This window comes from Dromaius novaehollandiae, chromosome 6, assembly GCF_036370855.1.
Source record: "Dromaius novaehollandiae isolate bDroNov1 chromosome 6, bDroNov1.hap1, whole genome shotgun sequence".
Lineage (NCBI taxonomy): Eukaryota > Metazoa > Chordata > Aves > Casuariiformes > Dromaiidae > Dromaius > Dromaius novaehollandiae.
This window is the reverse complement of record NC_088103.1, coordinates 33,607,315-33,668,364: the sequence shown is the minus strand read 5'-3', so window position 1 is coordinate 33,668,364 and position 61,050 is coordinate 33,607,315. Positions and strand designations below refer to the sequence as shown.

The following is a 61,050-nucleotide window of genomic DNA, read 5'->3' as shown; positions in this document are numbered from 1 at the left end:
ATACACCTGGCAGTGGGTAGGGAATTTCGCAGTGGCATATTTTCCTTTCCTCTGGAGCGTCTGATCCCAGAGGCAGAGCAACAGGCACCGTGTGCCTTTGGCGCAGCTGCGTTTTTCTTGTAAAGATGCTCAAAGAAGGAACAAAATAAAACCACGGGCTTTTCGTCTTCCGTTTCAGTTGTGTCAAAAGGAAGCTTCAAGGGTTTGGATGGTTCTTTTTTACTTTTTTTTTGTCCTCCTGTTGGGCGGGTTTGTCATCTTCAAAGCAAATGAATGCGCAGGGGCGCCCGCGGGCGTGGCCTGCGCCGTACTGCATCTCCCAGCAGCCCTCTCTCCTGACGGGACTTCCCGTGAGCCTTCGGGGCTCCGCGCAGCACGGAGACTACAGCTCCCAGCACGTACCGCTCATTCAGGAATACATCTCCCAGGCGGCTGCGCGCCGCCCTTCTGCGCATGCGCCGCCGCAGCCCGGGCTGTTGCTCGCTGGCTGGTGGCTGCGGCGCGTCCTCGCCATGGAGTCCTACGATGTGATAGCGAACCAGCCCGTCGTGATAGACAACGTGAGTGTGGGGCCCTGCGCGCCCCAGGGGCAGGGCGGGCGGCCGGGAAGCACCGGCGGGCGGCAATCCCTTTGTCACCGGGGCCCCGCCCTGCCGGCCCCGCTCCCCCACGGCACCCCCCCGGCGCGGCCTCCGCCTCGGGCCCTCGCCCGGCGCCGGGCCCAGCGGGTGCGCTGCGCCGGTGGGTGGGGCCGCCGGCCTTCCCCGCCTTGTGATTGGCTGAGGGGCCTGCCCGTCACCCGCCAGAGGGCCGCTCACCCTCGCCGGCAGGGAGCGGTCGCTGCCACCGCCGCCGTGGCGCCCGCTGCCCGGGATGGTGGGGCGGCCCGATTGGCTGGCGCGGCTGTCAGTCAGGGCGGGCAGCCCGCTGGTACCCACTTCAGCAGGGCGCGTCCCGCCCCGCCCTTGGAAAGAGCACCTGTGCCCATTGGCTGGCTGGGCTGTCCATCAGGAATGGCTGGGTATTCCCCCCCCCCCCCCGCTCTGTGGCCCCGCCCTGCCCCTCTTTGTGCCTGGGGGACAATGGGGCCCGGAGCCGGGGGGTCGCTCCAGGGGGCTGCCGGCACCCGGCGTGCGCAGCCCTGCGGGAGAGGAGGCGGAGCCCCTGGGCGGGCTGCTCCCGGCCCGGGTTGCATCAGCTGTAGTGTGACAGCGGGGCGTGGTGCCGTGGGTGACCGATCCTGGCAGATGCTGCTGCTCATCAACACGCAGAAGAGCTGCCACCTGGCCGCGTCGCAGCTCGCATGGGGTGGATGAGGGTGGCTGCATACACTGACGAGATATCTCTGGGTCCGGTTCTGATTAGTCCCTGTCCAGGCTGGCCTCCCGAAAGAGAAGGGACTGTGGAGGAAGGGGTGGGAGGAGGGAAGGCATGGAGTAGTAGAGAGGGAGCCTCATTCCGTAGAGTGAGTCACATTCACACTCCTCCCTTCTGACCTCTGCTGCCAGCAGCTCGGATTTTGCTGTTTCAGAGGGTCAGTGCTTGTGCTCCCTTCTTTCTCCATCGTCTTATTTACTGCTGAATCCTTTTGCCACGTGACATGTGGACTTGCTAGCCTAGCACTTCTCAAGCTATTCCTTTTCTTCATGAGCTGATTGAATGTAGGTCTTCTAGGATCAAGCCAATTATTCTTTTGACCTTTCCTTATTGTTGATCCCAATTTCCTCTCTACAACGAGCTCTCTAATACAGTTTGCTTTTTGTGTCTTCCTCTGGAATCGCAGCAGGGAGATTTAGGTTAGACATCAAAGAAAACTGTCTAATGGAGAAGATTAAGCAGTGGAATAGGCTGTGATGAGAAAAACATGGCATCTTCTTTATTGGAGACTAAAGAATAAGTTAGGTTGATGATCTTGGAAATAGCTGGACTAATATCGACCCTGCTGTGGTGCTGAGTGACTCGCTAACTGTTTTAAGTTCTCTGCAGGCATAATGGTATTGTGAGGATGAGCTTGTTGCGAGAAGTCATATGATAACAGCCCATGTCTGATTTCAGTCTGTCCTTGCATTACCTAGTGCCGCGATTGCTGCCCCTGCTTCAGCCCTGAGGAAGGCTTGTGTGCCTGAAATCTAGACTGTTTCTTTTCTTGTTTTATCAGCTGGTCTTATAAAAGCTAATAATTCTTCTTGCCTCTCTGATAAATGAATTGCCCCCCTTCCCTTCCCTGTACAAGAGGTATAATGAAGCAGTTGTTGTGAGGTCTGCCTTTAAGGCTGTCAGGCTCTCAGCTGCGGAGCTTCGTGGTGACGTTGCATTTTTGGTGCTCTCATGAGTTAAGGCAAGACGGGAAGTGGAAGCTGCACAGAGAAGGTACTGCTGTTCCTGCTGCCTCATGAGCGCTTTTCCTCCGAGAGCTGTAGCCAGCTTTTCAAGGCTGAATGTCATCCTGTCTTGTATCTGTATGGGAGGGTGGGAAGGGGAAGATGAGGACTGAACTTGTAAACAAGCCAAACCCTCCTGGTCCCAGCACTGCTCTAGTATCTCAGTGCGTTTCAAAGGGACATTCAGGAATGCAGCTAAAAAACTGAATCAGATTTTCTCATACCAAACGGCATGCTTGGCTTCATATTTCTAACAGGAAGAGTTTTGAAATGTACAGTAAGAACTTGGAGCTTCCCTGCAATGCAACCTTAATGTTCCTTCCTTTTCAGTAAGTCATTTTTTTTAAAGACTTGTTCCAATCTTGCACTCCAAGAAGCTCTCACTGAAACAAATGGCCTGAGAGCCATGATGAATGTAAAGCACATGTTAAGGGACAGCGTGGTTCAGCTGTGGCCTAAGCAAGTGCAAATTCCTTGAACTCCATGGAATTGTCTCCATTTACATGAAAGTGGATAGAATTTGGCTTTGTCATCTGAGTGGTGTCGTTTTAAACAGCTGGCTGTTGTGTCTTTCATTTGTTCTTGCTCTTATGAAGTGAGCATCTAGTAAGATAGTGCTGTAAGAATATGAAATGTACTTGCCCCATGAGAAGTGCTACACAGCAGATTGACACTCTTGGTGATTTCCATTTAAATGTGTCCTAAACACATCAAGATGAGTGAATCAATAACTGAGTCAGCTACAGAGCTAGTGGAAGGGGCATATTCAGGTACTTTAAGATGCTCCTGAGAATTTTCCATGAGATTATCTTCCTTCACCTTAAAGTTTGATATGTAATTTCTTTCTTCTTCTTTTATTCTTTTGTTCAGATACAAAAACAACAACAAAGAATCCCACAGGATGAAAGCCCAACCAGGATGTGTTCTGGTAGAAGGATGTTAATTTTGGAATTCTTTTAAGTTTTAATAAATCAGAACTTCCAGCAGAAGGGAGGATTCATGGTATTTGGTTACTTGAAACAAAGGAAAAAAAAAAAAAGGATCTTTATTTTAAACTTTTTCAATCAGCCAGGGTCATTTCAACACTTAAGCCTTTTTCTCTCATTTTATAGGAATCTCAAACTGGGCAATAATAAATAGCCTTACTCAGTACACATACATCTTCAAAGAAGTAAAACGTTTTCAAGGAAAATGGAATAGGTCAGAAAGCACTGTCAGATCTTTGTAGTGCGGAGATAGCAAACAGCTGTGCTTGGGTTATTCCCAGATACTTGGAAGTGCAACTGTGTTTGAGTTCTGTCCTACTGGCATATTCAAAAAAGTCATTCCTCTTTAACTCCAGCTAAGAGTTCTGAACTACTGACACATTTGCTTAACTTTGAACTTCTATATGTAAATCTAAGGATGCATAACTTGCTGGGAATCTCACCAGGACACTGTGGGTAACTTTTGGCCTGACATAAGGAAGTTTCGGTTGCCCTGTTAAAATAGGAGCATCATTGTTCCCCTGAAACCACTTCCCAGCAGCAGACTGCTGGCAGCAAGATCAGTCATTATCTGGAATGAGATATTCAATAAGCACAATATTCTGATGTGGTTGTGTTGCTGCGTTTGATTCAACTTTTTGCTATGAGGCTTAACAAAGGATGATTTCCACCCCCCCCACCCCCCCCCAGTGCTATGAGGCTTAACAAAGGATGATTTCCACCACCCCCACCCCCCAGGTATAAGGATTGTTTACAGACTATAGTAAGGAAAGTCAGAGTAGTATTTTTGTATTCTGGAGTCGTTACTTTGCTTTGAAGTGAATAGCCAGAAGACAGTTCGTCTAAAAGGATGTCTTTTAACACTTCACAGACCGCTTTGTCACATCTGTGCCTGTTAGCGTAGACCTTGGGAGAGGAAGTCAGAGCTGAGTCCTTCTTGCCCAGAGGAAGTAGTCCTGCCCCGATGCCAGCGTGGCTGCACCCTTGGAGCCAGCGTGGCTGCAGGCAGTTATCAGGGAACAAGGATTCAACCTGTTTACTTTCGATACCTTTTATATCTAGCTGTGTGTGGCTTCCAGGGTGTTCCTAATACTCGTGTCTCACAGATGAGACCTGGCAAATCTCACCGGGAGTTTTAAGGCAGGACTGCCCCAGCCGTGGTGGCCGAGCGTGCCTCGTCCATGTGAAGGCCAGCACCTCAGCTGAAGCTGCTGATGGAAATGACTGGGAAATAAGGCGCAGGAATGTGACCTGGAGAGGCTGGGGCTGGCCGTGCTCCTTTCTGCTGAACCTGCTCTGGCTGGTAACCTCTGGCACTGGAGCGGGGCAGGCAACTGGGATGGCACCATCAGAAACCGTTGCAGCAAGAGTTGCCAGAGCTTGTCTGGCAGGGCCCTGAGCAGGTCGTTTGACCTGTGAGTGAAAGCAGTGATGCTGACCCCCGCGGAGGTGGTGAGAAGGGGAGAGCAGTGGAGGAGCTGCGTCGCTAGTCCTTTTAAAATTCTGTGGGGCAGCCAAAATGTGTTTCTGGTTTTGTAAACAGAGCAGTCCTCCTGCTGAATCCTGGAGAGTGAACAGGCACTTCATTAGTCACTGGCTTCAATGTAAACTCATGTGCTTCACTCCCAGTACAGGATAAAAAGGAACTGCTCCCCTTTTTGCAGACGGGCTCGCTCCCCTGGTAGTTTGGGATTAGCAATGAAATGACTTATCTGAGGAGATCCCATGAAGGTCCACTCCTCAGTGGAACTTGGGTGTCCCTACGCACTGCTCGTTGTTTCAAGATGTCCTTTCTCTGTACAAGGAGAGGAAGCAGAGGAGGCGAAGGAATCTGCACAGGTACATGTCAATTGTTGGGTTCCTTGGATGCCTCTGGATGATACCGACAGCCACAGAAGCTGTGGGGCCAGATGCTCGGCACTTACGCCCTGCCAGGGCCTCTCTACGACTCGTCTTACTCTCTCTATGTTTGGTGCTTGTGCTGCTTTGAAAGCTGCAGAAGGCTTCTGGGAGTCGCTCCTGTTTGACTGCCGTACCACACAATTTGCCTCCTAATCTCTTCTTCCTTGTCCCTTTCAAGCAAACAAGCCATATCCTGTCAGCTGCTTTTCCTGCCTCCAGCCTTTCCTCTTGCAGTCTGAGTGGGACCTTTGTTGCTTCCAGGCCCCATTCAGGTCTAGTTTCTAGTGTCTTTTTTTGATCAGGTTTCCATGACCTGCATCCTTAGCTTTATCTAGCTTGTCTGCCACCTGAACTTCTTTTCCTTAGTCTCAACTCCAACCCGTTTCACATGGTCCTTTCCCACTCCCTTCTCTGACTGTATCCACCCTCCTTCCATCCTCTCCAAAGCCACTTCTGAGAAGCCTACAACCTTCATCCTCCCCTTCTTAGAAGTAGCCCCTGGAGCCATCCAGATGGGTGAGGTTTGGCTGCTGTTGCTAGACTTTATGAAACAATCTCCTCTACGCAGAGAGCGTTTAAGATAAATCAGAAAACTGCAGAGCTGGTGGGCCTCCTGGATCCCTAGGACTCCATATAAGCAACAGCATTGGGTACCAGAATGTTTGTTGTCCGTTGGGGGCAGCACTGGTGTGCACACAGAGCAGTACTGGGCACCCTGGGGTCATCATGCTGGTGGTGATGCCCTGCTGCCAGGGAAGGTGCTGGTTACTACCCTCTAGTGGCCAAGCTGGCAAACTGGCACCTTCCCATCCCCAGCCCTGCTTGGAGATCCACAGAAAGCTGTATTCCTGGTAAAAAGGAGAGGATCTGACAATTGTGATGTACTTTGCTACTCTTTTGAAACTTGTAAAGATGACTGAATGGGTGATAAGCTCAAACATTATCTGTTCTTCCCACAGGGCTCGGGTGTGATTAAAGCTGGTTTTGCAGGTGATCAAATACCAAAATACTGCTTTCCAAACTAGTAAGTATTCCACTGGTCTTGGTGAGTTCTTAGTAATACTGTGTACCAATTCTTTGACTTAGTTGGAAAGAATGGTCCCATGGCTGTAACTGGAGAAATGAGTTGAATTAGTTCTTCCTGCTCCACAGAGGTGTCGAGGAGAAGAGATTGCTGTTGTTAAGCACATTGAGGTTTTCTGAAAAAGAAATTATGAAAGATTATGTATCCCTTTGTCAGGCTCAGTACCCGACCAGAGCTTTAGGATCCTTTAGCCTTGAGACATTAGATGGTCAAGGAAAAAAGAGCAAAACAAAGTTGGGATCGGAGGTTTTGGGATGGGAGGTGTGAAGCCCTTTATAGTTCTTCGGTTTGTGGTCTGGTGTCTCGATCCCTGCCAAGCTCTCTTGAAAGTTTTCTGGGAGTTTTACTGGAAGAAGGATTGCTGGATCAGGAACTCTGAGTAGTCGCTGGCTTTTATTTCAGTATGGTGGGGTTTTTTGAGTGTATTTGTGTTCCAAGCAATGCAGACTCATCTGCATGGTGAGGTGGAGTAAGGGGCTATGAATGGCTAGTCTGAGAAGCCTGTCTGAGGTCAAACAACACCATGTGGATCCCCCAGCTCAGGCCCTTGCTCAGTTTAGCCATGTTCACCCCAGGCACTGCTGGGACAAATAAACCCTGAATCATCAGGGCAAGTGTGGCTGGACTGAGCAGGCTTATGTCCTGCTGACTCGGGGATTAATTCAGACAGAGCAAACCTGGATCTGTCTGCATCTAGTAGTGACCCCAGAGCCTCCCGTCACTGCTGAAAGTACTGGTCAATGCACAGAGGAGCAGCAGATAACTAATCCTTGAATACATCTGGCCTCTCACTCAAGAAGCATTAATACTCTTGCCTCTGTTCTAGTGTGGGCAGACCAAAGCATGTTCGTGTTATGGCTGGTGCTTTAGAAGGGGACATTTTCATTGGTCCAAAAGCAGAGGTAAGAAAACCTGATTATTGCACTTATCCATATTATCTCACTATGCTGCTCTAAGTAAGGAGTTGTAGCAGTTACGCTTAAAAGGGATGTGGTTCTTTGGCATCATTGTAGATATGAAGAGCAGAACAGATCTCACTTTTAAGTGTGTTCAAGCTGAAGCAGGAAGCGTCATGAAATTCCTGTCCCAAGTATTGATCAGAGACCTTTACGCTCAGTCTCATTTTGTTTTCTCAAGTCCATATATATCTCTCCTTTTTCTAGGCTACTTTATAGTCTGTGTGGTTACATCCCCATCTTCCTGACGGGGGACTTCAGAATTGGATCTTAATTGCCTTTTATCTCCCCAGTCTGGGCAAGAAGCTTGCTTTCCGCAGTCCTGTTCTTCTCAGCACACGGTCATATAGTCTCTCATTTCCCGTGAGCCCTCTGAACTACATTCCCCCACACCACCCTGTTACAACTGAGCTGGTAGAACAAAGATGCCATTTGATGAGTGTCTGTGTAATGACTTGAAAACTGTTGGGATGGAATGTGCTCTGCAAACACCAGACCTTGCTACTCAGTATAAAAAGGCCTTGTTTAACCTCTCTGAATACTTCTCTGAGAAAGGTGTTTGTGATTAAAGTTCAGTCTTTGCCCTGTACACTACAGACATGTTGTCTTTTAGTGGAATTGAAAATAAGTGAGTCTGTCAGACAGATTAAGTCATATTTGTAACACTCAGAAATGATATTGTTTGAGTGTCTCTGACGAGTATACTGTGTTGTTATTTCTGTTTCCTCAGGAGCACAGAGGTCTCCTCTCAATCCGATACCCGATGGAACATGGCATAGTGAAGGACTGGAACGACATGGAGCGCATTTGGCAGTATGTCTATTCAAAAGACCAGCTTCAGACGTTCTCAGAGGAGGTGAGATATCTCATTAGGTAATGGCCACAGGCTTCATTCGTCTGTGCGTATAACACCAGGAGCCATTGAACTCCAGGAAGACTTGTGACTTTTCCTGTGCTCTTCTGCAGAATCTCTAAATGTATCTATTGTTAAACTAGGCTTTTTCGCTTTCTAGAAGATACTGTACAAGAGGTGTCCAAGCAGAATTCGTCTCCACGTCTAATGTTCTAGTCTAATTAAAAATCTAACTTTCAAGACTTATTATTCACATTCTTTTTAATGATTCTGCTCTAAGCCAGGCACTCCAGACTTTTCCTGTTCTGCCTGTGTATCAGGTGTATCTGCTCAACAGATTTGAAGTGAGGAAGGAGAAAACCACAGTCATGTGGTCTGGAGAGAAGTAACCAAAAATAAAATAATTAAGAGATTATTTAATACATGAGAATGATGGGTCCTATAGTGGAATAGCAGTATTTCTGCCTGCTCTTGCTAAGAGCATATCTGTCACCTGTTCTTAGAGTCTTTGTTTTTTGTGCAGTCTGGCTGGACTCTTGGTATTGAGAGTCATCTTGTCCATCCTTTCTGGAACAGGATTGCTCACAGACTAGGTTTTGTAGGATTTCTTCATAACTGGACCAGAGCCCTGCTGGTCCTCCAACTTACTAGAAATTATTCACAGTCTAATGCAGCTCACCAGCTGAAATTACTCCCTTCTATCTGTCATCTTGCACCAGTGGTTCCTGAAGTGAATGAATAGCAGAAATCTTTTGGGAACACACACTTAGGTGCCTCCTGGTTGTTTTACAGCATGGCTCCTTTATTTATTTATTTAATTTATTTATTTATTTTTTAACCAGCATCCTGTGCTTCTGACAGAAGCACCCCTAAACCCACGCAAGAACAGAGAACGCGCTGCTGAGGTGTTTTTCGAGACGTTCAATGTGCCAGCACTCTTCATCTCCATGCAAGCTGTGCTCAGTCTGTAAGTGCCTTTTCTCTTTGATTGGCCCTTGTGAAATGTTGCTTCGAAATCCATTTTCTCATGAACCAAAGATCCCGGGGAAGTCTACACTGATGTTTAACTCATCCCCTTTTCAAGCAAGACCTGAACTTCAATTTTAATTTTTGTAATAAAGAGTTGACAGGAATTTGCTGAATTATGAGAAGTAGGGTTTTTTTAGCCCCTTTTTGCATGAATTCTCTGCTTCCTGAGCTGTGCCTGGGTGTGCCGCATGCTTGGGGCTCATTTTGAATTGCTTGTTCTGACTTGGTCGTTTTCTTCTCTGCTAGCTATGCTACTGGGAGGACTACAGGAGTGGTGCTGGACTCCGGGGATGGCGTTACCCATGCAGTCCCTATCTATGAAGGCTTTGCCATGCCTCACTCCATCATGCGGATTGACATTGCTGGCCGTGATGTCTCCCGCTTCCTGCGCCTCTATCTCCGGAAAGAAGGCTATGACTTCCACACATCCTCAGAGTTTGAGATTGTCAAAACCATCAAGGAGGTGACATACCTGCCTGTTTCTGTACTTTACTGAGAAGGGGTTTCTGCCCAGGGAAGCCATTACTCTGAGACACAGTGGGAAGTGCCAGCCTACCTAGCTCTACAGCTTACCCCTCTGTCTTCCCTGACTTGAGGGAGACTTACACTCGAGGTCACATCTAATCCATGTTGAAGGGCTGTTTGCACTGGGGTGAAGACAGGCTGGTGGTTCAATGTCTGTTGTTTTGCGTTTATCCGTGCTGCAGTTTCTCTGGGTCTCATGATACCTTTCACTAGTACCTGGTTACTCTTCAAGGCAAGGCCTTGGAAAATCCATGGCAGGTAGGGATCATAAGTGAGATATTGCAAGTTGCTATCATCTTTATTTTCCCCCACGGAAAACTGACAAACAGCCACCCCCAGCCCACCATGAAAAACTTACAACTTTTGCTTTACAAAAAGCTTCCTTTCTTAACAGACTCTGCAGTGTTCAGTAACTGCAGAGCTATGCAGCAATCTGGAAAGACATGATTAAGATACCTAGGAAAGCTGTTACCTTGGCTTCTGTTATGTGCCATGAGAGGAGGACACAGGTGGGGCAGCGAATGGTAGCCCTGAAATGGTGACTGCTCACAGTGGCTTTGCTGCATCGCAGTCCTTGGACAGGCAGGTTGCTGCCTGGTTTTGGCAAGGCCTCATGTGACCAGGTGCTGCTTATGCATCTGTGCCTCCAGTACGTGGGATCAGTCCTCAGATCAGTCCCGGCTGTGACTGCTGTGTGCTGATGCCTGGCAGTTGCTGCCATGCTGTCGGCCCCACCACATGCTGTAATTGCTGCAGATACCTCTGGGCTGAGTCAGCAGCCTGTGCCAGGCTTGGGAGCTTTAGCAGGCTATCCTTCAGCCTGTGACCCGCCAGCAAAAGACCATGATGGAAATACTTGGCTTGTTCTGCAAGGTTCAGTGTGGCTGTGCTGAGTGGGCAGTGCCTGTGCTTCACATTGTGGTACAGCTGAGTGGCTTCTGCCTGGTGCCTGGAGCAGGAGAGTTCGTAGGGTTGTAGTGTTGACCTGGCCGTTGCTGTCTGTTCAACAAGTGCTGATTGCTGAATGAGAGAAAAAGCTGATGTGTGCAGATATTGCAACATCTGTGGACCAGAAGATCCAGTGCTTAGAGGCTTGCTAGAGAGCTGTCTGCTTCAGAAGAAGCCTGTTTTGTACAAAGCAGCAATTGCAATGTAAAAGGCCTCACAGGACAGAGCAAGAGGCTTGTACTCTTTGATAATATGCTTACAAATGGCCAGGACTCCCCTTACATCTTGGGGGATGAAGCTGTTAAAAGAGCTTGTGCTGACGGTTGAGCACAACATCCTGCACAAGTGTGATCTTTTCTGTGAGCTTTACACTTAGGGAAGCAAAGAGCAGGGGAAAGGGAGCCAGGTCCTGCTTTGCATACTGCCTGTGCCCACCAGTGAGAGTGCTGAAAAAGAGAGCAAACAACTTGATGTTCCCTCTCCAACCTGTACCTTTTGCTTTGCTTCAGTGTTAATTTTAGCTGGGGAAAGTGTTGTAGATGTCTAGGATATCAGAACCTGGAGCTTGCAGGGAGATTTCTGTTGATGCTGGTGCCTGCTTGTGACTTTATTGCAAATCTGAGGGGATGAACATCACTTTTTGCATTGGCAGTTTTCCTGCTTCTGGAAAGCTTGTAAACGTGGTCTGAATGCACTCTAGCAAGCACAAATCCGAGACCCTGGACACTGGGATTTCTGAGTTCTGATGTCTTACTCTAGATTTTTTTAAAAAGGGGAAAAAAGTCAGGAAAGAAATCAGGTGATGTTGAAAAGTCTAAAGCAGAAATTACTGTACAAAGGGGAACACTTAATACATACGTCAGTGCAAGCTTTTTTTTTTTTTTTTTTTTTTTTTTTTTTTTTTTTTAAACCCACAAATGTTAGCAACCTGGAATAGCAAAACTTACTGTTGAAGAAACAATACTGGGTACTGAAGGAATTTGAAAAGTTAAAACATTTTGTTTCTTGTTAACTTAGAATATAGCTGGACAATGGGAAGTGATCAGCTTAGATCACATTAAGAGATTTTTGCTGTTGGCTATTAATTATCATTCCTCTGTTGAAATGTAACAATATATTTTGTTCATGCTGTTAATCCATTGCAAAGTTACCTAAACCCATGTCTATACGTGATTAAAGTGATTGTTCTGCTCTGTGCTAGAGCAGATTAGAAGTGTTCACAGGATAGTTAACTGTCTAGAGGGAGGTAGCTTCTTAACTAGTAAAATAAAGCTGGAGACGAGGGGAGCAGCTGTGAGAGGAGGTCTGTAGTGTCTGTAGTCCTCACATGGAGCTGTAGTGTGACAGACAGATAAAGGTGTTTTTCCTGATGTGAACACAAAATAAGAGTTTTTTTTCCCCAGCACAAAAGGCTGTTGAAATTAGTCTCCCAGAAGGACACTTGGATTTGGCTTTTAAAGAACTTACTTTTTGTAACAGTAAAAGTATTTTTTCAGAAGCATTTGGGTTTGTCTTTCTCATTTCCCTTTCCCCAACTCTTTCTTCTCTAGCGTGCCTGTTACCTGTCAATAAACCCCCAGAAGGATGAGACTCTGGAGACCGAGAAGGCTCAGTACTACCTGCCAGATGGCAGCACCATTGAGGTTTGTGAAGACATGTGTCAGAAGTTTGCTAATGTGAAGCATAGGTTTTCCAGAATAGCCCTCTGCCTAGTGGTGGGAAACTTAATGCAGTACTAGGTGGAAATGATTATCTTAAAAGACCAGAACTCATCCCAAACTGCTGACTGAGGCACTAGAATGTTTAGGGGAGTGTAAATATTATTAGAAACATCACCGCTTCTACTGGGTCCTGGGTGTAAAGATAGAGAAGACCGTGGGGACTCTGAGCTGTTTGAGTGCAGGCTCTGATCTAGCAAATCTTCATGCAGATCAGGTACGGAGTGTGAGTAGGTATCAGCTCGCTGCAAATCCAGTGGCAGTTTTGTATGTGGCTTTTATCTTGCCTAGAGGTCCAGAAAGAGTTGCTTTGAAGAGTGACATAGAAATACTCCTTCTATAGAAGGATCGAAGGAGAAAATATACAGGTCTTACCTCCAGCACCAAGTGTGGATCTGCTCCCTCCTTTGCCATTGACCTGCTATATGGAGCTGAGCGAGTTTCTTCCTCTCTTTCAACTGCAAAATGGAAACAGTGCCTTAGTTATTTAACTGGTGGTCACTTGGGAGCTAATGGTGTAGTACAAATGTCTGAGGAACTTCGTTACTTTGAAGTTTCACCTAAGAAAGAAAGGCCCAAACTTGAGGCTATAGACAGTGAACTGAACCATGCTTCTCCCTCTTTCCCACTGTGGTGATTTGTCTTCTTGCAGATTGGCCCTGCCCGTTTCCGAGCCCCGGAGCTCCTGTTCCGGCCAGACCTGATAGGGGAGGAATGTGAAGGACTCCATGAGGTGCTGGTTTTTGCCATTCAGAAATCGGATATGGACCTGAGGCGAACGCTGTTCTCCAACATCGTGCTGTCTGGAGGCTCTACACTTTTCAAAGGTTCCTGCCTCTCCTCTTTCAGTAGGGTGTGACATGTCATGCTGCTTTTTCATGCAAAACTGGGAAGATGTCCTGGATCACCCAACTTGTTCTGTGTGGTGAGGGCTGTGGGGACTCTTCTCTCAGGGGTGTCACTGTGAGCAGCAGAAGACTTTGCTTTTCACTCCCTAATTTTCTTATTCCTAGTCATACTCTTTTGGGCATCTAAGACACTTCTGCCCTTGTACATCACTCCTTGGGCTTGGGGGGGCTTTTATCTTTTCCCTCCTATCACTCTGCCCATGCCAGGGCTGAATAGGCATGTTCATTTCTGCTAGTCCTGTTCAGCGCTAGTTACCTAAAAGCCTTTTTGCAGCTCCTGAGGTTCCATTACATCTGTAGTGCCTGAGAGAGCCCAGCAGTCCTGCTGCTGTGTCAGCTATACATGTGCAGAAAGCCAGCTTCCCACCTGCCCCCCTCATGATGGGAGAGCTGAAGAGTGTGAGGAAAGAGGGCGAATTCTTAGGGTCAGAGTTCTCCATGCTAAGAGATCAGACTGCAAATGTCTAATTGCCACCAGCAGTGGGGATCCCAAGCTTTTGTAGAGCACAGCAATAGGGATGTCTTCCCCTGCTGTGCTTCCCAGAGTACCCCTTAGTGGTTGCTTCCTTGCATTGTTTAAGAGGAAGAGATTGAGTGATGACAATCATGGACAAGCCCAGCTTGCTATCAGGTTCTGCAAGGGCTCTAACAGCCAGGTATACGTGTCCCTAGCTGGCCCCCTCTGGCTTAAGGATATCCTCTGCCAGAACTTGTCAGCCTTTTATCCATAGGTGGATATCTCCAGATAGGTACTGGTCTCCCCACTCAATCTGTAGGCTGGTATGTGGGAGGAATGTGGAGGGAAGGAAGAGCAAACTGGCATACCTGTGATCCTACCTAAAAATTGTGTTTGCTCATCTCAAAATGCTGCTAAGAGATAGTCTGTTGTGCTAGTGTTTAGAGGACTGAGTGGGACAAAATCATGTCATCCCTCTTGTGTCTCTGGCTGTGTTTTGTGTCTCCCCAGACTGGGCTGTGTGTGAGACCTGGAGAGGGATAGTTGAATAGGACTGCATGGGATGTTGTCACATTGTTGGTAGATGTGACTTGGGACTTTGCTGAGGGGCTCAGACTGTATGTTTCCTGTCTTATTTAGGTTTTGGTGACAGGCTCTTGAGCGAAGTGAAGAAACTAGCCCCCAAGGACGTCAAAATAAGGGTAGGAGCAATCTCTTGGTTGTTTGTCGCAGATAATGCATGTAGTTTTGTGGCCCTGGCCCTCCTGAAAGAACCATGCTGAGAGCACGGCTGCCCTGTGCTTCAAACCAGTCGTGGCTTTCCTGGGACAGCCCAATGGTATCTGCTCTCGTGGTCATGCTGTCAGAGGAGCCAGGATCCTGGTCCACAGAGGCTGTTCTGGGGGTGACCTGCTGGGTATCTGGTGGAACAGCTCACACCCGTTTTGTCAGCTGTCAGCCAGTGGGGCGGCATCCCAGGAGGAGCCATCTAGATCTTGGGAAAGTACTAACTGAACCTTTCCTTCCCCCAGATATCAGCTCCTCAGGAGAGATTATATTCCACATGGATCGGGTACGTACCACACAGTGACGTGTCTTGCTGTGGGATGACAGCCGGGGAGTTGCAGCCTGTTGGCTCACGCAGTGTTGTCCCTTCTGGTGCTGTGTGTCAGGAGAGTTCATCAATCAGCCGGGTGCAGCAATGCTCAGTCTGGCCTGGTTAATGAGCCTGTCTCTAGCTACGCCATGAATCCCTTCACTTTTTGCCTCCTTAAGGCTCCTGCTGGACCTGTTACTTTTCCTTGTTGTATTGCTAATCTTGATATCCAGCCTGAGGTAGAATAAGATCACAGGTGGTAAATTTGTTAGGGCAGAGGCTCTAGGCATGTTTCCCCTTGTGTATGCATCTTTGCTGCTGATGGGGAGAACTAAGCTCAGTTCCAGAACGCCAGGAGTTGTCCAGAGAGCATTTCTGCTGTAGGGAACCAGGGGCCTAGACACCTCACTGAAGCCTGGAAGTATTACGCTTTAGAAACAACTCGTTGCTGCAGAGATGTAGTGGGAGCAGGCCCAACATTTTCCTTTAACCTCTAACATATTGCCTCTCTTTTCCCAGTGGCTCCATCCTGGCCTCACTGGACACCTTTAAGAAAATGTGGGTTTCGAAAAAGGAATATGAAGAAGACGGAGCTCGTGCCATCCACCGAAAAACCTTCTAGCCCTGGGACCCGTCCTCAGTCTCCTCCGGAGACTCACTTCAGTTCTAAACTCGCTTTTCTGAGTCCGAGTGTCTGAGAGCTGCCTGTGTGTGTGTGTGCGCGCGCGCCAGCATGCCCCAATGTCACTGAGCAAAGACAACAAGCAGCAGGAGGGTTATATTAGTACTACTAACTTTTTTTTATTTTATTTTTGTTGTTTTTTTAATGGAAAGGAGAAAATACCAGTCTGAATTTCTCTAAGAATGGCCCATTCCTTTTTCATTTCACTCCCTGAATTTCTGTGTTATGATCGTATTTGTCACTGTTTAAAAAAAAAAAAAAAAAAAAGGAAGAAAAAACCAACAAAAGGGAACACCTTAGAAACTGCCTAGCAAGCAAGAAGGGAGCCAACCACTGCAAACTGCTCACATAGGCTTTAGTTGCCTGAATCCAGTGGGTACATTGTCTGGAAATATGTTGCTGAGGCCCTGTAGCTACTTACTTCTTCATCAGTGTCTTCACCATCATTGGATTTTTTTAAGTTGTTTTTAATATATTTTTTTATTAAGAGAAAGCACATTCTGAGCAGTTAAGCCCCTTCGCCCACTGTTTTTGGTGTGTAAGTATGAGTGTGTGCACGTGTGTGCGTAACTTCTTAGCCTGATGTGTGGGTCTGGACCACGGCTGGAGAAGTTGGTGATAGGAGTTAGTTTGTATTGCATGGAGTAGAACAAAGCAATCTCTCATCAGCTGTCATTGTACTAGACGGTTATTTTCTTGTACCTTGTTTTAAATAACTTTTCTCTTCTGGAAGCAAGTGCCCCAGAGTGGGGACAAAGGCACTTGTGTGCTTCCCCTCAATCTGCCAAGGTTTACAGCACTGAGTTCTAATGTTCTTTCTCTGTCAGAGCTGAGGCTGTGTTTCCCTCCTTCCTGCCATGTCAGGGCAAAAGGACCATCTGTTTTCAGCTAGGCATGACTCTTGTATTTTATCCATTCTGGGGTGAAATAATAATTGGAAAGGTGCATTGTAATGTTAGAGTTGTTTTATTTATTTAAATGTCTGGGGATATATCAAAATACTGACCAGAGCACCTGGGAACCATGCTTTGGGTCTTCTCTGCACACCTGCTACCAAGCTGTCCATTGTTTGATGCTAACACTAATATTTATAGCACACATGCTTAGCATAATAACCAGTCAGCCCTGCAACACTTCTTGGTAACTGTTCTTTAGGGAGTCTCGCTGTTCTCTATGAATGCATTAAATGAGAGGACAATAAATTGTATTAGTACGTTGGTGTTACCAGCAGCTTTGTGAGCAGCAAGCAGTTGTGGTGGCTGTATTCTGCTGTACTGTTGTGCTGCTCATGCCTTTCCACTCACCTGTTAGCTGCTTCTCTTCTACTGCTGCTACAGAGATTGTAAGGCCTACAGACGTGCTTGTGTTGGAGTGTGTCACTGTTTTCGTTCTGTTTTTCTTATTTTTTTGCATTACTTGGTGCTCTTTTTTTTTCAGCATTTTTTTTTATGACTGCTGCTGAAAACCAAGTATCCTACCTTTTAGCCCCTTGGCTATTAGACATCGAGGCAGCAGCACATGGGGTCAGTCTAGTAAGTTTTATACCTATGTACAGCCAAATTGGTGTAACAGGAACTCCAACTGAGGAGAGTTATTTAAGCAGGAGAGGGGGACACAGAGCATATTCCACTCTTGTGAACATTGTAACCAGAGGGGCACAGGTGTGTTTGTGATTTGGAGCTGTTTAAGGTTTTGTTTTGGTTTTTGGGGTTTTTTTTTTTCCACCCACCTGCTTTTAGTTTAAATCCTTCATGGATGTTCTGAGACTCCCCCTCCAGAGTTAGAATATGTTAGTGGTTTTCAGTCTTCAATATAAAAGCCATCTGCCTCCATCAAAGACACGAATGCAGACCTTGCGTTTATTATTAAAAAGTGGGTGTGGGAGGAGGGAGAGAATATTAAAGTCTGCACTTGTGGAAAACAGAGCCTGACAGTAAAATGAAGTATGCAGTGATCTTACACATGTGACATGCCTATGGTATAGCCCCAATCAGTATGTTTAGGAGGGTTTGTAAACCTCTGTACTTCACTAGTATGCTGTTGCAACACTTACTGCCTGTATTAGTGTGTCCCTGTTAACATCTGGGTGGTGTCATGCCTGCACCTGGAAAAAGCTGCAAGATGTCCTGAAAGGCTCTGGGGTGTGTTGATGCTGAGTGGGGGCTGCCCCAGGCCCGCAACCGGTGTGGAGTGTGTCTGATCACTGCAGCTGCACTAGAAGTGCAAGGGGGAGATTTGTACTAGCACCTCCCCACTGGGGAAGTGTTTCTGCAGGAGCAGGTTGCAGGAAGGAGCTGCCCTCAGCTCGCCCAAGCCCTCCCTAGCCTGCCCTCGCAGCAGGGTATTTCCAGGGGCGCTTAGGCTGTTCAGCCAGATTTCAGGGCGGCTGTTCCTCATCAGTATTCCCCCTGTCTGATTGCGAGACTTGGGCACATCTGAAGGCAGCTGCAGCAGGAGTGTTGTGTGCCAGTCCGTGCAGCTGGCACACAACTGTGACAGTGGCTCAGGAGAGTGCAGATCTAGTGTCTGTGAGTGCAGATCTAGTGTCTATGAAGCAGTCCTGCACAGGAGACGTAGCTGTCTGTTCAGAGGGCTCACCTGCATGTAGAGTTGTTCAGTGATGGCCCTGTGTGGAGGTGCTCACTATACAGTGGAAGTGAACAAATGAGTGCATCTTGGAGGTAGAAAAGAGAGGCAATGAGTCAACCCCCGGTCAGTGCTGAAAGGTGACTTACTTCAGAGTAGTTGTTTTAAATGCATGCTGTTTTTCATCCCGCTAACCTTTGCATGCCGCTGTAGACCAGCTTTTAGCTTTCATCTCCAACAGAAGAACAGTCGTGTTGCCATGGAGAAGTTAGTGCTGCTGATGGTTACCAGCACATGAGCTTGCAGAGTCTCTTTTTTCCTAGCTCAGACAGGCCTCAGCTGTTCAAAGCCCACACAGACGCAGTGGCTTCTCTTCCAAAGTTAATCCTACATGTTGAAAAAGGAGGAGGCTGAGAGCTGCGGAGAGCTGCTCAGGCCACTGGTGCAGCCAGTCTTCCTCAGTGGGGCAGCTCCACAGTCATGCTGGGATGTCTTGCTGGGGGACAGGAGATGCTTCCCCTTGGAGCCACACATGAACTTGTCCAACTCCAAAGACTGCTGTTTGTGCTTCCTAAGGGAGTTCTCTGGCCATGTCTTGCTTCACAGGCAGGCAGTATCTGCTGAAGCAAGGGGAAGGTGGTGGGGTCGTGTATCAAGTGTCCTTGCCAGCTGTAGAGCTGTGTTTCTGCTAGACAGAGAGGCCAGGTAGCTCCTAGCTGGCAGAACAGGAAGAGTGCACTAAAAAGGCAGGACACCTGCATTGGTTGTGATGGTTGTCTGTCTCCCTGTGCAGAGCATAAACTGACTTAAAGGTAAACATGGAGATTTCATATTATCTGCCTGGATTCACAGCTTCGTAAATCCATTGCCTGTTAAGCATTCTCTAGCTGTAGCCCAGATATTCTTCTGAGGCAGAACATACATAAATGAATTCTTCCTCTATTTGACCATGAATGTTAATAGTCAATCTCCCTTGTGAGTGTGGTTAGCTGATGCAGCTGTTCATGCAGCATCTGCCTAAGTTGGTCTTGCCATCCCAGCAAGGCAGAGCATTGGAAACCAGCCCTATCTGATTGTACACTTTGTTTCCGATCTGCTTTGTAAGCCACCATGATTCTCTAAATGACTCTGCTGTCTTCCAGAGTCCCAAGGAGAGGGTGGGGGGCAGAAACCCCCAACCCAGCAGAAAGCTCTAGCTACCAGTCTTTGGTCTAGTGTAGTGGTTCTGGGTGTAGTTCTAGGCTGCAGTACCTGGTGTCAGCAGTGGACTAGAGTTGCTTGGTGGAAGTTCTTCCTTGTTCCCCTCTTTTCTGTTCATTTCCATGTCACATTGGGGTTGCTCTCAAGAGCCGAGATGGGGTAAGAGCTGCAGGGCTGCAGCAGCTTTGGCAAATGGGCTTCTCCTCTGGCTTGCAGGGAGCATTGCAGATGCGCTTGTGGCAGAGCAGCCTGGGATCACCCCTTTAGTGCCATATTGGTGGTGTGTGCTCGCTTGGGCTGACAGATGCAGCGATGGGAAGCTTTACCTGATACCGTTAGTGCGCTGCGTCAGTTGGCGTGAATGTAGGTAAGCAGTGTGCTGTGTGGGAAACGTGCTCTCAGGGCTCGCTGCTGGCCTTGGAGAGGCTCCAGGTAGGCAGGTTTGGTGGTTTGCTCCCAGATGAGGCTAGGTTGCTTGTTCACCTACTCCCATCAGGTCAGATTGTGTTTTTAAGCAAGAACCCATCACGTAAAGAAGAGCTGTCAATGCTCAGCCTTGTTCTGTTGGAAAAAATTAAGTTGCGTTCTTGCTGGTTCGTTGCAACATGCAAAGGGGAGGAAGCAAACCCGCCTCTGTTCACTTACCGCATGCCCCAGGCAGCACAGGCAGTGCCAGTGATCTTTGTCCCTTTCCCCAGCCCCTCCATTGTCCTTGCAGAAGCAGCAGTGCTCCATTTTGTAAACTACTGCGACAGGACAGAAAGGTGCTGTCTCCAATCTTGCATTCGTTTGATCTGCCTGACTGTACCCTCGCGCGCTGTCCAAACCATGTTGCCTGGTGGTGCCCAGCATACTTAAATAAAGTTCATATACAAACTTAAGTGTCCTGGCCTGATCGCCTCCTGCCTTTGCACTGTGAAGGAGAGGGTGTGTTCTTGTCTTGCCTATGCAGGATTGTTGCTGGCTGGTCTGTGCTGGGAGATGGAGCATCTTTGGCCTGAGATTGCTCTCCTGGTCTGGCTGTTGAGTGGGGGTAGGAAGTTCCTGGGATGTAGCTGTGGTCTCTGCTGCTGGTGCCTAAAGCTGCTCTCCTCTTTAGCAATGCTCTGAAGGTGCCAACATATTCAGACCCCCCAGCAGAGGTGGGTGTGTGCTGCTGGGCCTGGTTGAGTGGGTCTCCTCCCTGCTTTTGTGGAGAGGTGGGGAGGCAGTGCAGCCAGATGTGATGGGGCTGGGGTGCAAGAGCTCTCCTCCCCCTGGCTCCTCTGGGATCTCTACATTTCCCTGCAGTCTCTGAGGGGCTCCATTGTGTTGGGCTGCCTGGTCCTACAAAATGTGGAGTGTTATGTTACCCCAAGGCCTCTATTTCTTGCTGTGCACAGGTTGAGGGCAGTCAAGGGATGGAGAAGCTGTAAGGGCGAGTGAGCATGGTTGGTACAGGCAGTGAGGGCAGCCCTGCAGCCACTGTTGGGGGAAGAGTTGGTGGTGAGCTTGGCTCCCAGGAGCAGGAGGGGAAGAGGAAGGTGGTTCAGTGTGAGGCAGGCCTGTTCAGGTGCAGTCCAGGAGAGAGCTGAGTGTGTATGTGAGCAAGTCAGCCAGTCTTTCTGTGCTGGGTACCTCAGCTGCCCCTGACCACCACCAGCCAAAGCTGGTGTGAGCAGCAGCCAGGCTGGATGCAACTGCAGCTCTGTGGGGCAGAGCACTGCAGCCGGGGCCTGACAAGGGTTGGGAGATGAGCAGGGCAGCAATGCTGCAGCAGCGGGGCCCAACCCCCAGGGGCCAAGAACACAGCTTCAACGAAACAGGATGAAGGTATTCCTCCCCCCCCCCCCCCCAATCCCCCCCAACCGATTCTGACTCCTTAAGCAGGGTCCTCCCAGGCACATTCAGGCCTCTGACCACCTTAGCTGCAGCCCATTCAGCAGGATGAGACCAAAGAGCACCGTGGCCAACACAGCCTGCAACTGCCCCCAGCCTTCATGCCACCTCCTGCACAAGTTGGTGAAGGGAGGGGACAGCCTAGTGCCTGGGGCCTTGCAAAGTGATTTACTTCCATCCGGAAGGGAGGTGACCTGCCATCCTGCTGTTGCTCTCTGTCCCTTGCAGAAACTGGCCCAAACCCCAGCCCACAGTTTTGCTGGAAAGGGAAGGTCCTATCCATCATCCTTGGAGCAGTCCAATTTTCTCCAGTACAACCTTGGTCATGTGCCTGCTGCACACCACAAACCCAGCCAGGTTAGAGCCACCTGTTCTGCTAGAAAGTCACTGAGCAGGCACATGTAGGACCCAGCCCAGGTTCACTTACCTTGCAGTTGCTCCAGTTTGTCTCAAACCCTTATCTAGTGGAAAAGTTATAGTAAGACTGTTGCATCTGTGGCCACCCAATGCTACCATGAGACTTTTTACAAGTCTTCACTAATGGACAGCACATTTCTGGGACTCTTACCACTGGGCAAGTGGGTCAAACAACAACCCAAAATAACTGTCACAGCTTTGCCTGATCCCAGCCCCATCTCCCTTCCCCTCACTAAGGTAAGGTGTAAGCAGGAGCATTGGAGGCAGAATGCAAGGGGTGGAGAGGGTGTGAGAACTGAGCTTCCCCAGGAATCACCAGCAATCAGTCTTGGTAGGGCTGCATGAAGGTGCACCAGAAGCAGGGATGAGAAGCACATCCAAGACGAACACGGCCCAGGGTTACAGAAGAGGCATCCTTTTTGTGCCTGCCAGCAGCCTGCATCAGGGACACAACCAGGTCTGAGGCAGCTCTGCTGGGATGCCAGAGGTCAAGCCCAAGCTCCTGCTCCCCTGCTGTTGAGGAGATGCACCCTAGTACTTGCCTGGAGAGAGCTGTAGGATCCTGCTGGGCTCAGGAGAGCTTCAAGACAGACCCAGATCAGGTCACTCAATGGAGACAACTTTCTGCCCTAAATGGCCAGTGGAAAAGCAGCTGCCCTAGAACTAGGTGAGCCCAAGCAGGGCCAAATGGGGGGGGGCTGTGAATTCAAATGGGACCACAGCAATACAGAAAAGATCATCTTTAATTTATGAAATGAAGAATCGGTCTCAAACCTTGTTGTTAAAAGTCACACAAATAACTTATGACTGAACCATAACAAGCTACAGAAGCCTTGCAGCAGGAACCATGACAGCTTCACTGCAGCTTGGTCCAAGACAGAAGGCAGCTGGGTCCTGAGGCAAGATGGCAGGTTTGTTGGCAGAATCTGGTGGAGAAGCTGGGGAGGTGACTGAGCAGAGAACTGCATGTCCAAGACCACACACTGTCCTTCAAGCACTGCCTAGACATCCCTTCCTCCTGCAGGAGGGCACAGGGCCAGTATCTACTGGCCCAGACCCAGCCTACTTTGGCACACCTTCTGACCTGGTTTTGCCCACTGACATGGTGAGGATTGAGGTGATACTGGCCCTCACCTCAGGGATCCCTTTGGTGACTACCTGTCCGTTCTGCTCCCCACCAAGGCCAGGGAGACCAAAACTCCTGCAGTCTTCCCTCAGCCCCTTGCTCGGTAGCCAGATGAGAAGAGCAGCCTCTGGGGTACCACTTCAAACAGGGAGGAGCTGAGGTGTCTGTCCATCTGTCTCTCTCCACATGGATATAAAGCCTCAAGCATTCAACTGCTCTGGATTGTCTCAAACAAGCTCCTAAGAGGAATGAGATGCACAAGAGCAAGAACCAGCATCTCCTCTAGGCCCCGCTCCCCCCACAAGAAGGGAAGGCACTACACTGCCTTGCTCAGGTACCTGGGATGGCCCTGTTACCCTCCCTCTGGGGCAGGGACACACTTCCATCCACTCAGCTGAAAGTTGGTTTGCTGACCTCGACCCTACAGCCCCAGCCACTGTGGGAGGGTGCCCAAGGCACAGATGTGTGACAGTGCTGACTGGAAGGGGCTGTGGAAGGGAGACTGGGGTAAATGCAGACAAGATGATGCCAGACAAGGTGCTCCAGCTCTAGGCTCTGAGCCCAGTTCAAGCCCACTGCATTTCCCAGCCCAGCAACAACTCTCTCTGTGAGGCTACCTAAGAGGGAGCCTCAGCACAGAACAAGAACAGCTGGAAGACCCTGGCTGTACAGGATGTTATCCCAGGAACAAGAAAAGACTCAGAGCAAATTTGGTCCAAGAACTGCAGCACCCTGTGGGAGGGGTTGTACCAGCTACTGGGAAAGGCCTTCAGGGTGCTCCCATCCCTGCTCCTCCTGCTGTCCTGAAGTCACCTCTTGGTCACCTGGTTCCTCAGGAGCCTCCTACTCCACTCCCTGAAGCTGCAGGGCTCTAGCAAGGAAGGAGTCTCTGTGCAGTCCCCCTCCTGCTCAGCCAGAGAGGCTACAGCTCCCCAGGGCAGGGCACTGGCTGTGGCTCTCCATCCCACGCTGCAACCTGGTGCCTCCCACTCCAAGATTAACAGCTCTCTGCTCCTTGGGACTGGAGAGTGGCTAGGATAAAAAGTTCTTGCTCATGTGGGCAGAGCCACCTCTCCCTGCCCCAGTGCATGCTGAATGCTTCTCAGCCTTCCCCAGCAACTACCTCCTGGAATGAGTAAACATTGGCATTATGGCATTTCACAGTTGAATCGTAAACATGGGTTTTTCTCAGCCAGTGATCCCTTTGCCTAGTCTGCAGTCCTGCATCAGTCTGGAGCCTGAGAACAGGAACACCCCCATGGGCTCACACATCCCTAGATCATTTTGACCTCTGGAGCTCGGCCTTGAGTCAGACTTTGGCGCTGAGCCTTCACCATCTGCAGACGCTTCCCATGCAAGCTGAATTGAGACCAGCTGAGGAGTTGCAGCAATGCACACGTGATGGGTACGAAGACGAGGAGGTAAAAACAGCCCTGGCGAAGAGCTGGCTCCCAGGCTGCATCAGACTCCAGCTTCGGCTGGGCGCTCACCACGTTGCTCAAGGGGTTGCGCTGGAAAATGTCGTAGCCTGGTGCCAGGGGAGAATTTGTGAGAGTGGGGACAGTGGGACCCTTGTCCCTTCCCTCTGAGTGACTGGGCTTGGAGATGCAGAGACCAGTCACAGCTTGGTAACTGAAGGAGCTCTGTTCCCCCCCCCCGACAAAAAGTACTGTGGAGGACACTGAGCTCACAGGTCTTAGAAAGGGACAGGGCAACTGAAACCAGTCTTAACAGAGTGGATTCAAATCTTTAAGTTGCAAACTGTGGGCAGTGTTGGCCTTGTCCTCAGCTGAGAGATGACCAAGGCCAGCACAGGGATAGGGAGCAAGGCCAAACCCCCATGAAGCACTGAGTCACCTGCCAGCTGGACCAGGCTCCACACAAGCCTGAGCTCACTGGAACATCTGTGCCAAGTGGACAAGGCTGTATTACCGCAGCTGTATCACTACGGCACTAAGATGTCCTGCAGGTGACCTTGCCGATTGGTCCTGTCCAAATGTCAATGCACAGGGCTACCCTCGCCTGCCCTGCTGCTGTCCCCAGCAGTGCTCTTACCTGTGTACGCACAGAGCAGCCAGGTGCCAATCAGAGGGGCAAAGGTCTGGCCCGGTTTGGTGACCAGAGCAACCATCCCAAACAGCAGCGCTGAGGCTGCCTGCTTCCTACGGTTCAGGACTAGATCCTCATCCACCAAGTCAGTGACCACCAGGTTCAGCAACTTACAGGTCCCTTCTGTGAACACGCGGTTGCTGCAGGACAACAGGCAAAGCACTGAATAGGGGCACCAAGAAATGACAGGAGTAGGTGAGGGATCAAAGAAAACAAAGAGAGAGAAAGAGAAGAGAAAGGTTCCCCAACATCTTAAATGAAGATTTCAGAAGCCTTGGTACCAGAGGGGAGCACTGCTAGTAATAAGGCACATGTATCCTGCAGTGACACCCTGAGTTAGTCCCAATCTGCAGCACAGACAGCCTTGGGAACAGGAGGAAGCCACACTATGCCCCCAACCAGCTTAGCTCCTGCCTGTAAGATGTGCACAAGACGCATGTGCATGCCTGGCAGGACACAGCTCTGCAGGAAAGAATCCCCAGCCAGGTTCAGGCCAACAGGAGCTAGAGTGGCTGGGCAAGCAGCTAATGGGCAGCTGCTGCACTTACTGAGAGCAATTTCCCCAGGCAGCCTGCAGAGGAGGAGGGGAGCTTGGCTTGGCAGCTGGGGGATGCTGCTGCAGGCTGCCACCTGCCCTGCCAGATCTCTACCCTCCCCTATGGCAGGGCCAGACCACTGCTGCTTCCCTCGCTCCGTTGCGGGCACAGCCAGCAGATTCTGCAGTGACCCATCCCAAGCTCAGGTGGCTGTTAGAACTGGGAAACATCAGACCTGGGAGCCACTTGGGTTCTGTGCAACCCCAGCTTCTCCTCCCTGTCCCCAATTCCTCTCTGTGAAACAGGGACAAGCCATTTCCCTTCCCAACCGGTGGAGAGCATGGAAAGTGAGCACTGCTTGCATACCTGGCAATGAAGATGCAGAGCAGATACACCTGATCGGGTCCTGCAAGGAGCATGGCAACGCTGAGAGCCAACTTCAGGCAGAAGAGTCCTCGCACCACAGCATAAACCCCACAACGGCGACAGAGGGACAGAAAGTAGAGGTTGTTGAGGTGAGGGGCAATATAGGAGACACCTGAGCAGAGACAGAGACACAAATAGCTTGAAGGAGTTTCAGTGTCCACCTCCTCTGAGGACTGATACTGAGACAGGGCAAAGCTGGCTGTAGCCAGCAGGGGTGGAAAATAAGAAGTACAGAACAACCCCCCCACACACATGGGAGGAGGTAACAGCTATAGCAGGTTTACTCAGTGAGTTTGCAGCAGAGCACACACTCTTCCTGCAGAGGGAGGCCTTCTTCCACCAGCCTCATGGGCAGGAAAGAAGAGCAGACTTGCCTAGCGTCACACAGGGGCTGGGAGTTAGCCCTGGAGCAGAAACGAGAGGGATCGGACAGCATGACCAGGCCTGGCCTGCACAGAACCCTCCCAGGTAACTCTAGCCTTCTAGAAGCAGTGCCCACAGATCTGGAGCAGTCTGGAAGCAGTCCACACGCTACAGAAAGAGATTAAATTAAGGGTTGCTTCTCTTGTTGCACCCAGTTCCTGTCCTGGAGCTGTATCTGTAGACACTACTATTGCACTTGGTGCAAAACCTGTATAGAGCTGTGGAGTCTAGGCCAGAGCCCAACACTTTGGGCTTTTCACCATCAGAAAAGGCTTAAAGTTATTTCTCTTGTGCTCAGGAAGGAAGCAAGGCTGGAGACTTGGAGGTCCCAGGGAAGCACGTGGGGGGGGTGTGTGGGTGTGGGTGGGTGTGGGTGTGTGTCTGGGTGTGGAGGGGGGAAATCTTACAGCCCAGAGACCTGCCAGCACACCTCCCCAGCTGGACTTTGTGAGCGGAGAATCCAGAATCAGGCCAGACCCTAACCTGGCTGCTCCCTCCAGCCCCATCCAAGACTCACCTAGCAGGAAGGATCCAGTAGAGACAGAGATCTGGTCTGACAGCAGGTGCTCCAGAAATAGGGGGAAGAAGTTGCTGTTAAAGTGGCAGTGAAAAACCTGTGAAAGCAGCATGCAGACAACCTGATCAGCAGGAACAGCAGTAAGAACAGAACAGAAAAAGCCAAGAGCCTTCTGTGCTCTGTTATCTTAGGTGCCCTGTGCCAAGGAATTGTGCAGGATGGGCCTGGAGTACTTTAGATGTGCTCAGATGTGCTTGGCTGTGGAGATTATGACGCTGTAGGCTTTGAGACTGCAAAGCTGCAACACCACCAGCCACGTCTGCTCTGTGCCTGGGGTCAGTGCTGCTTCCCAGCTGGCAAGGTGTTTCTCACTAGTGAGCTAACTCTGCTAGAGCGATGAGGGGCACCTGCACACTGTGCTGCTGGGACACAGCAGGACAAGAAGGTGACAGCAGTGGCCACAAGGGTTTGCGGGAGGCAGTGGCATGACAGTAGGGAGAAGGCAGTGAGGCCCTCAAATGCAAAGACGTGGATCAGCATCCAAAGCTAGCCCGAGGGGAACAGAGGGATCCCTGTGGAGACAGGAGCTGTGACCGCTGCACGCAAAGCTTTGGAAGGCTGGGCAGGCTGCCGGCATTTGGTAGTAATCGCTGAAGAGGATGTAGAACAGAAACGGCAAAGGCCAGCTAGGAGGTGGATCCAGCTGGACAGCGAGAGTGGTGACGTGAGCCTCAGGAACACAAAAGGGGAAGGAGATGGTGCTGACAGCTAGGCCAGCAAACTTGCACTCTGGAACGCTTTCCTGCTGCAAGCCAGGTCTTGTGTTTCTGCACCCCACGTGGGCTGTGCAGAGCTCAGCCAGCCCTCTGTCACCAGCTCTGTGCTGTGGACAGAGGAGGGAGCTCCCCACAGCCTGCTCAGGAAGTATCCTCAGGTCACAGGCAGGGAGAGCAGCTACCAGCTGCTGAACCAGCTAAGTGTGCGCAGAAGGCTTCACGAGCAAGCGGGTGCTGGAAACACCCTTGCCCTTCCTGGGGAACTGGCATCCTGTTGAATCACCATCTCAGACAGCCGCGGCCAGCGGCTCATCCTCTGAATCACAGCCTGTCACTGCTGCACCTACCTGGACTAGGTTCATGCAGACAAACCAGAGGAAGTTGCGATGTCTGGAGAGCTGCTGGAGATACTCTGCCAGGGTAATCCTCTTCTCCGGAGGGACAGAGTTTTTCTCAATGTACAGCCTAAAGGGAGAAAAAAGCTACCTGTGAGTCCTTCATGCAAATAGGGGAGAGCCCCCAGTCCCTTGTGCCCAGATGCAGACCTCTACTCAGCTCCCATCCTGACCTTCCCTTTTCCTGGACCAAACCAAAACAGCAGAGTTTGCAACAATGTTTGCTTATTGCTGGCAAGAACAGGCTACAGGTCTCCCAAAGAACATTTATTCTGTGAATACAAAATTCAGACCTTTGTCCACAAAAACATTTTTCTCTTACCAGCCATTCTACTACACATGCTCCTACTGCAGATCCCTACGGTTAGCTCACCTGGCAGATCTCAGCGGGATCTGCTGTGTTAGTATAGCATAATGCTGGCAGCTTATAACAGACAACAAATGAGGCAGCCCGAGGAAAGAGCCAGGGAGCTGAACAGAGAAACCAGCTGCATCATGGCCCACCAACAGCCCAGCCGCTATTAGGTAGCTAAAGCGAGCAGAGGGGTAAGAGACATTCGCTTGTCCTATTCCACAGGAAGTGGGCAGCAAGGTGGTCTCATGCTCAAGCGGGAATATTTTCATAAGATTCTTCTGATGTTTTGCCACTCACAGGCCTGGGTGCTCTAGTTATTAACATTTCTTGTTCCAAACACTGGATGGGCCATACAGCAGGTCAGGGCTCTGCCTCCAGTTTGGGCCAGAAGTGTCACGAGATAGTTTTGTCCTATTTTCAGAGGGCCTTAGGAGCCAGTGTGGCAGAAGTGATTCTGAAAACTGTATCAACAGACAAGAACCATAGATGATTAACAAAAATTTGGCTTGTCCTGGATCCTACCACACATTTAGCCTGCTGTAAAGCAAAATAGGACTCTACAGATCTATGCCAGAACTTTGTCCCAACTGCAGAACTGGTGACACTTACTCCTTCAGTGTTGATTCCTGGTCCCATTTCGCTTTTCCATCAACCTCAAACCGCTGGCGGAGCAGCTGTGTTGACAGGGTAAAACCAATGATGGAGCAGAGGGCCAGCACCACGCAAAATATGCGAAAGGAAAAGAAGTCTTCCTTGTTCCACACTGCATAGGACATGAAGACAGAGAGTGAGCCGATGGCACTGAAGAGGGCACAGTAGAAGTTGAGGCTAGTCCTATCCTTTGCTGAAACAGCCAGGTCTGCAAGCAAGGCGTTGTGATGGAGGTCCACCATGGTGAGAAAGCTGTCGTAGAGGCAAAGGCAGAGAAGGAACTGCAAACCAGGATGAGCCCAGGCAACCCAGAACGCCAGGAAAGAGATGGCAAAGAGGGGCCCATTGTGACTTAGTGCCCTGAGTCTCTTCAGAACTACTTCTGGGGAAGAGATCTCTGCTCCTGGCCTGCAAGAGAAGGAAAAAAAAAATAAACACAAAAACCTTTAGACAATTGAACAAAACACACATGGCCAAATAGGAATCCTAGCCATATGCATCTCCCTGTTCATGCAAGTTGCATAAGCAGCCTAGACAGAATTTGCTAAGGTAATAAGCACCCATGTCAGATACCTTCTCAGCTAATATGCAGACGAATTCAGTTTAAGAAGGGAAAAAAAAGCGTGAAGGAATGTGATATTCCCTCCAGAATAAAGCTCTTTGTGATAGTTTTGCATTGTCTGCTTCAATCAGCACTTAAGAAGTGATCCCTACACTTCAGCAAATAGCACAAGGGGCCTTGCCATGAGTTTCATTAAAAGCTTGAAGGCAGTACATGAGAAACGCTAATGGCCAACAGTGATCCACAATCTGGGGAGTTTGGGAATAAGCGATTTGAGGCATTCCAGATGGGAATCATTGTCCTCTGTCCCCACCTTGTCTCCCAAACCACATGCAGATACTTTCGAGTGCCACGCTAAGAAGCTTGCTCATGTAGCAGAGGCTTCGGATTTTAGATGCCTATATTTAGGTTCAATACCACTCATGTAACTGCAAAGACTTAGGGTCACATCTAGCCATGTAGATGTGTGACTTCCTCTATACAGACAGGTACTGAAATAAAATGTGAAGAGCACTGAAGTCCTAAGGTACCAAGAAAAGGTATTTATGAGTTCCATGCTCCAGCAAACATTCCTACACCACTTTAAAGCTGTCATTTGCACATTATCTCCCCCATGGAGCAAAGTTTCACAGCCTCTGCTGAAAATGGAACTTGACTTACTGCTGCGTGCTAAGGAAGACCCGGTCGCTCAGCCAGCCAAACAGAGGGTCATTGAGGCTGTTCCAGATCAGAAACACAGTCTAGGAAAGGAGACAGAACGGTGAAACAAACTGCGGTGAGCTCCTGCAGAGACCCAGTCTTGTTTTTGAAGCAATCAGTGCTCAGCTGGCACACTGAACAACCAGCAGGAACCCTTTCAGCACAGCTTCCCAGCCCCATTACTGCTGTACAATTCTCCTGCCTACAACAGCTGACAGACTAAAACAGTGAGGCCAGTGGTTTTCCAGGTCTGTGAAATGCCCTGCCCTCCCACCCCCCAAGGAAAGGCTGTCTTAAGAACGAAGTCTCTGGGCTTTCTATCTCAGCTTGTTCTCTGTTTATATAAGCGTGGAAAAATAAAGAGCCCAAGTTAGCACTCCCTCACTCCTTTCCCAAAGGGGAAATGCAGCTAATTACAACAGTCTTTCCACTTTTAGCATGGAGCAGTCTTAGCTTCAGAATTTTTTATGTAAGAGGGCAGAAATCCACAGAAAAGACTAACCTCTCCTATCCAAAAGGACAGTTTATCAATCTTGTAAACAGAGACAAAGGTGTCCACGTAGTACAGGAGGAATACGTTGTGCAAAATGGAAACGAATAGCGACAGGGACCCGTAGATCACTGCACTGGGCAAATGAAAAAGACAAGCCAACAGCCGCAACCCCATGGTGGTATATTCAATGTTCGGCTCCCTAGATCACCTCCATTTCAGATGGGATGTCTTCTCCCAACACCTGCTAGATCTTTGTTGGGGCCAATCCATTGTTACTCCTGCAGGAAGGAAAAAAAAGACACCAGATTCAATTTCTTAAATAAACTAAAAGTTGAACCAAATTAATTGATAAGTCTTTGCCAGCAGAGATCAGAATTCATACTGCTTTAGGAGTTGGTCGAAAGTGAATTGGATGGGATTTAAGAGGCTAAAAGCTGTCTGCTGCACTAAAGCTGTTTCCTTAAGCAGAGGCCAGGCTGTGGGCTTTCAGAGGCACAACTGTCTCCTCACGAGCAGGCTGCCCAGTCCTCTATATTTCAATGTTCTTTGTTACCTGGCAAATAGCTGATTAGCTCTTTCCATCTCTTTAAAGGCAAGGTCACAAGAGGAAACAAGCTAGATAGGTGCAAACAAAAAAGCAGTCTTTAGAAAACAGAACTACTCACTGACATTTTTAGGTATCAGGGTAAATTTTTAGCCAAATACAAATGACAACAGCTCTGATGTAATCTCACATATGCACACTGCTTTCCCCAAGCAGTCACAACAGACTGCACCTGGGCTCACTCAGACAGGAATTATTTATGGCAAGCAACGTCGCTGCTTTGTGGCATGGACAGACGTGACCAAAACTCAATGACACGCAGCAGACACAGTGCCTTCACATGACAAAGGCAGCCAAAAGTTATGTAGCAGCTGTCCAGCTTTTCTTTGGACAGCCTGAATTTTAGGACTGCTGTCTGAAATAAAGATGCTTTTGCTGGAGAGCAATATATATAGAAAAAAACAAGTGGAAACAGCAGCCTTACGCTGGAACAAGTCACCGCACGTTCAGGAGGTGCCAAGGTGCGAGTGGAAGGGAAGGGAGGACTCCTCACACGAGCACTGACGTGGAGCTCAAGGTCAGGAAGTCCAGTCATCTTCCCCCCTGTGATATACACTGATGCTTTTCAGACTGAGGCCCATCTCATGGTCAGGATGCTACAGACCAGAGGCAAAACACAAGGCACCTCCGTGCATGCGACTTCTGTATCTGGTGAGATTGGAAGGGGTCTCACATCAGTGCAAGGCAGGCTGACGTGGGCTGAAAATGCTAAGAAGCCACAATGTGCACGTGGCATGTAACAGCAGGATCACTACAACAACAGTGTCAAAAGCAAAATGAAGGACTGAAAGACACTCCAGTTTCAGCCCTCCAGAGTCCACATTCACTCAATTCAGACACTGTCTGGGACCAGCTTCACGGTGCAGGGTAAGAAAGAGCATGTCAGGAACAGGAAACAGCCCAGCAAGCCAGCCTCCTAGGGCTTGCAACATCAGCTGCCTCCAGTCCAAGCAGAGGAAGCAGATCAAGGGGAAGAATAAACGGCTAGCTATGAAATTTGATGAAATTCCAGTCCCATTCAGCAGTTCCCAGAAGTCATGAGTCTGACCACTTCTAGGCAAGATCAGAAAACCAAAAATAACCGTCTGTTCTGCCCAGCCTGCGGAATTCCTCTTAACTAGCTCAGCAGGAGCAGGAACAGCATTTGTTCAAGTCAGTTAGATTGAAACTGCACTTCGACTCCACTCCCAGCCCAAACTCTAGACCTCAGTTAGATCCAACTGCAGAGCCCTCGTGGAGCTGAGCCACCATTCTGTATCCCCACCACGCCAAAACCCATGGACAGATGAAAAGACGACAGTGCTTGGAGGGGAATTCAGCTAGACAATGAACGTTTATAGGTGTAATTAAAGACAGACGTGCTGACGAGCTTCAAGGGGAAATTGTGCTTACTATGGTCATGAAGTGAAAAGGAATCAAAGATTTGTAATGTGTAAAGACAAAGGTTTGGAAAAAATGGAGAGCTAAGCCATCTGACCCACTGACGAGTCCCGCATCTCTCACCAAGAGCCTTATGCAGAGGACTGGTTCAAGGGCAGACGTAGCCATCAAAGCATCGGGCACCCTCATGAATGGGATGCAGAACAAAGCAGATGCTGTCATTTTACACCATATGAAGCCTCAGTATATCCTGATTTTCACCACTATGTGTACGCCTAGCCCCAAACTTCTTAATACACAGAGACGAGGGAAGATCAAAGAAGGACAACTAAAATGATCAAGGGGCTGAGGCAGCTGCCTGCTGACGAAAGACTAAACAGCTGGGACTCATCAGGCAGAGAGGAAAGGCTGAAGGGGGATGTGAGCAAGGTTTACAGCATCCCATGCACGGCAGATGAGGTGAACGTGGAACTGTTATTCATCAAGCACCGAGACACAAGAACTAGGGGCACTCAATGTAACCTGCAGGAAATCAGTTTAACATAGACAAAAATCAAATACTTCTTTACCTGACAGATAGCAAACATCCGAAATTTGCTGCTGAAGGAGGTTGCAAAGGTGGGTGGCAGGTTCAAAGGATTGGACAAATTCATGGACAAGAGGTCCACAGAGAGCTACTAAAGGGAATCAGGCAGGGAAATACCCTCCAACATCCCTGATCCAAGGACTATGAACGCTGGGGATGGATGAGTGCAAAGGTCCACAGACGGTGGCCAGGTTCATGCACTCCCTCTAAACAGCATCTCCTACTGGCACTGGGGGACAGAATATGAGGTGAGAGGGACCCACAGGATGACCTGCTAAGGCAATTCTTACACTTCAATCTACATCGCTGCTGCCACTCACCAGTCTTTGGTGAGTCGTTATGAGCAGTAAAACAGCAGATAACAAATCCTAGGAGAAGAAAAAAAGAACAGAACAGTGTAGTTTTCTGACATTTTATCCCCCATGACCAGGCTTGTTGGTGTGGGATCAGACAGCCACAAGTGCCAGCATGAAGGAAGCGCTGGGAACTCAGCTTAAACTCCCACAGAATGCTGTCTCTGCGGCGTAAGGCCAAAGGAGCAGTAGGCCCCAGCAGCTACACCAACAGGACCTGTGCACAACAGGAGACACGCAGAAAGCAACAGTAGAGTGTCTGCTTTTCATTCATATAGGAATTAAAGGGAAAAATATGCCCCGAGTTGATTCTGAGCCAACAGGTGCTCCATCCTAGGAAGTTCTCTTAACAGGACAGTGATTTTTGTGATACACACTACCACAACCAGAGGATTAGAGCCGTTCACTGCGTGCCTGCCAGCAGCCTGGAGAAGGGGTGTCCTGACTAGTATTTTCAGCTGTATAACCACCACATTGAAGAACCCACACCAAGCGAGAAGAAGGGTAGGATAGAAGGGGCAGTTTTAAGGAGAAGAGACGGTGCTGGGGGTGAGCTTCTGTAGTATTACCAGCAGATGCATATAAATCCATCCGGCTGGTAAATTCGAGTGGTTTGGCAGGTGGGGGGTTATTTTAGACACATAACATGTGGGCCTGGAATTCCCCTAGATCTTCCCATGTACAACCACATTCCCAGCCTACGTGGCAGCCCTCCTACTTTGACTCACTCTAAGGCATCAGTTAACTGCTGTGTTATTACCGGGAGGGGACGAGGATAACAGGCAGGTGGCAAACAGCTTAAAAGCCTCAAGCATTGCTAGTAACAGCTAGTTGTACATCAGTTCAGTACAACATCCCTCAGAGGGGGGATTGCACAGCCATTACCCCCACGCTAGCAAGGGCTCGAGGCAAGCAGATGTACCCCCAAACCCAGCCCTAGCTGAGCCCTGCGTTGCGCCAGGTGTTGCATATCCCAGAGCCTCGCTCCCTTGGCCCGTTTCAAAGCAAAGCCCACTCTAGGCTTGGTATGCAGCACTGCACTTCGTGTGGGGGTATCCATCCAGAGGATGCTTCGCTAAGCACATGTTGCACAAACCACAGCTGCTGAAGTTTCCAGAGACACCTCATTTTGTCATTTATATGCTACAGCGCTGTTTAAAAAAGGTGAAGTTCCACTTCCTCTCCCTCTTTTCCCTCGTCACTCCCTCACAGATGTGCAACCCCTCAAGCCAGCTGGCATTTGTAAATGATTTCTCTTTGCTGGGATAGTTGTGAGGTCATTCCCCACCCCCCCCATCTGCACATGTGCAGATGAAAAGAATCAAATCATAGCTGTCCGTAAAAAGTAGATTCTGCTTCTATATCCAACGCACTGTGTTATTTAAGTTTGCCATACTGGTATTTTCATAACCTTTTCCTTTGGGCAGAGCATTACTCATAGTGTATGTCAGAACTTTTCAACATTAGGCTTTAAGAAACAAGGGAGGAAGAGCTCCAAGAGGGAACAGCTATCATTTGTTACACTGAACTTCTAAAGCAGTCATAAAGAAACAAGCTCGTAAATTAGAAAGCAACTAGCCTTAGCTTCAGAAAACTCCCGCCTCTGCATTTGACATCTGGCTTTGCTCCTGCCAGTGACGTTTGCAGATCTTATCTTTTTGAGAAGGCTGTTTGAATACTGGCTACCAGGAAAGCATTGCCTTTGTTTGAGTGCTGGCATATAGCAGCTGGAAATACACCATAGTTAAGGGCTCTCACATCTGTTCCAACTTCCTAGCCAGTTTGCAGCTGGATTCACAAGTCACTGAGTCCCACGATGATTTGGCAACCCCTCGGCCTTAGATCAAGACCCAACTGCCAGCACCTGAGCTCCAGCCTTCCACAGCTGAAGCCCGTTGTACCAACTTGGCAATAGAGCCATATACATGAATCCTGGCCCAACTCACTCTTTTAAGCAGGGCCAGATAATTCCTATATGGTGAAGTTGCCCTTCAGAGACCTGAAGGTCATCTGCAGACCTGACCACTGTAACAGGATGACTCTCCAGTTCATTCTTCACTGTGGGTAATGCAGCCTGGAATATCCCAAATAATATTGCAGGATACGTCTAAGCTCGTTCCAGCAGTCACGGACCTCTGCTGCATATTTTGCATTTCGGGAGGCTTACTGACTCAAGGAGAGGACCAGACAAATACACTAGCTCCAGCAGGACAAGCTGCCCGAGAGGGGATGATATTTCTACACATTCCTTGTGTCCAGGCAGAATGGGGCTGCTGGCTGTCCAGCCCCATTTCCAGGAAACCTGGCTAGAGCTGCTCCCATGAACAAGCTGCTGCTCCGTGAACCGCTCCAGTGAGTGTAGCGCCTGGTGGGAACACCAGTTTAAATAAAAGTGACTTCATTCCAGTATGAACCAGCCTGCATGGAACAAGGTCACTTTTATTCCTGAATAGCTTCCACAAAAACAAGTTACCCTAGAACAGTTATAGCTCAATCATTCTTTTTCTGCAGCTACACCAGCCAATCAGTGTTTAAACAACCCATAAAAATCTTCAAATTCACTCTTTGCAGGTGAACATCTGTCTAAAAACCAGGCACACCCACACATCCACTGCCTCAGCGCTGGGGATAGAGATCCTTATTTCAATCTCAGATACAGCTGTTGTCCTTCCAGACCCCACAAGTGACATCCTCAGCCAGAGGGGACACACACATGGATGAGTTCGCCTGGTCAGGCATATCAGTCAGTGACAAGTCCATTTTGTGAGCATGGAACAGCTTCTGCACACGGTACCCTAGGAAGCCACCACAGCACAGAAACCTTCGCAGGTCCTCACCCCATGAAGCTACTCAGATTCTGACAGGTTCTGTTCAGTAAGAACTGAAATCCCTGCATAAAACTTTTTCCACTAACTCTGACTCAGACTTAAAAACCCTTCACTTCAACCAAAAAAAGAGTGTCTCAAAATCCTATTCCCATCCCACAAACGTAACTCAACATTTCCTTAAAGAATCCACTTGCCAACAGAGAATCTTGACAAAACATCGAATATAATCCCAAGTGAAACATTACTGAATTCACTGACGGCAGATTCCCAGCAGCCTGGCATCTGAAAAGTAAAGCAATAAAGCCCTCAATAACCTGATATCAGCTGGGTCAGGCAAGGAAACGTGCTGCTTTGAAGAGGCTAGTAGGGTGTTTCTCAGTTAAGTTTACCAATTCAACAATCATAGATACCTCGGTATCATGAGAAACTTGGCAACACCCTTCTCATTACCAGCAATCGTGCTTCCATCAGATGCTTCTGACACTCCCTCAGAGTACACTGAAACACACGTGTAAATAGAAATGCTATACAGACAATAATTAACATTTTGAATTAGCTAGTATTTTCTGTGGAGCTGTGTGCTGTGTTCAAGGAGAGCAATCTTGACAAATCAGATCCCATTCTTTGATGAGATTACAAGGCTCGTTACTAATGGTAACTAGGTAGATCTCATAGTCTTGGAATCTGGCAAGACACTGAACTTAGCAACATGTGGCATCCCTTTTCTAAGCAATTCATGGTTTTACAATGCACGGAAAATGTGTTAGATGGATTAAGAACCGGGTCTCCAAGAAGTTGCCATCAGTGTAGGTGTTAATCCTGTAGTGGACGCCCACCATCACCAAGTAACACTGGCATCAAGTTGCACGTTTGGAAGTAAAAACAAAACCACTACTGAAAACAACCCACAAGAGTGGAATCACAGAAGCTAAAAGAAGGGATTACTGCACCAATAGATGCTGTTCTTGTTCAGTCTTATTACAAAGCACACCACAAGGTGGGAAGCACTTAGTAATGTTGTGCCCAAGTGAGAGCAACTGGGAGTTTCTGCTACAGTATCTGGATTTTCTCTCTCCAGGGGACTCATTTCAGCATAGACTGTCAAGGAAACTTTTCACCTGCATAAACCTTCAAAGCTGCAGTTGCTGCCTAACACCCCAGCTTCTGCTACCAGACCATAAGTTATTAACTGAAGGGCTAAGCACAGCCCAGCCACTGAGGCCATGGGAGATCTCTACGGTGTTGAAGCCTGAAAAATACAACACTAGATCACCAAGTAAATTAGCCCACATCCACATGAGCATTTTTGTCTGCGGGAAAGGAAGGTGCAAAGCTGGACGATACCTCCAAAGCGAGGCCCGGAGACATGGACACCATTTCTTTGGTCACTCAAAAGAGCAGTGGTGCCACCACCACCCACTCAGAGCCAGCCAGCATCCCGCAGCCAGGCCACTCTAGAGTGGGGAGAGGCCTAGCAACGCTGGGAGCTGACGGAGAGCCTGGGCAAGGCAATGCTGATGTTCCCCGACGCGCAGAAGAGTTTTTCCCTCAGCCTCGGCGGTGGGACGATTTGGGAGTTTGCCATGCGGTTGGGCAAAGGCGCGATGGGGACAGGGTGGCTGCCCCCAGCCTCCACCATGCCGGGGAGGAAGGGCTCCCCACACTGCCTGCTGCCTGGCAGAGGGAAGGCCAGGGCCACCTCCCCTTCCCTGTCTTAGCAAGGGAATGGGGTCCAGAGCAAGGGATGTGCAGAGGGTCCCCTGCCCCCGGACGCTGACAGAAGTCTGCTGCCATAGCATGGAGGGACGCCCCCCCCCCCCCCCCCCCGGGGCCAAGTGGGACGGCCCAGATTAACAGGGGAGGCATACCCCACAGATGTACCACTGCGGGAGGGCGGTGGGGGGATACCCACCACCACCACCACCACTGCGGGGGGGGGGGGGTACCACCGCAGGGGCTATACCACTGCGGGGGGGAGACACCCACCTACCCCACTGCAGGGATAGGGCTACCCCCAACGAGGGTGTACCACTGCGGGGGAGGGGGGTACCCCCACTGCAGGGGGGCGCAACATGCCTCCCAGCGCCCACGGGAAAGAGCGTCTTTCCCCCCCGCCGGGACTTCAGACGAGACAGAACCGGGTCGGCACCGGGGCGGGCAGAAGCGACCCCCCCCCGCCGCACCGGGGCGCCGAGACCCACCCCCGCCACAGCCGCTCCCTCGGCGCCTCCTACCTGCGTCCGTTACCGGCGCTGCCCCCGCCGTGCCGCCGCCAAGCCGCGCATGCGCCCAGGCGACCCCAGCCCCGCCCCGCAGCGCGCTCAGGGCAGAGGCCATCTTGGGTCGTGGCAAGGGAAGCCGCCCCTCCCGGCAGCCATTTTGCGTGAGGGCAGCTCGCTGGGAAGCGGCGGAAGGCCACCGAGGCGCTCCCCACCGCTGCGTTTGCATTAGCCGCACCTCTCCGCGGGGCGGGGCGGGCTCCCCTAGGCCCTTCTAGCCGGAGGAGGCTTGCTACTCTATGACCCGTGCGGCTTGTTGGGTGCCTGGCCTGCAGTCGCCATGGCACCGGCAGCGGGCCGGGCGCCCTCGGGGCGCGGCGAAGGGTGCCCACCTTTTCTCCTAATTCATAAAATACACCACCAGCAATAGTCACCGGTTACTTAGGCTTATCTCTAGGGATTCATTTCACGCTACGTTGTCCCAAATATTTAAGAGGATAAAAACCTATGTTACTTAAGCTCCCTTTTTGGCGCTTTCTCTTAAAGAAGCGGCTACAAGCGCAATTCCACCTTCTGCACACAAACTGCCTTTAACGGCGAGAGCACAACAGCTGATCTGGCCCTGCTCTTGACAAAGAGTTCACCCGAGAAAACAAGCCTAACTGCTACCTTTGAAAGAGTGTCGTTGTACCCTATCGCTTCTGAGCATTTTTATGCATTAGAATTGCTAGTAGCTTCTTAAACAGGTCACTTTTATAAATTTGTAGAAGCCCAGTAATTAACTGCGGTCAACAGGTTTTGTGATAAAAGAGTGATCGGTAGCCATGTGGCTCCAGCTCTTGAGATCGCCCAAAAACCAGCAAGGCATTAGCTGTTGTTAAGGGGTGCCTTCTGCAGCAACAGCTACGCTTAGTGGTCACAGACTGACCCTTCTTGAGCCTGGTCTGGGATCCATCTCTGTAAAAGCCTGTCCCAGCACAGGTGCTTGCAATAGCACTTGATGGGAGTATTTCAACGCTCCTTGCTTAATTGCAGCCCGTTGAGTAAGCAGCAGATACAAATGGTAGCTGAGCTCTGCAGCTGAGTGTGGCTGAGGAGCTGGGGGCAGCAGGAAGTGCTGCCCTCAAAGCAGTGAGTAGTGGGTTGTGTCCTCTTCCAGACTGCTGGCTCTGTTGCTTTAAGAGTTAAAGTTCTCTTTTAGCACCTACTAGCAGTGTTTTGCTGCTTTAGGGAGGACCCTGAGGGTTTGGTGAGTGCTTTTACATGTGCTTTTGCTTCTGAGGGGTCAGTGTGCTGTGCTGACTTCAGTTCCCTTTACCCATGTCCTGTGCCCTTATTGCACCCAAGTTCTTGTGTTCAGGTTCTACTTTTTGGGAAAGCTTCTTGCCAGTTAAAGCACTTGTATCTTGTATAAGCTTAGTGGTTTTGCCCATGGTCAACTAGGGCTCTTTAAAGTTCACCAAATATGTAATGCAAGTGCCAAAGGAATGAACTTCCTGATCTGTTTTCCTTAGTTACCAGGGCATGTTTGGACAGGACTGAAGCCCTGGTTACTAATGAAATGCTCTTGTAAAAAGTGATGCAGTATCTTACTTCATCTCCCCCACTCTTTTTCTTTTTCTTCTTCTTTTTCTTTTTTTACATGTTCTTAAGGTACATCAGTGCAAAGCAGCTGCAGCATGCAAGCTGCCTTCTGAAGATTGGATTGTGTATCCTAGTCTTTCCTGATCTAAGCAAAAACATCGCCTTGGCTGTTTTTATTTCAGAAGTGAGTAACTATGTACCAAGCTACTGTCTGTTTCTGTTTTTTTGTACTTATGACTAAAGACTTGTCTGTGTTGCACTGTTTTACTAGTTATAATGGTAAAATAATAAAAATAAAAGTAATGCTAGCTTAAACTGTTGCAGCAGTAGTATACAGCTGGGATATTCTAAACTTAGTGTGGCTTCTTAAAAACAGGGATGCTTAAATCCCTCCAGAAGCAAAGCCTGTTGCACCCTGCACACCTGCTAAGGTACAGTGCTATTGCTGTGTGACAAAAGGCTTTAAATAACTTAGTTTAGAAAATAGGACATAGAAAGATTTCCCTGAATGGCTGTGTTCTTGGAAACACAAAATAGCATTTTGAATTCTGTAAAAATCAATGGTGTTACTTTTAAATAATCTTTTGTATCTTCTAAAGACTATAACAAAGTATTTTTTGCTTGGCTTCTTTGCTTTTTAAGGTACTGTGGAGTCCTAAATCAGCAGAAGCTGTAACTCGTTGCTTTAGGGGATTCAGTAAGAGCAGTATTCCATAGTTAATTTCAGCTCAGAAGTTTGAACTTAAGCTAAAAGCATAGTGTGTGTCTAAAAAACATGTTGCTGTTGTAATAGGAACTGTTTTTTTATGTGTTAAAGGGATGCTAGGTAATACAAACTCAAAATCTGGGTAGTATTTTTCTTGTCCTGTGTCGTGCTTTGATTGTTGATCCCATGAGAAGATCTAGTGCAAATGCATACCAAGTTACTCTCTTTTCTAAACAATGCATCCTCAAGGCAGGACAGGCAGGAATGGGTTGTCAAGGGGACAAGTAGTTAAAATACAAATAGTTTTGGTTTGATATTGGATGCTAGTGTGTGTCAACAGTTGGAGGAAACCCATTGTGCGTGTGAAGTCCCTGTGGAGAACCAGGATGCATAATCATTTAAGGCTTTTGCTTGGGACAGTCTCCTAGTTTCCTGCACGCTTCAAGGGCAAAGACTTGTAATCAAACAGCTGAGAGAGCAGGATGCTGTGAAAGTACAAAAACAGTGTCCAAAACATGCTGCTCCAGCATGCAGACTATCTGCATGTAAGATAAGAAAGTGCCTGCAGTTAGTTGGAAATAGGCAGAAGAATCAAGGCTAAAGTAGAATGATTTGTCTTAGTGTGTGTAAAGTAAACAATATATAACCAATAGGAAACAGATAATTATAAGGGAGTTTGAAGGATTTTTTTCTAAAGGGCAGAAACTTGCAAGGCCACCCATACAATATCAGTAGTGCCATATAAGGCTGAGATTGCCTAGGTGATGATATCTAAAACACTGAACAAGTATGGATGTAGCAAAACTGAGACCAATGGGGGGAAAATAATTAGGGATGGGCAGCTCATCTGGGAGGAGACTGGATGGAGGAAGGGAGGTGCAAGCCCAGCAAAAAAAGTGGGTCGGGAAATGGAGAATAAGGTGAGGAGCAAAGGAGGGAGGAATTGGCTGGTGGTGGTATTGTGGACACCTATGGATGGCACCAAAGCTGATCTGTGGACCCAAACCCACTGGGATGCTGGAGCAATGCTCCCTGGACAGCCTGGATTCTTTGTCAGGTCTAGGTCTGCGAGACTTTGGGGGATGGTAAAGCAAAGAGAGGGGCTTACACCCTAATGCTGAGTGGTGTGGGAGGGAGCGAGGTGATATATCTGTAGTTCAATAGTGGCAGTGTGTGATTTATAAGATTTAATTAGTTTTATAATTGTATGCAAAATGATTGCAATTGTAAATTAATAGTGGTGTTAATTAGATTATCGATCACTTAATTGACTTAGTTTCTTAGTAGTGTGCTCAATTAATCAATAAAAGTTAGTCTCTTGAATCAGTTATGCCTCAAGGATGCAATCTGAAGGGGAAGAGCTGGGCCCTGAAGTAGCAACTGGGGACTTTTCTAGGCTCTCCCAGTCTGGAAACTTGAGCTAAGTGATACTGAGATGTTTTGGCTGAAGAAGTGGGGGGTGTGGATAAAGGAGAATGGTATCGGATGACTCCTTGAGTGAGGAAGAGAGGAGTCTGTTAGTGCAGGCTGTGTTGAAATATTTAGGGCATCCTTGGGACTGTAAGAAGTGCTCAGCACTGCAGGGGCTTTTGTTTGATCTAGTCGAAGGCTTATGAAGTAAAGAGCAGTGCATAAAAAACTTGTGGAATAACTTGCAAGTATCCCACGATACTTCCCATGGTACTGCACTGTGATAAGTTTGCTAAATGAAGAGGCTGAGCAATTATGGGAGTTGAAGGAAGAACTGAGATGCTAGCACTGTACTGCAATAAAACTCTGCTAAATGAACAGGCTGAGTAATTACGGGAGTTGAAAGCAGAACCCAGTGCAGGTGAAAAATGATAATGCTTGGTTAAAGAAAGTACAGTGTTCCTGGGAAAGGATTTAGATCAGAAAAGGTAGTAACTCTTGGTAGGGCAGATTAGGCATCCGGAGGCGTGGGGTAGAGATACTTGCACCTTGCAGGAGGAAGACTGCTCTTAAGCAAAGGGTGGCTGTGCTAGTTACTAGGAAGATATAACCAATTGTGGTGGTGAGGGGAGAGCTTTAGTAACCCAGAAGTTATGGGAGGGGAGGATATGTCAAGAAAAACTGGGAAGAAATGGGAGGAGTGACCTGTAAGTGTGGACAAAATGTAGACTTTGGAGCAGGCAGGGGCAGTTACCAGGGCCTTGCCTGTTGACGCAGGGACCTGGTGGTAGCACCCAGGTTTTATTCTCAGCAGAGCAGCTGTTTCAGACCTGCTGTGTTATCCAGCAGCTGCTGTGGGAGTGGTGGCAACTCCAAACCTCTCTTGGTCAAAATGCAACTTGCTGCTGACTGCTGTTTGAGTGGCTCAAGGACAAGTAAAGACTTGCTCTGTGGTGATGAAGGCTTTTCCTGGCTTCCTCACACAGGCTGGGCTTTCCCCAGTATTCAAATAAGTGCCTGACCAATACTAGATTTCAGTGCTTCCTGGGAATGCTGCTTTGAACAGCTGAATAAATCTACTCTGTCTTCAAAGGGCCTGTGTGAGATGTGACAAACATGTCTTAACCACTGTTTCTCTGGCTGCCAATGTGCCAGTTGGAGCTCTTTCTGTGATGGTGTCTCACTAGCAACACCAAAGTTCAGAGGGAGCTGGATGAGGTTTGGGATCTTCTGGCTTCAGAAGCGAATGTCCCCTGCCCTTTTTTTGTAGGGGATGGTTTATGGCGGAAGGTCTGGGAGGAGAGCTGGGAGTGGTTTTAGTTCCTCTCTTAGAGGGAAGCATTGATTACTTGAAAATGGTAGGTTTTGTGTGAGTGTCTTCTGGGCAGGGTGGCTGCTTGCTCCCACCTGTAGAGGGAGGTGGTGTGTCTAAGATCCTCTACTCTGTCATCCTAAAACATCTCTATTGGCTCTGTTGATATTTTTTTCAGTTGACTGCAGCAGCTGTAAAAATTTGGACATGGAAACAGTTCCTGCTGGAAAGGTCCCTCCTGTGGTGTTGGGAGAGAGTTGGATCGTGGGCATTTCTGGGAGAGCTCCTTGCCATATGCGAGTGACATGGGGAGGGAAGGGGACAAGGATGCTTTACAAACCTTCCTCTGGTGGCTATTGTACCAGATTAGAAATGGCCCCCATTCAATGGACCAGTGGAGCAACCAGACTTTTTTTTTTCCTGGCTAAAAAGCCCTGTAGACTACCTTTCTGTGTGCATCCTGGTATGCACACCTGTGCCCTGCTGTCCTGGGGTGTTGCAGGCTCCTCAGCTGTGTGCACAAAGCTGCATTCTGCTGATGGCTTCAGAGACAAGCTGGTGAAGGCACAGGCCAGTCCAGAAACCTGGGCTTGCTACTCTTCCTGCTGACAAGGTGAAGGTGCCACCCCTCAGCTGCTGCTGTGGTCCAGCTCCGGGCCCTGGGGTGGCCTGGAGGCCACCTTGCTGTCTCCCTTGGTCTGCTGTGCTGCTGCTTTCTTTGGTCCTGCTGAGGTATTCTTAATAGCTCCTTTTAGCCTAAATCTATCAAACTGATTCTGGACTGTATCTCTCTTGTTTCTAGTACTAATAACGTATAGCACTTCTCTCTCAAACCCTTTCCCTCTTCTAGCCTCACCAACACTCCTGAGAGTTGCTAAGCTTGCTCTCAAAGTACCTGCATTTCTGTGCAAAGCCCTCTTGTAGGCTGCTTTCAGTATCAAGTCTTTCAGTTTGGATGTTACTACTAGGCACTACAAAGGAGTAGATCAAATATCCTCATTCTTCTTCCGAAAAGTAAAGGCTACGTGTTCTCCTGCCTAACCAAAATTTCCATCTAAAAATATCTAATGGACAATTAGTGCAAGGGTGCATTACACCGGTGTATAATGGCTGTCCTGCTTGCAGTATTCAGTGCCAGCTCTGCCTGAAGCAAGCTAATCATTGCTGTGCACGGTGGCTTTATAAAAAATGAATTACATGCAAAAAATCTGACTATTGCAATATTCGGGGTACAAATCTCAAGCAAAGAGCTTCTCTTGAGCTGGCCTGCCTGGTTTCAGTCCCGCTATGCCACAGAAGTGTCTGAGCTAGCATGCTGCTGCATTAATTCAAGTTGTGGTCTGTACTTTTAGTGAAGTACAGGGGTGCCACACAGGTACAGAGAGCATGCAAGATGGATGCAGGGGCCGTGATGGCCTTCACCTCTTTCCACCACAGCATTTTTCTTTCTAGAGACTACAAGAACTCATCTCTTCTAAGAAGTTGACTGTCCCCTCAGATTATGCTGGGCTTTATTAGGCAAATGAGAGTCATAATTTGTACTTCTGTTAAGCAGTTGCCTCCCTGTGGCACCTTGTTGTACTAGGCATGATGTAATAACCTTGTTGAAGTATTTACTGCTCCTTGGACTCCTTTGCTGGATAGTGTGGATTTATTTTTGATTTGGAGAGTACAGTAAAATCCTGTGGTGCTGTTTCCTCCTCCTGGGAAAGAGGCAAAAACAGAAAGTGCTTCCGTGGTTAAGCACTGCTGGTGTGAGCATCTGCTCACCTGGATAAGCTGGGTCCTTTCAGGCCCTAACTTTTATCTGCTCTGTAACAAGCTCTTGTGTTGTACTTGCATTCCTATGTTGCTGCCAGGCCTGTGAGGCTGAGCAGGAGCATCCCCTTTAGGAATGCAGGAAAATGCCTCTGTCCTATAAATCAAAACTGGTGGTGGAAGAGCAAAGCTATAATGTTCTGCTGCGTGTGGGATTTGGGGTGTGTGCAAGGTGCATGTGTGTGTGGTATGGGTTTTTGCTACTCCTTTCTGTACTACTAGCTAGACTAATGCAGTGTAAGGGAGAGCCTCCAGGGAGGAACAACCAGTTATGGCTGCTCTGGAGTGGAAAATGCCCTGTGTGCTTGTGAGTGTTTGAAAGTTGAGGCAACATGTGCTTTAGGAAGTCTTGATCCTTGGCAGGTGCAGGGTAGACATGCCTCTTGGGGTGTGCAAGGGAGAGATGTGGACTTGTTCTGTTGACTGCTTTTGGCCTGAAATGGTTCTCAGGCAGCTGAAACTCTGCAAAGTGGCTGCTTTAAGTGCATGAACTGATATGACTCAATCTCTCAGCAGGCCTTAATGTGCAATAACATGGCTTTGCTGGCTGGGAGTGCATGGGAATGTGTAGACAGACCTTGCTTGTCTGATTGAGGTGAATGAGTAGATCTGATTTTAACCTCTTGCTTCCAAACTTCTTTGAAGTTTTGGGTTTTATTTCTTCTTCCAAGGGAGGCCTTGGCAAAGGCTTTGTCAGATGACAACCATTCTGCAGAGTCCGCTTAAAAAGGGAGATTAACTGGAAATAGCTCATGACTTCTTCATCATCTTGGTCAGGGAAAATGCTGGTCTTAATGTTCAACTATTCCTGTACCCTTGGGAGTTGCTACAGAGCAATGGCTACTGGCCTGTGGTTTTTGTGGGGCAGGGGAAAGAACAGGAAAGGAAGAAAGCCAGAAACAGTCTAAAAGTTTGGGTGCTGGAACAATGGAGAGGAAAAAGTATGTAAGTAGTATTTACTTATTCTCTCCTTCTGGGAGCTGATCACAGGGCAGTGGCACGAGCAGAGAATAGTCTTGGTCAATCCTTGGAGTAAAATAGAGGGCTGTGTCACTTCCTGTGGGCCAAATACCTCTGCAGTTGTATTGGCTTACAGTATGCTCTCTGAGGAAGCTGCTGAGATCTAAATAGTCTTCTCAAACTGCCAGCGTGACCTGAGGACATGGAACCCACCACAGTTTGGTTGCTGCTCTGGACAGATGACTTATCCTTGGTGGCACTCATTGGACCGACTGTCAGACTTGAAATGGAAAATGTGGATATCCGGACAGTCAGTGTGGAACTGATCTCTCCAGATATTACAGATTTTTCTTAAAATATACAGCTCCACACCTTATATGTTGATCTGTGTCCACACTACAGTCAGACTTGTTTTAAATACTCTCCTAGGTACTGGGCAGAGTCTGACATGGGTGTGAATATTTACCTGTGATCATAGGTGTTCCTCAGCTCAAACTGTCCCTCCTGTTCCACAGCTGCCAGAAAACTTCCCCAAATTTAAAGCTGGCTTTAGGTGACAGAACTTCTCTGCCTTGAGAGATGTCTAGCAAAACCATGCTTTTCTATAACGCTAGGAATTGCATTCTACTGTAGATATAGAAGTACCCAAGGCTAGTATGACTGATTAAATATTAATTAGCAGTGGATTCACCTGTAGTAAATAACCATAGAACAGAGTGGTGAACCAAAGTCTTCTGCATAGATGAACTATCAAGTGTATTCTCTGGCTTTGTATGGCAAACATCACTTGATTGCTCCATAGCAACTTGGTCAGCTGGTGCTGAAGCGTGCCTTGCTCTGCAGATCAAGTAATTTGGTGCAGTTCAAGCAGACTGACACCACAGCTTTCAAAATGTGTGAGGTGGGGAAAGGCTCTGCCAAATGGCTGGGCGGTGGCTGAGGGAATTGCTGGAGTTGGCTCTGGCAAGTCCATGAAGAGTTTGAAGTGTCATGTTCTCTCCTAGCAGAGGTGATGGTTGCGTTTCAGCCAGCTGTGACCTTGTTGGGAGTTTTCCCTCTCCACTTCTGTGCTTGGCTTCTCATTTGGCTCCAGCCAGGTGTGGCTTTTCCAGCAAGGCCAAAATTGCTGGAAAGGCTTGAAGGGAGAAGCTGCTTTGTCTGCTGCTGTGGCCTTCCCTGCTGGGTTGGTTTCTTGTTGCTCCCTGCCTGGCAACTGCAGCTACTGTGCACCCTGGCTGGGGAGGCTTGGCTTCCAGACACATCAGTGCCTGCCTGTCTGTGGTCTGTGCCACCAAGGAGCTGGTGAGTACTGACAACTATCACTGGCTGTCAGCACCAAGGAGGCACTGAGCAGAGCACATCTTGAGCTTTAAGGACTGTTTTGCCCTTTCCTGCACAGGACTTCCAGGTGCCAGGCAATGGATCTGGTGACTTCTCTCCCCGGGCCTTTCCCAAGGCACTGCATCAGAGCTTGAAACTGGAGCAAAGGAAGGAAGTGGGCAGTAGCTTGAAAAGACTGGTCAGCCAGGTTTCTCTCCATCCTTTGGTCATACGGTTGTTCCTGAAGGTGGTTTGCCTCCCTGAAACTTCTCTCCCACTAAAGACTTCTGTAGTTTCTCGCCTGCACTTGAAAGTGAAGTAAGGTGGAGCATAAATTACTTTCCCCACAAATACAAAAGTGGGAAGCTGTTGAGAAGTTGGATAACTATTTCCCACTTGTAACACTTTCATAACAGCCCTTGGGGCAATGTGGCTGGAAGTGCTGAGAAAAATGTTAGTGCTGTTCTGCCACTGACCAGTTTGTTCAGCAAAGAGCCATTGGCCTTCTTGGAGCCCCTTGGGTAGCCTGTCTGCTCCTGATGCATCACTGCCCTGCCTGCCTGCTACCCCTGCTTTGCAGTGGTGGTGGTGACCCAGGCTTTCTCCTTGGCTGGTGAGTGCCTGGCTTGGACCAGGTGGTGGAAGCAGAGAACTGCTTTCCAAGCAGGGAGCTCAGGGTGGGAAGAAGAAGCTGAAGGAGTAACTTGCTGGTGCCAGGAGGAGATTGCTGACTGAGGGGTGCAAGTGCAGCCCAGCCCAGCCGCAGGCAGGGCTTGCAAAGCCAGGGCAGCCTCTGGCTCCTGGTGCTGGAGAGATGAGGAAGTAGAAGCAGGTGAAGAGGAAGGGAAGGAGGAGAGAGAGAGGCTGGACCCTTTCCTCAAAGGGTACTACTAGTTAATGTTTTGTGTGTTTGTGGGGGGTTGACTTTGACTGCTAGCTGTCAGATGGTCTAACAGAAGATCGCCCTTCTGACAAACCCAGTTTCCCTGAAGTACTACTTGCTCTCCTTTTGCCCTGAGCATGGGGCTGGGTCAGGCGAGTTGGTGCTAGCTCTTTTGGAGCCCATCCACACGCTGGATTTGTCGCACCCCAGCTTAGCTTTGAAGCCCAGCAGGGCTCTGCTCCAGCCATGGTCTCCCAAAGGCAGCCTCTGGAAGTTACAGCAGCCTGAGGGTCAACATGAATGACAGATACTGGTGTAACGATGGGGTAAATCATGCTGGCAGCCTGCAATTGGCAGCCCCTTGGAGCAAATGCCTCCAGCTCTGGCGGGGCAGGGCAGGAGCCTTGTGCCTTCTGTGTACCAAAACCCTATTGCAACACAACTAATAATTAGGAACCTGTGTTAGTGCCTGTTCTCTGCAAGTCAGGACTTGGTGCTTGGGTCCTGGTGCCTGTGAAGATAAACCTCTGTTAGGGCAATCTGGAAAGCGCTGGTATTCAGGAGCAGGGGGAGAGCTCTGCATTGGGGAGTAAATGGGAACAGGGCAGCACCAGGCAGCTGTGGAGTAGAGCCTGTAAAAGCAAAGCTAGCAAAAGCCTAAGCCAGTGAGCCAGGCTTGTCCTGATGGGTGTGCAAACTTCCTCTGGGGCTGTGAAGTATAGTCTACATTATGTTAGCTGTCAGCACCTTCCTCTGGGGTGATCTGCTTCCAGGGAAATGTCTTCACTTTTGTGGTTGGGCATGTGGCAATGCGGCTCTGAAGCTCTCCCTACTGTGCTTACTCCTCAAGTGATTCCCCTTGCTATCTGCTGAGTTTGCATCCTCTTGCCAGTCCTCCTGGCTGAGCCACTAGCATAACCTGATTATTCTTTTTTAGTACAAAATCAAAGCAACTAACAAAGGTGCTCAGGGCACTGAAATCCAAATTATTTAGACGGCCTGTTACACAGACCTGGCTCCTGCCAACTGCTGGAGAGAGGTAGGTGTGCTTCTTGCATCTAAACAGTCAGTGTACAGACTCCTTTCTCCCCCCTGGCTGCAGAGAAGGCCCTGGAGCATTGATGCTGTCAGTCAAAATGTGGGATGCTGCAGTGGACAGCATGTAGGCTGTCCACAGCTTTTGAGCTGGGCTAAATTTGGGAAACATCCTGCTACTGAGCTGGGTGGACTTTAGTTGAAGCTGTTGGAGCTTTCTTTGTCATTTGAAGCTGTTTAATTCTTCTGTAAAGGGCTTTAATGGAGCAGTTCAAACCTCTTGTATTTCTTGCCTCCTGTCTGGGGAGACAGCACTTACAGTGTGCTCTGGCTTCTATGCTATGCCTCTGTTGTTCAAAGGTACAGCCTGGTCTTAACTAAATTAATAATCTAGTACTGTTCTCCTGTGCAGAGGAGCTCTGCACCTGTGACAATCAGGCTTGAGCTAGGGCTGTTTGCTCTCTTCAAGTGACAGGAACAACTTGTACTGTTTTCTTAAAAAAAAAAAAAAAAAAAAAAAACAAACAAACAAACAAAAAAACCCCCCACCTCATTGTGTAGTACCCAGCATTGCTGGTGGCAGGCTGTTTCTCAACTTCTTAGGGGACTGCCAAATTTCCTGTTGGGTTGGAGGAAAGCACTAAACTCAGGGATGAGTCTCATTTTCCATTTTTGGTCAATGCCCTTGTGACAGGCAACTCTTAGGTGGTATTAAAAAGAAAGTGCCTGCAGAATCTGTGCACTGTGGAAAAACATCACCACCTTTAGCTGTGTGCATGGCCTTTTCCTGCCTCTGGTGAGAAACTTCTTAATAGAAAAAGAAAAAGCTCACGCTATGTACAACTTCCCTTCCTGCCATTGGGGAGAGGGTGATGAGTCATAAGAGGACATTGCTTAATGCTCTGAAGGGTGCTTGGACTGTCCAGCAGTGACAGGCTAGGAACAGGGTTCAGCTGTGGGTCAGAGTTCCCCTGAGTAATTGCACCTTTAAATGTGAGGGCTAACTGGTGAGACCAAAATAAGATGCCTCTGTATGAAAGCTTGCAGAGGAAGTGCTGATGCTCCTTTGATTTTTTATTTTTTAATTTTTTTATTTTTTTTGCATTCCTCCTTTGAGGCAGAGATGTCAAATGCCTCTCTGTCTCTTGTTTCCCAATTGGAGTAGAAAGCAGGATTTTGAGATGTGTGACTGTCTCTACAGACTCCAAGTTGGGTACGGCTGGAGGAATAGAGAGGCCTGAGGATAGCTTAAAAAAAGATTAAGAGCTGCTTGTCTGGGCAGGATAGCAACTGGAATGAATGCATGGTGCAGCAACAGGTCCAGGCTGTGTCCCTTCTTCCTCCTCTTTGCTTGCTTTAATTTCAGGACTCTTCCTTTTGTGCTCACCTTCCCCACTTTTATGCCTACTCAAGGATGCCTTAGCTTCTTGCAGTCTATCTGCTACCTCCCAACTGTGTAAAGCCATGTCATGAAAATGAGGCCATCTCTTCTGCCCTCAGTGGTTTTATGACAGTTCCTATTCTCATAACTCCCAGAGAGCTGGATGGGTTAAAGAATGAGTCTTGCTGAGCAGCTAATGGGTGATTTCTGGCAATGCAGGTCTCTTCTTTGTATGTTACAGCCCTTGCAAGCTGCAGATATAGGGAACTCCTTTGGTTAACTAGCTGGTATGTTTACAGTGCTAGGTAAACTTTTTTTAATCCAGTTTGGTTCTGGAACACATGCAAACCAATGTAAGTCACTTCTCTTTCTCCTCCTGTCCTCACAGCTTGTGAGACTTGGCAGCTGTTCTGGAGAAATGTCCCCTGTGTAACCCCAGCTCCTGTACCATGTACCAGTCTGGGTTTGTGCCACGGGAGTATTACCCAACTGTGATCCCACCTTCCGCCTGCGCCTACCTACCACTGCGAACCGGGAGAGCAGATGACACAACCAACTCTGTGATGTTCCCTCCCATCCACATGCACAACCTCTACAGCCGTCCTATCACCTTTGTGGTGGACAGGAACAGCTACCCTGACTATGCAGGAAATCAGGTGGAGTATCATCATCTCTACAGTGCCTCCAATCCCTACTTCCATCCGTACTACACCTGGCACTTTCCCCCTGTGGTCCCCATCCCTCTGTACAATCCCTATGCAAGCTATAATCCTTACACGACCTACCAGAGGCCAGATCAGTATCGAGAAACTTGGCCAGAAGGCTTCACGATGAGAGGGGAGCTTCAATGGGGGAAGCTTGGGAAGGTGTTTGGACCAAGGAAAGAACTCCCAGAATTTGTGAAGGATGATCTCCGGAGGGCTTATGGCACCTACCCACGGACCAGTGTCTCCATAACTTACAGGAATGGGGAGTTCTTGGTCAAAGGAGACCCCAAGGTAGGAGAGCAGGAATACACAGTGGAAAAGAAAGTCATCCAGCGGGCTCTGACCCCCAGTGCCAGTGAGGCAGATGACAGCAGTGAGGACCGGAACCGGAAGAAGAAAAAGAAATTGAGACGTTGATGTAGTCAGTCACCTCCTGGGCAGATGCCCCAGAGCCCTCATGGGAGCCAGTTGGCAGCTGTCCTTGATGCAGCTGGGAAGTAGTACAAGCAATGGATGCTGCCAGTCCTGTTGGCTTTTTACTGCTCCCTATCCTCCACAAGCTTATGGCAGCTTTACCTGGTGTAATGTGTCGTGCACAATGCCCATCCTGTGAAGAAACTGTGTGGCACTTGACTCTGCCCATCCTGTGAAGAAACTGTGTGGCACTTGACTCTGAGATCAGCCCTTCGGTCCTGGCTTTGAAATGAATGTTCGTTTTCCACTGCTTTGAGTGATCACAGTCTGGTGGGGGGAGATTTCCAGATAGCAGCCATTAATAGAAGATGGGCCTCTTCCTTCACTGTCCAAGGGAAGTTCCTGGAAGCTGGCTCTGTTCCTGGCAGTCCCATAAGGAGACCAAAACTGAATTTCCTCTGAGTTGGAAGCAGTGCAGGTCCCAGAGGGGAAAGTTCTTAAACTGTAAAAAGGGTGATTGCCTGCATAGCTTGTCACTGCTGTTTCATGGCCATACTGTGGTGCTTAATCACCATGTGATGCCTGTACACAACACTTCCCTACATGCTGGCAGAAGATCTTGGTGTCCCTGTCCCTTTACACTTGGTAATCTGGTGCTTAGTTCTCCTGGCAATGTGTCGTTGTTCAAATCACTGCTCAAGACCCTACTCTGGGTCTGACTTGGCTCTGGCTGGAGGTGCTGATTCTCCAGTCAAGTTACTGGAGTTGTGTAAACCACAGTGCTTCTACAGGTTGGTCTCTTGGAAGGTGGACTTCAGAGAGTTGTGGAAACCTGGAGGGGTGTGAGGGACTTGCTTACAAACTTCTGTACCTTTTAAATCATTGTAAATAACCAATAAAAAACCCAAATGCAAATAGCCATCCTTGTTGTTTTTAGTTACCAGACAGCAGTCTTTTCAGTGAACAACTTTCAAAAAGTTGCCAATACAAGTTGCCAAGTTGGGAACTTGAAATGTGTGGCTCACTCCCTTCCTCTAGCTAGGTGTCTCCCCTTTTGCTGTGGTTTGTAACTGAGTGCTGTCCCTAAAGGTGTGGGATGCCATGAAAACTTCATCCCTGACTCATGTGTCCCCTAAGGTATGTGCTTTAGTCAACGTGCAGCTTAAATTTTAGCCCTTGAGTTGCAGGAATTCAGTGTTTTGTGCTTGCCATCTGTTCTGAAGTGGGGATGAGCACAAGGCCTTGGTTGTCATGAATGGCAGGGAAGGGCTTCAAGTGTTGCAGGCTGATTTGGAGCAAGCCCTGGGCTGTGGCACAGGTCACTTGGAGCCTGCTAACTTTGCCCAATTTGAAAGCTCTGGGCCCTCAGATAACCATTATGTCAGTGCACTGGGTGTGGTGGTGGTGGGGATGTATTACAGGTATCAAAGCCCATATGTGGTCCCTGAGAACAGCCAAGAGAATAGAATAACTTTGTGCAAGGGGTAGGGTTGTGCTTTTTTTGGGGGGGCAGGTGTCATGAGGAGGAAGATTTTAACTTATTAAAAACAGCTTGTGTGAAAAGTTACTGCAGAAGAATTCAGCTTCCCCAGAGCTGTCCTTAGCAGACCCTGCTGGGCCACTGGTTTTCTTTCCTTTGCTTCTTTCCCCCTCTGGATGTCTGATGCTGGATGGAGCAGAAGTCTCACAGCTGTCTTGCAGTGCACAGTCCTGTGGACTTCCCAGAAGGGTCCAGCATGTGTCCTGGGAGAGGCAGAGGCCCTGGGGAGGGGGAAGCAGGGCTGTTAAGGAGGGAATCTGCAGCGCACAAACCTGCTGGTGGCCAGATGAAGATAATGGGCAGCTTGGCCTCCCCCACTTCAGTCTGCTGTCTTCCTGCTCTCTGTTGCAGCTTGTCACCTGGCATTTTATTTGCTCCAGAGCTTTTTAGGTTGCTCTTCACCTTTAAGTTTCTTTGGTGCTGCAACTTCCAGCATATCTGGGACCTCCAAAGCTGATGCTGTAACCACAGACAGGGGTGCCCTGGCTAACAGAGCTGTAGAAGCCTTTTTTCCCTGGTGGGACACTGTAGTTTCAGTGGGGGATTTTGTTGCAAGGCATGACTGTGAGTCCTCTGACATTTCTGGACAAGAGCATGATGCTAAAACAGTCTCTGTCGTGGTCTCTGTGCAAGTTCAATGAGATGTTTTTGTCCCTGTTCTCGCTGCAGGTAGTTTCCCCAGCAAGTCCTGCTCGCCACTTCAGGCATAACTTCTGATTTGTTCCTCCTGCGCAGCCTTGATGGGCTGTTCTGCATCACCTTGTCTTGGCTCAGGTTGGCTGTTGCCTGGCAGCTTCCTCTTTATGGACTAGCAAGGACTTTCTGAATATGTAGGGGAAATAAAAGGCCTGCTCTTTCCCCCATAGCCTTCCCCAGACCGGCTGTGGGAGAGAGAAGCTTTTTAATACCGGAGGGACCTGGACTCCTGGTCTGTATGGCAATGGAGAGAGTCTATGAGGAGGGACTTGGGGACCCTTGGGGACTCTGAATTTCTATAAAGGCCAAGTAAATTTTTTAAAAAAATTTATGCAGCAATTCTTTTGTGTTTGTTCATTTAGGCAACTGCCAGAATGTCTCAGCAATGATCTGGATTTCCCATTCCCTAAACGGTTTCTTGGAAATGGCTAAATGCTGTGCCCAGATAAAGCAGTGATAGGCTGAAGCAGACAAACTGCTGCAGAAACCTGAGGCTGAGTCGGTATTTCTTGGCTGCGTTACAAACAGCAGCAAAGGCACTTACTGAATGGGACTGAGCAGGCCTCCACTAATGGCTGGCAGCTAATCAGTTCTGCCCTTGGTTGCCAGCATAGGAAAAAAAGCAGCAATTCCTGTCATAGTTTCTCACTCTTCCCTGGCTAAGTGGAGCACCCTGTGCTAGCAGGAGACCTGGGCTTGGGTGCCCACTATCCCAGCCTGTGGCAGTGGCTAAAACAGCAAACCCGAAGGTTGTGCATCAGATCCCTGTGTGGCCAGTGCAACACTCATGGGGGGCTGGAAGTGCGTTTTCCCACATCCCTTATCGATGCGGCTGGGCTGTCAGAGCTGGAAACAAGCCTGGGAGCGCTGCGTGGCTGCAGGTTAAATATGCTGGCTGCTGTGGGCCTGAGACCCAGTGGGGCCAAGGGAGGGGTGCTGAGAAGATGCTGGTTCAGATGAGACCCTCTAGGAAAGGTAAGGGGGGAGCATGGGGTTGGTCTGCTGCTGCTGATCAGATGCTGCCTACATTACCCAGACCTGTGTGATAGTTTATCCTGAATGCCACCCTGCCAGACAATAGATGCCTGGTGATGGCTTTGCACTATGTCATAATGGAAAATACCGAAACTCAAGGCAGCTGGCCAAAGTCTCCCAGAGGCATAAGAAGGATTGGTGGAAAAAGAGCCACTAAATTGCCTCCACTAAAGCTTTCCATGCATGAACACTGCAGAGCTGCCCAAACACCTGCAATGGGCTCTTCTTTGCTTTCTGCTCCCACAGCCTTCCCGCTGGGGATGTGTCCAGGGACAGAGGGGAGGAGCGGGCACAACCCTTAACTTTACTGGGCCTCTTCTGTTTATCTTTTCCAAAGTTTTGTTTGGCTTTGCTGCCCGGACTCTGTACGGGAGATTGCTGGGCACACCCAAGCTGTTGTTCTGACAGTGCGTATTTTTAGCACAGGTTTACAATCACATGCAATAAATCAGCAGACAGCAAGATATTTATTTTCTAAAGTGCCACTCCATTTCTAGAGAGAAGAAACATTTGTAGCCAGGCTTTTCCCCCACCACTTTCTCCAGCCATGGGTACTTGAGAGAAAGCCTGGTACAAACAGCCTTTGAACACAAGGTTTCCTGTGGTGGCGATAATTCACCTCCATCCCAGCCTTCCCTGTGCGGGAGCAGAGTTGTACCTTCCCTGCAGGAACAGCTCACAGCTGCTCTCTCATCTTGAAGGTTTGGAGCTTATTTGCTGCCCAGCTGCAGAACTGAATCCATAGGGCATTTTTGGATGCTTTAACGCCTATGGAATTCAGTTCTCAAAGCCAAGCAGCCAGCACAATTTGGCTTCCCATGGCCCCAGCCGCCTGCGTCTCCATCTGCAAGGGGGAAAAAATAGAAAGAGCTAATTATGTTGATGACACAATGCAGGCAGAGAGCTGACACAGATTTTGCAACTGGGAACTGCTGCAGGGAGAGGGCTTTGGCACCTCTTGCTCTGCCCCAGATGTAGCACATGCAGCTGTGTCTTTATTTGGAAACTTTGCTCAAGTTGGCTGCTATTTTTTTTCCATGTGTTGTCTTGTCATTCAGAGCCACTGTAAAGTTTCAGATCAGCCCCGAGCTGCATAGAGCTGCTGGAGCTGTAAGAAAAACACTGTTCCTTCCAGGTGTGCCTGTTATTCACGGGTGCCTGAGGAATCCTGCCTGGATATCTGCCTTGTGCATGGGGCGGTGATGCATCCCTCGGCCCAACCTGCTCTTCCTTGGGCACGTCCGGAGGAGGGAAAGCTGTGCCCTGGGCGGTGGGAGGAAGCCGAGCTGGCGCAGCTCAGTGCTCGCAGTGTGTGCAGGGCTCCCAGCAGCACCTCTCTGCCCTGGTCCCCTCGGACTGAAACCTGCACTGGGGGAAACACCTGGCACCGGGAGGCACCCGGTGGAAATATTTTGTGCAGCAGCTGGCAACGCAGGTGGACTACGAGCCATGGGGGAGTCTGTCGGCTTAGGATTTGGAAAGGACAGAGGGTAATTCTGCAGTTTAAAATGAGCAGGCGAAAGGCCTTTCCCAAGCACCCTCCATAGCCAGGTCCTTTTCAGCTGCCTGAAGCTTTTGCCAGCAGGGAGCTGATCCAGCAGACGTGAGAGATTGAGTCTCTGCCTGGAGCAAGCTGGGCTGTTTGGATGCATCCAACACCTTAACACGGTAACCTCCTTGCTCCGCACTGCCCCCCAGCCCTCAGGTTTGGGCTGGAAACCTCATGTGATGGGGCCAGGTCACCAGCTGACCCTGGTCCCCACCTCCCACAAGGACAGCATCTTTCCATCCATCCAAATTCCTGGATGCCCAGAAGGTATCGTGGTCTTCTGCTGAGACATGTGAGACGTGCTAGCACTTCTAGGCAGGGAGTTAATGCCCCTCGGTGCTTCCCTTCCCTTGCTCTGTAAATTCATGCCTGGGAGTACAGAAGGACGTCGGTGCGGGGGGGGCAAGAGCTCCCGAAGCTGGACCAGAGTCTGGTGTTCCTGCGGCACAATGCAGTGGCCCCACCAGGAGTGGGGGCTGCTGCGTGCTGTGTTGCTCTGAGTAGCCCCAGAGGTGCGGACGCTGTGGGCAGCCTCGGGCAGGCAAGGTCCTTGGCAGGACCAAGGTAGGTTGAACCTTGGTAGGTTCATTTTCAGCCAAACCAAGAGACTAAGCTGGGAACCAAAATGCATGGAAAGACTTTCTTTTTCTTGGTTCAGCAATGGTTTGACAGTTGTGACACCAGGGTGGCTCAGGAAGGACTAAGAGCTGACAGGGGGTTACAGCCCCTTGCCTGTGAGCCAACACTTGGGTCTGATGGATCAGCAGAAGCGAAGAGGGACGGGAGATGACACACGCGCCTTGGGGCATGGGCAAGCACTCCAGGGGGGAAGCCCAAGCGGCAGCCGGCATGTGGCCCTCCTCCTGCGATTGCTCGAGGGGTTTGATCTGCCAGGGAGGAGTGCGGAGTCAGCCGGGGCAGTGTGGACCTGCTGCCCTGCTCCCGGGTGCCTCCCTCCACCGTGACGCTAGTGTCAGCTTGTGGGGCGCATCCGTGCGGCCGCACCAGGCTGGGAGAGGCGGCTCAGGCACCCGCTGCCCGCCAGGCCCTTTCGCAGAGCACCGCGGCGGAGAGTTTCCACCGCCGCGAGCCCCCACCAAGCTGGGAAAAGTGGGATGAGTGTCCCTCTTCCTCCTCTTCCTCCCGGCTCTGCATGCAGGCGCTGAGGAAGCTGTGCTAACGAGGCGCCTCGTTAGGAAGCGGGGCAGGAAGGGAGCTTTCCGGAGATGCTATGGCCCAGCGGGGCCATGCGGGGTCCTGCTGCGGCAGTGGTTGGCAGAGGAGCTGTGGGGAGCGCCCCTGCTGCTCCCGAGGTTTTAGGGGCATCCGCAGTGCCTCCTGGGAAAAGGGCCGCCGGCGTTAACCAGAACCAAGTGGAGACGGAGGAGAATGGCCGACACATCGAGGACCTCCACGTTTTCCTCTTTTAAGCCATAAAATGTCATGAAGCACCTCTCCGAGAGGGGTCCCGGAGTGCCTTCCCCAAAGGGTTGAGGGACCGCTGCTGCTCACAGCGATGCCGCTTTGTCCCTGGTCCCCCGGCTCCGGCGGCGACACTCTCCGGCGGCGCTGGGCTGCTGCGCCGGCTGCCCACGTCTGGCCAAGCTCGGCCATCTCCGCCAGCTTGTCCCCGGGTGCAGCAGGGGTGAGCGGCCGCGGCAGCCCGACGCACTGTGGCTGGCGGAGAGTGGCCTCGCTGGGAGCACCCATGTGCCCTTGCTCAGCGCTTAGAGACTTATTACACTATTTAGCTAAAAAGAAAATAATAACCAGCTCCCTTGTTCTGGTGCGAGTGGCTAATTAGCAAAGGTGTTCCTGGTTAGTGAGGACGTGCCTGGGGGCCAGCAGCAGAACCACACAGGTGGCGCGCAGTGGACCCAGGAGCAGTGATACAGGGGCCGGGGTGTTAATCTGAATCACTTCACTTTTTTTTCCTTGTTCCCGAGGAAGCCGGCAGAAGCAGTCACGCGCACACCCCCCACCCCATCAAAATACAGCACCTCAGCAAAAGGCATCCGATCTTGCAAGAAAGGTGCCCACAAGCGCGACGAGCCCCCGCAGACCCTGCAGAGCCTCCGGCGGCAGCCGACCCCAGCACTTACCCGGCAGCTCCCGGCCCCGGCTGCTGTCAAAGTGCCGCTGTGAGCCGCCCGGCCCCCGGCGCTGTTAAATATTGCAGCCGACTTACTCACTTCTCTTCCTGGACGGCGACGCGCGCGGTTTCCACCCACTTCTTTCACCTTCGGTTTCCAGGCTTTCTGAGAAAAGAGGAAGCCGTGGGAGGAAGAGACCGGCATCCCCGTGCCAGTGGCACCGTCACTACCAGGATGCGGCTCCCGGCGCGAGGGAGCGCAGCCCTGCTTCTGCGGCGGGCAGCGTGGGGCAGCAACGGGCCGAGCCGCCCACTGGCATCGAAGGTGGGTGCTCACTGGTGAAGCGCTGCATCTGCTCTGCAACTTTGCACACTGAACGGCTCACTTTTCTCCTAACTTTTTATGCATTTTTTTTTTTAATTAAAAAAAAAAAAGACATGAAGGAGGGTTGCACAAGAGGCTGCGCATGCCGCTCTCTCCTTATGCTCATCGCCCAAGCAGCTTCTCCAAACAGGAGATGGCTGGGGGCTTCTCCTTACCTTTCTACACTGGTTGCCCCAGCCTGGCCGTTTAACCCCTCGCACCCCACAGCACTGCAGCCTCAGAGCTGGCCTGCTGAGGCAGGTGCCTGGCCTGGGGTCCTGCCAAATCTCAGCCCTTCTCTGCTCCGAGCAGGGAGCCGGCCTCCTGGGACACCAGCGCACGCCTGCATTGGAGTGGTGCCAGGGAAAGCAGGGAGAAGCAGACACGAGGGGGGGAACCAGTGGCACAAGCTGGCTGGGATGCGGCTCCAGGCCTGACACCAGGGAGATGGGCTGGGAGCTGGGAGCAGGGCAGGGCCCTCCCTATGTGGCAGGGAGGAAGGAGTGGGGCACACGCTGGGTGCTGCCCGGGTTGATGCAGGTCCTGGGAGGAAGAGGAGGAGGAGGAGGAAGAGGAGGAGGAGAAGGTGGGGGGAGCATGTTTCAGGTTGGGTCCATCACCCAGCTCCCAGTTTTTGCTGGTCCTGCCGAAAGCAGGGGCGAGCGGCCGAGACCTGGCTCCTCCTGGGCTGCGTTTCTCTAGATTTCCCTTGCTTTCCCCCCCCGGCCAGGGCAGCCGGAGTGAGGAGAGGCCCGGCCGGGCTCTCTCCGGAAGCGCAGAGGCTCGGCATTTATCGGGGGGAAGCGAGAGCTTCCTGGAGCCACGCTCAAGTGGAAACGCAGAAAACGAACGTGGGGATTTCACCCTTTTGGGCAGCTCAGCCTTATGGGAGGGGAGGCTGCGGGACAGCCCGTGGCTGCTGGAGGACGAAAATCTGCTTCTGGCTCTAGAGAGCCCCTGTGACCGCAGAGAAAGCCAGGCAGCAGGACCAAAGTGAATTTAAAGGCTCGGAGACTGGACGGCAATTAAAAGACCTTGCAGCGTTATTGCTGCCCAGTCAGAGGCTGCCCCAGAGGTGTGGGTCCCACTCATGCACGTACGGCCCCACGACACCCTCTGTGGCCACCATTGCACCGCAGGGACTTGCAGAAAGGGCCGTCTGCGCCGCTTTGCAGCCTGGCTCCGGCCTGGAGATGCTGGCGCGAGGGACGCCTGTGAACTGAGTGCTTTATGCCCTGTGGCTAAGTGAGAGGGAGCTTAGCCATTACTACAGCCACCAGTGACGCCTGGCGAGAAACCTCCTCTGTCTGCTCCGGCGTGGCCGGCAGCAGCAGCTCTCCTGCTGCGGGGGACCGCTCTGCCTCTCTCCCTTGTGGAGGGCTTTGCTCGCACTGCTGCCTTGCCCAGTGCAGGCCTCCCTGCCACACCTGCCCGGCTGTTTTTATCCTGCATCTGCTTTTCCCATCCTTCTGGCAACATGGGTAGAAATTAAGCGAATTTTCTGAAATTGCCAGGAGGCGGGAGAGATGGAAGTGGATGGGGTACACAGGCAGGAGTTGGGCCAGGGGTGACATTCACCGCGCTGGACCCTGTTCGGCAC

At 49.8% G+C, this 61,050-nt stretch overlaps 3 protein-coding genes across 4 annotated transcripts; 2 read left to right on the top strand and 1 right to left on the bottom strand.

Moving 5' to 3' along the window:
- Positions 1 to 333: 333 nt before the first annotated feature.
- On the top strand, positions 334 to 20,192 carry ACTR1A (actin related protein 1A). Its single transcript, XM_026110349.2, has 11 exons — positions 334 to 560; positions 6,229 to 6,293; positions 7,180 to 7,255; positions 8,040 to 8,165; positions 9,005 to 9,129; positions 9,438 to 9,654; positions 12,215 to 12,307; positions 13,035 to 13,209; positions 14,387 to 14,448; positions 14,779 to 14,819; positions 15,363 to 20,192. The coding sequence occupies exons 1-11, from the start codon at positions 513 to 515 to the stop codon at positions 15,463 to 15,465; spliced, it is 1,131 nt and encodes a 376-aa protein (XP_025966134.1). The 5' UTR covers positions 334 to 512; the 3' UTR covers positions 15,466 to 20,192.
- A 2,139-nt stretch (positions 20,193 to 22,331) lies between these two features.
- MFSD13A (major facilitator superfamily domain containing 13A) lies at positions 22,332 to 38,785 on the bottom strand. 2 transcript variants are annotated; one of them, XM_026110364.2, is made up of 9 exons: positions 38,660 to 38,785; positions 30,684 to 30,952; positions 30,143 to 30,222; positions 28,879 to 29,328; positions 27,867 to 27,984; positions 26,744 to 26,840; positions 25,744 to 25,915; positions 24,788 to 24,981; positions 22,332 to 24,260 (listed from the first exon to the last, which is right to left on the bottom strand). In XM_026110364.2, exons 2-9 carry the CDS (start codon positions 30,846 to 30,848, stop codon positions 24,007 to 24,009), a joined length of 1,530 nt encoding a protein of 509 aa, XP_025966149.1. In that variant the 5' UTR covers positions 30,849 to 30,952; positions 38,660 to 38,785; the 3' UTR covers positions 22,332 to 24,006. The 2 variants fall into 2 exon arrangements, with proteins under 2 accessions (XP_025966149.1, XP_025966150.1); XM_026110365.2 differs by having other exon boundaries at positions 30,883 to 30,952.
- A 1,332-nt stretch (positions 38,786 to 40,117) lies between these two features.
- C6H10orf95 (chromosome 6 C10orf95 homolog) lies at positions 40,118 to 53,091 on the top strand. The gene is made up of 2 exons (XM_026110359.2): positions 40,118 to 40,412; positions 51,442 to 53,091. Exon 2 carries the CDS (start codon positions 51,503 to 51,505, stop codon positions 52,175 to 52,177), a length of 675 nt encoding a protein of 224 aa, XP_025966144.1. The 5' UTR covers positions 40,118 to 40,412; positions 51,442 to 51,502; the 3' UTR covers positions 52,178 to 53,091.
- The last annotated feature ends 7,959 nt before the right edge of the window (positions 53,092 to 61,050 follow it).

Coding starts and splice junctions, on each gene's coding strand:
- ACTR1A (XM_026110349.2), top strand. CDS start 513: ATGGAGTCCTACGATGTGATAGCGAACCAGCCCGTCGTGATAGACAAC. Junction 8,166..9,004: donor TTCAGACGTTCTCAGAGGAG/GTGAGATATCTC, acceptor TTTTTTAACCAG/CATCCTGTGCTTCTGACAGA. Junction 12,308..13,034: donor CAGATGGCAGCACCATTGAG/GTTTGTGAAGAC, acceptor GTCTTCTTGCAG/ATTGGCCCTGCCCGTTTCCG.
- C6H10orf95 (XM_026110359.2), top strand. CDS start 51,503: ATGTACCAGTCTGGGTTTGTGCCACGGGAGTATTACCCAACTGTGATC.
- MFSD13A (XM_026110364.2), bottom strand. CDS start 30,848: ATGGGGTTGCGGCTGTTGGCTTGTCTTTTTCATTTGCCCAGTGCAGTG. Junction 29,329..30,142: donor GTCTTCCTTAGCACGCAGCA/GTAAGTCAAGTT, acceptor CTTCTCTTGCAG/GCCAGGAGCAGAGATCTCTT. Junction 25,916..26,743: donor TACTGGATCCTTCCTGCTAG/GTGAGTCTTGGA, acceptor GTCTCTGCTCAG/GTGTCTCCTATATTGCCCCT.